The 72,089-nt window shown below is 39.2% G+C and overlaps 2 protein-coding genes across 2 annotated transcripts; both read right to left on the reverse strand.

Moving 5' to 3' along the window:
- Positions 1-2,370: 2,370 nt before the first annotated feature.
- Positions 2,371-15,671, reverse strand: LOC121521771 (26S proteasome regulatory subunit 4). The gene is made up of 11 exons (XM_041805934.1): positions 15,621-15,671; positions 15,046-15,099; positions 14,012-14,108; positions 12,688-12,812; positions 12,357-12,542; positions 12,074-12,202; positions 11,804-11,900; positions 8,975-9,164; positions 8,233-8,384; positions 6,085-6,239; positions 2,371-2,698 (listed from the first exon to the last, which is right to left on the reverse strand). The coding sequence occupies exons 1-11, from the start codon at positions 15,621-15,623 to the stop codon at positions 2,564-2,566; spliced, it is 1,323 nt and encodes a 440-aa protein (XP_041661868.1). The 5' UTR covers positions 15,624-15,671; the 3' UTR covers positions 2,371-2,563.
- Positions 15,672-23,448: 7,777 nt separating this feature from the next.
- Positions 23,449-50,940, reverse strand: LOC121521925 (potassium channel subfamily K member 13-like). The gene is made up of 3 exons (XM_041806134.1): positions 50,604-50,940; positions 31,527-32,305; positions 23,449-23,604 (listed from the first exon to the last, which is right to left on the reverse strand). Exons 1-3 carry the CDS (start codon positions 50,938-50,940, stop codon positions 23,449-23,451), a joined length of 1,272 nt encoding a protein of 423 aa, XP_041662068.1.
- Positions 50,941-72,089: the final 21,149 nt, after the last annotated feature.

Consider the following 72,089-nt stretch of genomic DNA (forward strand, 5'->3'; position numbering starts at 1 on the left):
GGGTAAAATGAATGCAGCAAAATATAGGAAAATCCTTGAGGGCAATCTTGTTCTTTCTAGAAGAAAATATGGCTTGGGATATTTATTTTCCAGCAAGATAAATGACCTAAAGTATACGGCGAAGGCTATGCAGTTAAGGAGAACAAGGTGAACCCAGACCTCAAGCCAATAGAGATTTTGTGGCTAGACTTGAAAAAGGCCAGATGTCATGCAACCTGAGGGTGAATATTTATGCACTTATTAACATTACATACTCCATTTAAATTGAAATTACTTTGTAAAGATCCAAATTATATTGACCATGATTAATTTGTAAAATCAATAAAAGGGTAAACATCCAAGGGGGTGAATACTTTTAACAGGCACTGAAAATATGCCGATTTGTCATAAATCACATGAGCTGAGATCAAACATATGAGAGGTCTCCAGGAGGAGCAGGTTTCACACTTTTGCAGTTAATGTGGATCTAAACACTTCACATTAATGACTAAAGATTTTTGGAAACCTCTGCAGCACAGTCGCAATCCTGCCCATTTGCAGTCCTCCCATCAGGTTAAGTAACTCAAACTGAAGTTGAGCTTGTTCACATGTTAATCTACTGGAACTAATCTGGACTTCTTACTGAATTTGTTCAGTGTTTTGCCCTGTTTAACAGGAGAAATAGCTATATTACATAAGCAGACGTGCATTTGTCTCGCTGCTTTGGCCTCTACCTCACTCATAGAAGCATAAACATACTGTATTTCTTCACTCTTCGCAGTCACACTGTGGGGGCAGGGGAGGGGGTTAAGTGGATAGATGACCAAGGTGAGGCAACTTCCTGAGGAGAAAGAGAATTAGAGCACATTTTTCTATGAATGCTTGTCTTAGGCATTGAAAAGGCACTTGTTAGGGTCATGTTAGGCTTCCATTTCCCTTTACAGCAACATATAAAAGTGTAGAATAAACATTATGCAATTCAGCGAAGGGAAAATCTACTTTTGCTGCATGTAGATCTAAAAATTTCATGGCACTATTACGCAGGTCTTTATGTGTTACTTTAAAAGGCCTTGTCTCTTCATGCGTTTGGGGATGTTAAAACAGTTTTATGCAGCACTTCTTATCTAGAAGCACATTCTGTACACATCATAAAGGAAGAGTAATGTGGAAGTGACATTTCAGAGAATGCCAACACCATGATCAGCCCTGCTGTATCATCCCCCATCAGTATCTGAGCTCTCACGGGGGCGGTTTAGAAAACCCAACCCAGTTTTCCTTGAGCTGACAGGGCAAATGCCTCATTAGAACGCACACCCCTCTTCTTGTAGCCCTCCCAGCATCTCTGGCCCAACACGCCACGCTTGATTTAAATGTTTTTTTTTCCTTCTCCCATTTGCTGAATGCGCTGCGATGTATGAGCTGCAGTTGAAATGCGTGACTGATTTAATAAGGAGAGTGTTTCCGAGGAGGGGGCTGCAGCAGTAGCCTCATTCTCACTCAGAGCCCAGAGATGGCCCTGTAAAGTGGTTCGATGCCTGCTGCATGGGGCCACTTTCTGCTGAGCACTGAGTTACACATGGCTCCACATCAAGAGGAATTAAATCAACTCTGCTGTTCCCCCCTCATGTCAGACTGCAGAGCGGGCAGCTTAGCTGGATTTACTTAACCGTGCTGTAATAACGGGAAGGCTGAATTTTGAATAGAAGACAGCAAAATAAAATCACAGAGCGCTCTCATCCCTCTGCCAAATATATCATCATGCACCATGAAATCAAAACGTGTACCAAGTCAACTTTTCTTTACTGCAAAGGAGCAGTCCTTTTCAACACTTCAGAGTGAAGCATTAGTGCAACGACATGCAGCTCCTGGAGGCAAAGTCCAATAAAATGCTGCAGTCAGGACGTTTTATCTCGTTCTGTAACCCTGAGATTTAATTATATGCATCTGCACTTTCGTCAAGTGTGTGGGAGTCTTATTCCTGTAATTACTAGAGAATGCCTCTTTTAAAAAGGGGATGGGCAACTCCTTAAGGCCTTTTTCTTTCCTCTTGGCTTTGAAATAAAAGGTAATGTCCTCAGAGAGTATGCAGAGACAGAAAAGTAAAGGGAAAGACATGACTTTGCATATTGATAAGATTGATTCTGTTTGTGACACAGAGGGCAGCTACACAGAGACTGAACTAATTGAATAATTCATGTGATTAATTATCTCAAGATATTACAGCACAGCAATGAACTCAATACACAGCAATCCAATAAGAAGCAGACGTCAACAGATGCTGCCTCTGTGCAAACAAGATATAAGAGGGTGCTGCTGTGAGCAGAAACACTCCAACAAAAGCAGATCAAAAAGACCAACACCAAAGGCAATCATTAGAGAAAAACGCCATAATCTGTTGCTTTTTTGTCTTTTTATTTATTGTCTTTACACATAACGGTAACAGGAGAGTGGGATAAGTGGGATATTACATGCACAAAATATATCAAAACTCTCTGGGGAGGCAGACAACTCAGCTGCTGCCTCGTCTCTTTCACACAGCGATAGATAAAGGAGAGGGAGGGCTGGATCTGTAAAAGTTTGAAGGTTAGAGGTAAAGCCCCTCTGGTGTGCCCTCCTGCTTCTTGTACAGGACATTTTCCTTGGACTTCTTGAAGTCTTCGTTGGTGACTTTCATGCGGCGCTCCCGCAAAGCCATGAGGCCAGCTTCTGTGCAGATGGCCTGGAGGACACAGAGAGAGGAGAGCTCATAAATAACAAGGAGGCAGCTTGGTTTCAGCTGTAGTAACCGTTTCTGTGGACTAAACTGCATATGGAGATTGTGGAGGCTTATTCTAATGCAGTGGAACCAAGAGGCAGCAGAAACAATGTTGTGCTTTGTGTTGTCATTTAATCTGACTATGTGTGTTTAGCTTCCTGCCTAACAGGGCAAACTAGTAACACGTGTAAAGAGAAAAACAGCAGCGTGGTATACCGGTGACATGTGGACACAGCAGATACAAAGGAAGACCTAGAAACAGCACAGTTTATCTGTTTGCCAAGGTTGCATTAGGAGAGAGGCTTTAGGTGGTCAAACAGTCCACTACAAAAATGTGCAATCAATTTGTAGGGACAGAATGTAAATCAACAACAATTTAGACTACTGAGTAAACAGATACTTATCGGGCTCAAAAGAGAAAGTGAAAAGAAATCTGGTGATATAACTTGAAGAACTTGTTTACTCCCATAGCAATACACATTTAAACAAAGCTAGACAGACACTACTACACTACTAATGTGCCATGCACACACACCTTTGGTGTGACTTTATGAGTCTAGTGGTTGTGAATATTTGTTGTGTTGTTAGAGCATTCACTCAAAGGTTACATCCTGTCAAGACATGATAAAAAATAAAGTTATAATTAGTAAAACTTTATTTGTAGAGCACCTTTAAATAAAATGGTTGACAAAGTGCTTGTTGTCTTGAAAATCATAGGTTACAATAAACTGTATAGTTTGACTGATTGTTGAAATCAGGGGTGACTTCAACACTGGGGGTTAAAAAATCAAGTCAGCAGACTGCTGAAAGGTTTTCCTTACTTCTTTTGGTGCAACACTCCCATACTGCCAACATTTTCTCTCATGACTGACCAGAAAAAAGATCAGAGTTTATCCATCAGGTCACTTCTTGTGCTCAATAACAAACCTGTTCTCTGAATATGCAGTTAGATGTGCTATAACCCAGCATTAAATTGATGGGACACCACAGATAAACATCTTCCAGTGACAGTGGTTCAGGTCACATTATGTGCTGTCAACAGGGCAAATATCAGCGGATGCTGCATCTGTGTATCACTTATATAGATGCTAAAGGCAATATATTGTCTTTATTTAGCCAACACCGTTTTAAACTCAAACCATTACATTCATAAAATCTGAGAAAAAATTAAGAAAGCTTGAATATTGCAATCAGAACACCTGAATGTGCATTTGCATGTATAATATTCCCAGTAACTTTAGAAAGCAATCACAGCACAACTGTTGGTGCAATCTGAGTAAAAGAGGTAACAGTTGAAGACATCTTAAAAAAATCACTGCAGTTGTGAAAATTACAAATTTAAGAAAGTCAAGTTTTTAGAACCAATGCTGGATAAGAAAAAAGTGATGTTGCAGTCTTAAGTGTATCAATACATAATACATTTAACCATCTTTAACATACATCTGTCTCTTAATCACATGGTTAAGTAGTAGCTTGAGACAAAGCTGAGCTTTAAGAATGCACTGGCAGCTCAGAGGGTCCAAAACGTAAACATCTGAGGGAGTTCCATCAGATTCTCATGTCTGATAAAAATGAACTGTAAAAAGGAAAATAAACAGAACTAGCCTGCAACTCCTGTGAAGAATATAAAAATACAAAACAGCAAACAAAACTTAAAATCCCTTCAGTCTTTATAAAAGCCTTAATTTTTGAATAGATTGATTTATCAACTTTTAATACTTTTTAAGACCCTGCATTAACAAGAGAGGCAGAGAAAATATGAAACTAGCTAAATAAAGCAATCACGTTTTTCAGTTAAATGCCTTTTAACATTGTGTTTAAATGATGCAGTGAGACTAGAGTTTTCAGCTGTAGGGAGCCTTGCAAGTTATTCCAGGTCCAAGGAGCAAAATAGGCAAAGACCCTTTCACCCAGCTCAGAACAAACTCCTCTAAACCGGTAAGAAATCCACCTGGGAGGACAGCACTGAAAACCTCTGGAGACCCAACAAAAGACTACATGGATATTTGTTTATTATATACACAAAAATATGCAATGAAGTTGACTGCATAATGTTAGTGATGGCCAACCTATCAATTCATAGAGTACAATGATGGAGTTAGTTTTAAATCTTTTAACACTGTGATACACATAGTCTAAGAGGTGGAGTACAGAAGAGGAAGCATGCATATAGATCACATCACCATAGTAAAAGCATACCTAGAAAACTGGCCTGCACCGGATTTTTTTTCATCTACTGTGTTAAATAAGGATTGTAAAATATTTACTCTACATTTAAAGTACGGATGCACCAATGCATCTGTCCAACATCAGTATTGGTCGGTATCTGCCCTACTGACAAATATCAGCCATCTGCAAATTATTTGACTTGAACAGATATCTGTATCACTGTTTAACTGTTGTGTCCAGCCTACATAATGCTAATATCAAGTATACATGCAATCAAAGAAGAGATATTTTATTAGAGAGAAGATATCATGTGTGGGACAGACTTTGATCTATTTTACAGCTCAATCATTTATGAAAATGCTGGCATAGTGGGAGTCTTATACCAAAAGAAGTAACGAAAGAGCATCAATATTGGTATCTGAATCTGCTAAATTGTTATTTTAGAACACCTGTAACAGCCCTAATTTTCACAAGCTAACGCTGAATTTTTAGACATAACAAAAGTTGCTAAAAATTGTTTTTAACAAATTATTGTTACATTATTTATATGGCATTCATAAAAATCAAATCCACTTAGAAGAAACATTTCAAGAGTGACTGATAACACCTTTTGAAGGCGTCATTTCATTCTACACCACATGAGGGCAGCAGAGCTGAGTCAGTCAGAGCTAAAGTTGTAAATGTACAGTAAACACTTTGGATGGAGGACATAACACTATAAAATGTGTTGATGCAACAATAATGTAGAAAACAAGTCCTTGTGGCTCCCCTTCAGACAGCTTTATACCGTTTGACTCTCTCTGGTGAGCCACAGTGGGGGCTGGCCCGCTGCCAACCAATCATTTAATCAATAAGTGGCTGCAGTCTGAAAACCAGGCTGGAGCAAATTAAGTAAAAAGACGGGGAAAAGATGCAGTTCGATTAGACACAACCCCGATCATGCTGCTTAATCCACTCCTATGTTAGGATGGTTTGCTCCCACTACTACTACTACAGCAAAAGAAAAGGGGTTAAAATAAAGATAAAACCAAAAACTCCATGATCATAGGACAACAATCACCATTAATCACATGGGGCACATTGTGGCACTTTGGCTGTATATGGGGTCACATTTATGAATTAGTGATTGTTATAAGAGAAAAAGCCAGTTTGCAGCTGTTCACAGAGGGTCTTAGTCTCACCTTAATGTCTGCTCCTGATAGGTCATCCTTCGCCAGGATGAGGTCATCGAGGGTGACATCATCTGCGACTGTCATGCGGCTGGTGTGGATCTGGAAAATCCTGCGTTTGGTCTTCTCGTCTGGCAGAGGGAACTCGATCTTACGGTCGATTCTCCCTGAGGGGAAAAGAAAAGAAAAATTGTAAATTGCCTTCAAAGTGCTGCTAAAAATAGATTCTGACAGTTATCTCAGTCATATTTTTATTGTTTGACATTTTATTCACTGGACTAAAGCCAATGACTCTCAGTTTGTGCCAATCTGACAGTTAAACACTGCAAGGTGCCAACTGATCAAACACTGAATTTATCAAACATTAGTCATTCAAGAAAGCAATTACTGCAAATGCTTCTTGGAGAAAACTGCTCTGGTGCAAGTCTTATTTAGTTTCAGAAATAATGACAAGGTCAAGAGATAATTCAATGAAAATACCAAAAAACGTGTTTTTCATCGAGACTTCAAATTAAGAACATTCAGTCAATTTAACGACCAGTTCCAACTCCCGTGAAAAGGTTAGAAAACAAAAGAGTTAAGCTTTACACAAACAACAAGGTTTTTAAAATCTGCGCCTATTTTTTCTAATGTACGAGGCCTCACACATGGTGACAAATAACAACTGTTTAGCTCTTACAGTGTGTGGTGTGCAACAAGATGACCAGCAGAGCACACCACACTAACAGATTCATTCACCAATAACCAGAGTCTCCATTCTCAAAACCTGAAATCTTGTGTGGTCAAATGCTGGGTTTGGGATCGTTTGGGATTTTTCTGATACTGGTGCTAAATGGATACCGGTGACTGAATCAATACTTTAAGGAGGAAAGAATATGATACTGGTCAATGGCACCAAAACCACTTTGATAATTGTAAAAGCAACTTTATACTTAAAATTGGGCAATATATTAAATCTTGAAATTAAAAATCTACCATGAACAAATTCCTACAATTAATAAAACCATACTATAATCAGACTATAATCAAAGTGTATTATTTTTCTAATATTTCCCTCTACTATTCTCTTAATTTTCTAATGATTTTTAAAGAGTATTTTAAATGTTAGTCCTATTAGAACCTGCTAGTGTCACTTTACAATTCTAACAAGTTATCTGTTAGTACAAGTTTGTTTAATTTCATTTTAGCATTTTAAAGTAAATTTAAATCCTAAAATTAAGTTTTATAATGATACATGATGATCTCTTATGTGCATGCAAACTTAACCCCCCACCTCATCCCAATCTGTGCCTCCATCCATCCACTATGGATATAAACAAATAATAATCAAAAAACAACATCAAAAAGAGAGATTTCTCTTAACATAGAATCCAAATGATCAGCACCATAAATACTATATTTAAAGTTTTGTAGTTACTCTTTAAGTAAGTAAACTAAAGATACATGCAAGCGGAGCTGACACTACTCCGCAGCAAAACGAATAAAAGACATTCATATTCTTATTATCTAAATCAAGTTGTGTTACATTAGCTATGTTGTGTCCAAGGTATTTTGTGCCTTTACTTTGACTATAGGGAGGTTGCGTTGGGAGTGCAGCTGCACCAAAAGCTTTGTTTTGATTTGGTTTGGTAGGTATCAGACATGTTGGTACCGCTGCCTTGTTGGCACTGGATTTCAGTACTCATTCCTCTCCTTGTCATTGATTGAGATTTGTTTTACAGGACGTGTTGTACAAACACTTAAGTTGACACCACATATCAACAAGTTAGTCCTCCATGTCTGACGTTTGTATAACTTTATGCTTCACATTTACTTTTTGCCATGGCTGTGTTTGTTGTGCTTCCTCCTTTGGTCAGCTAGTTCCCTGACTGGCTATTGCTCTTTCGAATAATCCAGTTCATGCCTGCTCTGCAGCTTTAGTGTTCCCCCCACACAACAGGATTTCTTACATATTCGATATTTATGATGTCATTAGAGCATCTCTAAATATCTTCAGAGCATGTCAGAGAGGGAAAGACTACTCCTAACATGCCACAGGATAATCTTCAAGATAATTTCAGAGCCATGCAATACTCTTGTCTTTGCTGACTTTGGTTTGAAGGAGGAATATGGGCCAAAAATCAGCATGACAGAACCAGACCAAACAAGACTCTCACTGACCTGGCCTGATGAGGGCGGGGTCCAGGGTTTCTATCCGATTGGTGGCCATGATAACTTTGACATCTCCTCGTGAGTCGAAGCCATCCAGCTGGTTGAGAAGTTCCAGCATGGTCCTCTGGATCTCCCTCTCACCACCAGAGTTAGAATCATATCTACATAAACACAAAACATCTGTATGAACAATTTCTATATGCATTTAATCATGTTTGAACCTAAGACTGTGAGGACCACAATGTTGTCCCTACTGCAGTCTACATATCATTGATGCAGCCGATTATGTGTTTTTTTTCGTATGAGCACAGAAATCCAATGCAGAATCTAATGAAGTCTTAGCATGACTCAGCAACATTATGAAGGAAAATAAATGGAGATCAGCCATTCTACTGCACATAAAGAGGCTGACTCTTTTATAATACAGCTCCTTTGTACACAATATAAACCTAAAAAACAAACTTTCAAAGTGACATCAACACTGAAACTTCAACATTACTCCAGAAGAGAAGCACTTTCAGCTTGGCAACAACAAAAGTTATCCATGCAGCACTGTTAATGTGCTGTTAAACGCTGACTAAAAATAAAGCTGTGATATTTTCAGGCACAGCCAGTTATCACACTTACTAATCAAACACCTTGTCAACCACTCCTGACTCCTCAGCACTGCGGGTGACACATTACCTCTGCTCAAGTGCTCTCAGTCTCTCACATTCTTGGTATGACGGTATTATGTTGAGCATTTGCGTACCTCTTTGTGCCAATGGCGTCGATCTCATCGATGAAGACGATAGAAGGCGCGTGCTCCTCTGCCACCCTGAAAAGCTCTCGCACCAGCTTGGGCCCGTCTCCCAGGTACTTCTGGATCAACTCTGAGCCCACCACACGCAGGAAGGTGGCTGACGTCTGATTGGCTACAGCCTTGGCAAGCAGCGTTTTACCTGGAGCATGAGGAAAAGATCTTTGATACTCTACCACAACAGCACTTGGAAAAGAGGATGCTAGGGTTTCATTTAAGCATCCTGATATGCTGAATAGTGTCAGCTATTGCCTGAAGTCGACATTTCATAGCTATGCTAAATTATCTCTATTGAATTAAATCATTTGGATGTCTTTTTCAGTTAAAGAGTATGAAGATAAAATCTTGTGGCATTTTAGAGGAAGACCTGTAGCCATTTCATTTCCAATGCTTATGCAGTTTCCAGTGACATTTTCTTTGATAGGGCTCATATAATTGTCCTATTTCACCTGGTTTTCATATTACTACCAACCTATTTTACTAATTTAAATATTTTATGAATTTCCAAATAGCTCAAAGTCTCTTACTTGAATTAAAAGGTTTTTAGGAACTAAAAATAGCTCATGAAGCTCATGCATGCCTCAGTGCTCCTCTAAAAGGTCACACAGACATGCCCCATTTTTGGGTGGTATCTCTTTCCTTCACTAAAAACAACATAACATTACAGTCACAAAGTTAGGTGAGTGATTAGTATCAACCCTGATGGGGAATGATAAATGTTGAAATCACTACAATACAGTTTTTGGTGAAAAAAAAAAAATTATACCCATGTCAAATAAGAAGATTAAAACAGGAGAAGGATAAAGTGTTGCTGTTATGACTTGTGTGACATAATTACAGAATTTCTGCTGTCAATATTGATTCTTTGATTGAAATATGAAAAAAGAAAAGTATTTTTCTCTGACAATTCACTTCACTGTAAAACAGCCTTATGATTCCACACGGTGGCGCTATAAACGAGGGTAAAAGAAACAGCCAAACAATGTCAGACAGTGGTGTTTTTTGTATTCTTAGGTGTATCAGATATCATGATACAACACTGTATAATTGTTTAAAATTTAGCAGTTATCACAGAATAGCTGCACTGTGATATCAAGGGCCATGCATTGCACAACATATTGTATCTTGAGTAACCTGATGATTTCTACTCTGAACTATGGTGGTAGAAAAGGCACATACGTATGTCATGTCTTATGATTGTCATCCCTCAAACCAAATCTGAACCATAACAACTTCATCTATGAGTATACTGTCCTTAAAAATAAGTGTAATACATACCAATGTAATAAAAAATACTGCTGAAATCCAGAGAGATTAAACCTCTCTGTCATTGCCATTATTTTTGATAATTTTGGTATTACAATGATCAGTTTGCATAGCTGTTCCTGCAAATATCAAACACCCTACTCCTGATATAATGGGCATCAAAAGCTTACTGCTTTGGATCTGCCTGTCTGCAACTGCTTCATCTACCATCATCCTTACTTCATCATCATTACTAGAACAGTTAATCTAAGAGGAGCTCTACTTCAACTGCTATAATTATCAGCAATAGTCCTCTCCATTTCATTATTCCCCTTGCTCTTAAAGCTAACATTACATGCCATCAGTCATAGTTATTACTGCCAATTCTTGACAAAATGCTGCCATCATTACTGATGTTACAGCCACATCCTGCAAAACTGAAGATCATTTGTGGCATGACAGCCAAAACTTTATATTTTTTCTCTTGTCCCTCTTTCTGCTTTCCCCTACCCATTTCCAGCCCCAACTTCAGCAGATGACTGTCAACATGAGCCTGATTCTGCTTGAGGGTTCTTGCCTGTTATAAGAGAGGTTTTCATCGCCCCTGTAACAAGGCTTAATGTTACTAGTGCTGAGCACATGGTTATTAATGTCGGGTCCAAATCAAATAGTACAGTCTACACCTGCCCTCTTTATGAAGTGTTTTGAGATAACTTTGGTTCTAAATTAGCACTAAACAAATAAAGACGGGCTGATTGATTGATATTTAATTTGCAGAAAAGCAAAAGTAAAGTCCTTCACGCTTTAACAGTCTATTTGTTTTCAGATCTTCACTGAAGAACAATTCTGTTTTGTCAAGCTTCTGAATAACATTGTTGAATGTGGTGCATGAGAAATGTTAATTACAAAATAATGATTCCTGTTTAGTTGATTTTGCTGCTTGAAGGAAAATACTGAAACCGCCATAGTTATTCAGTGTTTAGATTTTGATTCCTGTAAAGCTTTTTTAATATTTTTGAATTTCAACAAAAATGTATCACTGCAGAGCATTTTGTCCATGGCAGTCAGTCTGAGACTGGCACGATGTTGGTGAAAGACTGTCACTTTGCCAAAAGGTCTCCCAAGGCTGAGTACATTTTTTAAACCTGCTTTCAACCTGGGTATGCAAAGATCTTGTCACCAAGATTCAATTTAAAAACATACTGATGTGATTACACTAAAAAGGCAAGACTTAGTTGATCTTCATACAGGATATATTTTCTGTTTTCACTTATTCCCAAAACTGCAATCTCATCAGATTATCTAAATGAATGGCATCCCAAATATAAATGCTCTCTAACTTTCTGATCATTTCATGTTAAACATGAAGCACACAAATCAATTACTTGCATTTCATCAGCCCTAATTTCCTTTATTTCTTCACAAAATATCCATGGATAAGGATGGTTTCAAAGTTAGCGGGTTGAATTCCCATGAATAGATTTTCCTGTAAAACTTTTAAGCATTGATGGTAAATGGTCAGGTAGAGGCGCTTACCTGTACCAGGTGGTCCATATAAGATGACACCTTTTGGGGGCTTGATGCCCATCTCTTCATAATACTCGGGATGTGTGAGGGGCAACTCCACTGACTCCTGATTAAAACATTAAAAAATGTGCCTCAGTATCAAAAGAAAAAAAATATTAACCATAGATAATGTGATAAAAAAAATTGGCACGTTTATTTGTCAAATGTCAGGCAAAATCCTTTAGTTTTTAATAGAAATTTTCTTTTGTTGTGGGAGGTTGTAGTGCATCTGGGAAGTACCTTGATTTCCTGGATCTGATTATCCAGTCCTCCAATGTCAGCGTAGGTTTCTTGAGGGGCCTTCTCCACCTTCATGACTGTTACCAAGGGATCAGTGTCGTCCATCAGCACCCCAATCACAGCATGAACCTACAAGTTACACACACAACATCGTGGTTAATTACCAGCCAATCGTTATGAGAAGGCATCCAGACTTTACAAATTTTCATTACAAGGTCATCCAGGAATAGCAGGACTTACATCACTGAATAGGAGACACACAAAGGATTTCGCTGAATGTTACCTTGTGGTTTAGCAGGACAGAGCAGCCAGGCTCCAGCAGATCTTTATCTACAAACGACAGAATGCTGACATAGTGCTCTGATCCAACTGAGGTGGAAACGATGGCATGGTTGTCATCAATAATTTCCTCGAGAGTGCCCACAGACATAGGGGTTCCCCGCAGGTCATCCACCTTTGACCTCTCCTCCTATAAAACAGAGGGACCAGGAATATTTTAAGTTTGAGCAAAATTATGGCAGAAGCGTTATTTCTTTTATCTATGAAAGTTTATTTGGAATTGGACTTTTTTTCTTAAGAAAGACAGTGTTTGCACAGTCATAAGAATGACTGACCTCCTGTTTTTCTTCCAGAGGCTTCATCTGCTCCTGATTCCTGATGAATTCCTCCTCCATCAGAAGATAGTCTTTGATCCGCTCCTGTTTTAGCAGCTTCAGACGGCACTGAGTGTGAGGGGTGACTGAAATGCAAATACAGGCAAGAAATGCAGATTATGTAAAAAAAAAAATATATATATATCATACAGACACCAGCTTCAACAAAATCAAAATTTAAATAAAGGAAGACATGAAAATGTAATAACTTCTAAAAATAAATAGGACTGTTAAACAATTACATCTTTAATCATGATTAATCTGAAATTTAGCTTTTAATTGTGGTTAATCTCCTCATTTTGAAATTTTTCTTTTTTTCCATTTAAAATTGTTGTTGTTTCATTACTGTCTGAAGCTAAAAATGGCTTTATGTTATGATAGACGTACATTTTTTTGAAAGAAAATAAGAATCTTCAGGTTGATTTAATGTTTTAAAAACACAGAGAAGGAACTTTTATGGACTAAAAAAGAAAAACAGTGGAAAATTAAATGTTTGACACGCAAGGTTTGGATGACTTTTGACTTGTTTACTTAGCAGAGCTTTTTAAAGTGAAATATGACATTAAGGAGCAGTGGTGAGCCTATTATGCAGAGTAGCATAGAGAGAGATAAACAACCTGTTTCATTTCTCTCCTGTCACTGCACTGATTTAGGTGTTGCCTCTCCTATACAATAAGGACCTTTATTGGTCATTTTACTAAGCAAATTAATGTTGCTGAAGTCTTTCAGTATGAAGTTGTTTTTTAATCATTTTCATCCAGTGATTGTCAGCTGGATGGTCAGAAACCAGACAATGGTCCCAGAGCTGTTTTCAGTGGGTTGGGAATGTGTGCCTGGGTACCAAAGCATCCATATGTTTTTGGCTTTTTTACTGTTTTACCATGATAATACTTAAATTTAGGTCTTAGCATATTTATCCCATTATCCTGGTTTATCACCGGTGTTTTCCTACAATTATATGTTAAGTTCTCCAGAATAAAAACAAACAAATTATACATGTTATCACAGGAAGCAGGTTAAAGTGTATGCATGCATGTTTTCCTATCATTCTGTACTGATGCCCTTTCAAACATGTTTTTCCTTTCTCTGTCTGGGTCCAAACTGCCACATCTTTAAGTAAATCTGAAAATCTTTGGAAAAATTGGGTCACATTTCACATTAATGAGGGCTGCTGGGTCCTGAAGCTAGACCATTTGAGAACCACCATTTTAATCCAATTTACAAGCCTTAAAAACAAGAGAAAAAGACAGATAAAACACTACTCAATGCTTTTTCAGTTCCTTACCCAGTGGTAGTTTGCTGGCAGCATCTGGTCCCTTAGTCTTCTTCTTTTTCTTGCCAACTCTGGTGGGAATTGGAGGCTCGTATTTCTTTTTCTTGTCCTTAAGACACCGAAAAGAGGATGGCACATGTCAGAAAAGGCACTAGCTTTCAAAATACTCAACACTGATAAACCATTAAACATGAATAAAAAGCAGTGCTGTCAAACGATTAAAAAACAAATCTTTTTGCAACAAGCTTTTTAATTAATTAATCTCAAATTTACTGGTAAAAATGAGAACAACTGCACTCCATGGAAAATTTCATAATAATAGTATCGATACAATAACAAATAATATGCTTCTCTCTGCCACTGAAACATTTTAAAAACATCTGAAACAGTGACATTTATACTGAAAGGAAAAGATGTGGGCACATGTTGGCATCCCAGGAGATGCAGACAGACACGGGAGGAGGAGACCTTGAGAGCAGACCGCCCATTTTATCAGTCAATTTTGGATTGTATTGATCTTTAGGCTGCATGAAATAAATACTGATAGCTCAGGGAATTTTCTGGGTATTTTTAACAAAGCTATAAAGGACATTTATGTAATAGGAGTGTGCAAATGCTAGGCATACATTGTTTTAGATCAAATTTTCTTTCTCTTGATTAATTTTAAGTCCAAATTTTAACAGAAATTAAAACTGTGAAATCATTACATCATAAATACTTCCACATGTGCCATCTTCACGAAGATAGGACTTGAAGACTTTTCCTTTGCTCATAAAATGATGTAAAAAAACCCTGTTGTGGACAAATGTTTAACAAACCGCATGTACTGATGGCTAGTCAGGTAGTGATGACAAAGCACAAGCAGCAGATCAAAACATCCCGGCTTTGTATGGTTTATATTCTTAGGACATATACTACCATCCTTACCATATTAATAATTTCCCTCTAAGACATTATGCTTCTTGTAAACAACATAAAGAAGATGTTATTTCTACTTAAAAGCCGTCCAGATTTATTTTAGCAGTCAGACGTTGTGCCATTCTCACCTTGTCATCTTTCTTGCCTCCTCCTGGACCGTGTCCTCCACTCTGGCTTTGACCCTACAAGAATAAAACACATATTATTCTGACATTCAACCGAGGAGAAGCTACCAGTGTTATTTTTCCGTTATAGCCAGCAATGTCTCTTTCTAGATTAGCCGGGTAGGGAACAGTAATGTTAGCTTTCAATGCCGATACCCGCTAGAATAGCTTAACTTAGCATGTTCATTATTGTTATTAGTGAGATAGATCCAACGATAATGACTTACACCACTGAGAATAGTGATAAAATAGATTTCAGGGACAAATTACTTCTTCGGTATGAATGACTTTGCTAATCAGAGCTAGGCTAACGTCTGCTGCCAACGGAGGAAAATGCTAATGCTGCTAGCCTCGAGCTAGTAGGCTACTACTGATTTATAATTCTGCTTTTACTCCGGAAAAAGACATATGGTATTCTGAAACTATGTAACGGTGCGAATTGTAACGCTCCAAGTACAACAAGTTACACTTTACTCGCCAAAAATGTCTTTTAAAAAAATAAACATAAGAGCCGAAGAGAAAATTGCTTGCTCACTTACCATTGTTGCCTGTCGCTCTGAAATGACGTCAGTGGTTACGGCTAGTCAACGGGGCCAAAAACATCCGAATAAAACAGTGTCCTGTCGCCAATCCACTACTGTGTCAGCTTAAGTGACTCATTTTCACTTTGAGTCTGCATTTTGGAAACCCTATGAAAAATGGAACTGGATAACTTATGTACAACAGTTTGGATTAAAGAAAAACACACTCAGTCCTCACCGAGAAAAAAACATTACCCATTTTCAGCCAACACTTCAGTATCGTTCATCCTCAATGGCTGACTACAGCAGCAGTTCAACATTGCTGCTCAAAGGCATATTTTTTAACACAAGTCACTGACTTTCAGTGAAAGTTTTATTTTGGGGGATTTTTTTCCTTTTTTGACCACGTTCTTATGGAACCCCTCCTTTTTTTTTTAAATAGTTAACTCTGCTTCTTCTAAATGAAAGGCTACCACCCACACACAGTGAGCTCAACATAATTAGATGTTGATGAATACATTGTTATAGGCCACATTACACCAAACAAATATACAAGAAAACCGTGCCTGGTTTTAATTCAAATTTAACTTTAAATCTTTATTTCATTCTTAACCCTTGCTCTCTTGTAATTTTTGGCTCCATCTGTCCTTGTTTGTCCAGAAAAAGGACATGCAGAAAGGTGTTAATAAAGTAATCATTTTTCAACATTTTTTTTAAACTTTCACTGCTTCAAGTCTCTTCAACAACTTCAACCCTGACCACTAAAATAAATAAATAAATAAATTCAATGTTACACCCTTTTTATGCCAGTTATTGTACACCATGTCACTGGTATTTTTTATGGTAAAAAAACAAAACAAAACAAAACACAAAAACACCATAATTCCCATATAAAATGATCTAGAAAAAAACAACTTTTTTTTCGATAAATAGACAGATTGATGAGTAGTAGAATTGATTTTGATGCATTGAAATTTTTTTCTGTAGTGCCAAATTTCATATTTTAGCTCCATGTGTCCTTGTTTGTCCAGAAAACGGACATGCAGAAAGGCGTTAATAAAATAATAATTTTTCAACATTTTTTTTTAACTTTCACTGCTTCAGATCTCTTCAACAACTTCAACCCTGACCACTAAGAAAAAAAAATTAAAAAATTCAATGTTACACCCTTTTTATGCCGGTAATTGTCCACTATGCCTATGAGTTGGATTAAGTGAGATAGTGCCCATGCTGTACAGATGAGTTTTACCATCCTTTTCTTGAGCCTCCTCCTCTATTAAATCATATGCGAGTAAATGCATTTGTTCATGTTAGGTTTATTTTACGTACAGGCATAAAAAATCAGAGGATTTATATGTAGGCTTGAATCACGAACACGCACATTTCCACCTCTAACCAATGTGACCACAAATATGCCAATTACACGCATATATAAATTTACTGCATAATTGAGATATGAGATATTCTCACCTATTGATCGAAAGGACCCGTGCATCCTCATGCATGTCCACCCACTTGCTACAAAGTGAGGGCAAAATTGAAATTGTCCAAATGTCCCCCTTTCTTAGGCCCAGGCTGCAGAATTCAGAGGTAACAACTCAACTCAAAAAAATGATGATAAAAATGATGAATGTCCTCTAAACGGACATAGTAGGATCTGAGGGTTAACTAGAAAAGCACTCGGAAAAGACAGACCTCTGCCATTATCCCTATCTTCCAATAGTGAAAAATCCTTAAAAAAATTTCCTGGATCCGTCCCCATGTGCCCCCCACCTTGGCATTTGCCAATTACTCCCTCCCTGGTGGGGTGGACATGCAGTGAGGCACAACATTGGCTTTGCTGCGGGTGCCCTGCCATTGTAGAAGCATTGCCTGCAGGTGGCAACAGATGCACTGACAGTCTCACCCATGGTCTCTCTGGATGACTGGAAGTCATGGCAGAGGGTGAATATTCCTCTATTTCTCCCAGCATTGTGAGTATTCTCGCTACAGTTCGCTGTCTTTCTCTCTGTTATGCTCCAACTTGTCTCCTCGACCAGGTGTGCGTCTTTGAAACTCTATAAACTCCAAAACTTTGAATAGAAACACACCCATAAAATGCTGCTGGGATTGAAGTTACTCGTGTCTGCCATCTCCTGGTGTAAAGTGGCAACAGCGCAGACCTCCGCCATTAGCCCTACCTCCCAATAGTACAGAATCCTTTTAAAAATTCCTGGATCCAGACGGTGATCCGGATCACTCCCAAAATCTAATCAGTTCTTCCTTATGCCATTTCTGACATTTCCTAAAATTTCATGAAAATCTGTCCACAACCTTTTGAGTTATGTTGCTAACAAACTAACAAAGAGGGGCACAAACCCACCTGATCATGTAACCTCCTCGGCGGAGGTAAAAATTGAATTATTGTTGTCTTTTCTCAAATTACCATTATGTGACAGCTGTTGTTTTATGTATAAGGCTACATCTCTTACGGATGAGAAAGCCCTAATGGCTAGAGCCCCAGCTAGCCAGCCCCACTGGCTGCCAAGTGATTGCCTAAAACATGTCAACATCTGTATTTTGCAGCACGAAGTTGTGATAGATTTGATTAAAATGTCAAATAACCAATTAAGATAAGATAAGACTTTATTGATCCCCGGAGGGGAAATTCTGGCTTTGCAGCAACACAACCGGTAGTAAAAAAAATACAATAGAATTGAACAAATAACTAAATAAAACTTAAATAAATAATAAAATTAAATAAGGGACAGTACGTATCTACAATTCACATTCCTTTTCAGAGATAGTAAACAAAAGTGACATGTGTTTGTGTAAGTGACATGGTACACTTGTTGGCAGCAAGTTATTCACACAATATTAGAGTAATATTCCAATATTTTTTGTTGCAGCATTTGGTATTTAGCACTTCGGTCTGTCATTAAAAATGTAACCATGAGACTTTTAAACTTGCTTAGCAAAAGGACAAGAATGAGCAAAAGAAAGTAATTATGTAGCAGCAGTTATGGAGATTTTTCTACTTGAAAATAATTGACTTGCAAATTTAGAAACCCAAATTCGCAGCTTTATTAGAGTTTTTATGACAAAATCTTTAACAAAATGAGTATCATTTATTGCCATCATACTGTACCTTATAGTCTAAAATTACAAATACAATCTGCACAGAAGCTTATTAAAAAACACCATTTGAATTCATGTAATGAAGGCGCCTCTCAGCTCTCTATTTAACACATTTCAGCATAGTTAACGTCAAATAACATGGGTTGTCATGGTTACTTGTATATTGTTGCTGACAGTCATCACATGGGTAGAAAAGCAGACTGTCGGCTCGTCTCTGCATTTTTAAAACCAAAAGCTCATTCTACATCTCTAAGATTAACAAAAATATACCATTTTAAGACAGATGAATATAAATACTTATGTAAAAGAAACAACATATGACACAAGACTCTGAAAGGACTGCATGTTTGTGCAGTTACTGTTTATTCAGACCTGTGTGCTCAGCAGTAACAAGGATGGGGAAAGCTGCTGAAGTAATGCATTTTTCAGTGTACACTCATATTACTAACATCATAAGCCAGCTGATTCTCCCAGCCTTGGTTTTCACAGACTGCTTTTCCCTCCTACAGCACACTCGTGCACATGATTTATCAATAATTATGCACACAACAGTAACAATGCATGCCACTCATCCTAATTAAGTCATGAAGGTATCAAGCTAATGGCGAGGGGCTGTCACCATTTGTGTAGCCATATCCCACTATTGTAATTTGACATATTAAAGTATTACATTGCACATTTCTGTTTTTCTTATGAGGAATATATAATCCACCCACCCATGTAAAAAATAATGCCATAGTTGTTATTAGGAAAACATCTCCTCTGGGATTTATTCTCAGGATGACTCAGTGTACTCACACATCCATCAAAGTTTTTGCACCTTTTGTGCACACAATAATAAAATACCCACCTTTGGAGTTACCCACCTACATTGATCTCCACTGAACGATAATGGTGGAATAACACTGAGGCCACATCTGCTGCACAGCACAATCAACCACATTGTAAAATCCCACATGGGTGTTCCATTAGAGTGTGTTTCAATCTGTCTCCAGCTCAGTGGACGGCGCAGTGGTGTCAGTAACTCTCTGGGAGTTGTCATGACTCAGAAAGAAGCTCAAACAAAGAGTCTCTGTATGTCTGTGTCTGTCAAAGTCCACAGCACACTAACAAAAACACACAGGCGGTTGTTCAAAGCTATTATTACCAGTGTAGGCACAGCTTCCCTGGCATATTCTCACTCTCTATTAGGCAATTTTGTGTCTCCGTGTGTCTCTCTGTGTTAGTGTGTGTGCTAGAGTGTGTGTTTGTGATTGTGTGTGCATGTGCATCTTAGATTGTCTCCATAGCAAAGAGCGGAGGCTGCTGAAATCAAAGTATTTTTGTCACTTTAATTATTTGCATAGGAAATTGGAGCACAGTAAATAAAGAACTCTTCTTGCTATGCAAGAATTAAAGGAAAATGCTGCTTCTTTCATTTATACACTTTTAATTTACTGATTGCAAGCTATTCAGGTCTTATTTTTGCTTCTTTTTAAAAATAAATAGTTGGTGTATCTGTATTTGTCATGTGATTACATATTAAAATATGTGTAATTAGATATTTCTAATTAGAAATCAATCAAGTACACCCACTAAGAGTTGAGATTTGCAATATTTTCTCCCACTTTTCTTACAATTTACTGACTTGCAAAGTAGCAGCAAAGGTTTTAGAATTACTCCTTAAATAAATACAAGACAATTCTTCATATCCTTATAACTGTCTATTGTCATGACCTTGAAAGAACAGAGCCTTTTGAATAGGTGAGTCGAACACGACTATTCCTTAAATCCTGCCACTTTACTTAATTGAACAACACATTTCCAGATTGCAGTCATAATTAAAACTTTGCCTCTTGAAGTTTGGAGAAATTTCAGAAACATTGGGTTTTTGCTTTTAGAAAAAGGTAATCAAAAAAGTAGTCTTCTCATTGCTTGCATAAATTTGCAGGCTGAAATGATTGTTGCTAATGATGTATCAAAAACTTGCATGCAAAATCTCAAATGTTAAAGTGAATTTACAACACTAAACTAAACTCACTTTCAAGAAAGGGAGAAAAGAAGATGGCAAGGACTGGAACCATTAGAGAAGAAGATAGAAAGGTAAGGAAAGGACGAGTGAGACACTTTATTTAGCATTTGAAACAGTATTTTTGAAAAGTGCTTGAAAACTGAGGCAAAACAAAATCTTTAAAAGTATTTTATAAAAAAAAGAGCACTCTTTAACATTAAGTGGGGGGGGGGGGGGGGGGCGCAAGTCAACAGTGACTCATTTGTGTACCAGTTTTAAAAGTTGGATGGCACCATAAATTACTGGGGAACTGTTAAACATCAATTGTATAAAGCATGGACATAAGGCTCAGTGATGTCACCCATTGGTTTTTAAAGTGGAGTTTTGATACTCACTGATGATAGCGGCTGTATTAGAAATGCTGCCATAATTTCACTTAAACATTGGCTCAGATTACACTAATTCCGCCAGATTTTGGCTCAACTGCATTGTTGCACCTCACTGAGCCACCAGCTTGCATTCAAACCAGTTTAAGTGGAACCAAAGTGGGAGGACGTTTCTCTGCATAAGTTGAGCGGTTTCTTGAGTTTATTAATTATTTGGTCTGGCGTTCGGTTGAGCCTAGCCTTCGCCATCTCTTCCAAAAGTTTGGCATTTAACTTTCTCTTCTTACTATTTAGCTTCACCTGGAATTCTGTCCACGCCCAGATCGCAACCAAACATTTTGTCTCCTCAGCAGACCCAATTTCTCCATTTTCCAGTCAACTTCACTACATAGAATATGACACTGCCACTGATGATGAACCAATTGTTTTCCATTTTGAATGCACCGGCCAGTTCATTATCACAATCAAGAGGCAAAAATGGCACAGAGCCCTGCCATAGCTGTTGTTTTTGTCAAAAAAGCCAAATTATACTGACCATGATTGATTCATAAAATCAATAGAAGGTTTAAACATCCAAGGGGGTGAATACTTTTTACTTTATACTTTTCACTGTATATTACTAGAACCCTCATGATATTGCCAAATTAATACACAAAGTGAAACAGGAAGTATATCTGCTGTCTTAGGGTTAGCATTAAAGGCAGAAAACTAATAGGGAGCCTGTTTTTGAAATCAGCCGTCTCACTTTCAGTTTTTTTTTTTTTTTTTTTTTTACATATTTCTGGCTTCACAAAGACACTTTTTGGAAGCCGTCAGTACAGTCCTCTGCACACTTCTTCCTTGTTATAATTCAAATCTTAACTGAAAAATGTTAGGAGAGTTTTTCCACTTCCTATGCTTTTCCATTCTTTCTATACTAGACCTTTCAGTATTTTGCATATGTTTCATTAATCGGCATGTGTATCTCACCTCCTTCTCCTCAGTCTGTGCTGTGAACTGAAAAGGACTTTATTACCGATGAATCATACATATAGTACTCTCACAACCATGGACACTCAGCCTAGAGTATCATGCCAGACTGTGCAAATATAATAACTATAATATTAGCGCGTATTATCTCTTTCCAAGGTTGCTATGGTTTCTTTTACAACGGAAACACTCAAATATGTTGTCCCACCACTCTTGTTATCACGGACACACAGGCGACTGACAAGAAGTGAAGCGTGGAGGATCCTCACCCTGTAATTTCCTCTCAGATGCATGTATAATGGAGATGTCTCTTTAAAACAAGCTCAATACAGTGCCCACAAGTTGTTCTCCCTCTTGGCTTCTCGTTGGCGTCACAGGACTCAATCACTTGGGTGTGCTGCAATAATCTCATCCTCTTTTATTGCAGCACGCCCGTGCTACGGGAAAAACTGCTTACATTGGAAATCATTTCTCTTTGGATCGACTTGTTTTATGCGTTTTATGTCAATTACAATCAAGCCTGGATATAATGATTTAATGAGAGTGTGGAAATGTGGACATGCGTGCCTGGATTGTGTGCAACAAACATTTAAGTAAACAGTTCCAGGTGTATCGGACTCATCTTGGAGTCAGATCAACAGATATTGAGCTTTAGATTGAGCAGCTCAAGCTGCTTGTAATGAGGTTTCTGTAAAGGGAACGAAATGATTTTCACTGTAGTATAAAGAGAGAGAGAAGCTGTAGAATAAAGCTAGGGAAGAGCCATGAAATGCATGGAAAAAGAATGGCATTCATACTTCAGTTGTCCCCTGCATTGAAGGTTAACATCCAGATATCTACGTACAACTGCATTGTGTATTGTTTTCTATGACACCAAGCTCTAGGAACAGTTATAAGACACACAACCACCAAGAAACAGGCATTTTATTAAAGCTATAATTTCCTCATTAGTAGCAGATACAGTGTGGACATAATGGAACAGTACTGTAAAGTAAGAATGAATGAAGCATTTAGGTGTAAAGTAGGATGTAGTGCATCAGATCTTTAAGGCTTGGATACAAGAGCTCTAGGCAGTTTTTTTTTTATCACCATGGAAACTGAATTCCTCACAGGGGAACATTTCAGCACAGAGCATAGTCCAGATGTGATGCCCCAGCAGACTATCATGCATCTTTCATGTACTCATGTTCTTGTCAGGGAAGCGGGCAGAGATACTCTACGCTGTTCTTGCTGGGGGGTCAGCGTGTCGGTTAATGGGAAAGATGTATTCATAAATTCAGTTGTGTTCACCACCCGGATCTCCTTGGTTTTTCTGGAAGGCCGTCCTTAGAGTCAATTTGTCCTCATCCATCTCAGCCTGCCAGCCTTCACGCAGCATTCCCCCCTATCTGTCCACGCTGGTCTCTGCCAACCGGTTATTCATGATGCCAAGGGCGCCCACCCCTCCGGAGAATCCGTTCTGATGTGAGCTGGTGCTGGACTGGCGCGGATGCCCAATGGCCATCTCGGAAAGCTGCTTCTGCATAATAGCCAGGTTAACCTGCAGAGACAAAGAAACAAACAGATGCAGTTGGAGGAGGTTCATGAAACCTGTGAGAAAAAGACTAAGATGTTGTGTTGGTGTCATTCCAGGTGTGATATAACGCTTACATAGGTGCCTTTAATTGAACAAGATGAGAACAAACTGCTGCAAAAGTGTGCTAGACAGACACCAGGTATTAACTCTCCTACATATCCATTATACTAAGCAATATGGAGAATTTAGAGAAACTGAAAGCTGGGCTTTACACATGTCTATTTTTAGCTCTGACAGAGGCGAGACTATGGATGTCCAGCCATTATCTACAAACAGAAACATCTAAAAACATGGGGCATAGTGCCCATAAAATTCTGCAGACAAACACAATCCAAACTGGTAAAAGCCCACTAACACTGGTGCTCCACTCTTACTAGAATGGCTGCCAGACAATAACATTTCAGATTTTGTGTTAAGTTTGCACACCTTTGCTTTTTGGCTCACTCTAATGGCTATGTTGATTTAAAAATGGCTACTCCTATGTTATATCCAACCCCAATTCCAAAAAGTTTGTGCGCTGTGTAAGATGTAAAAAAACATAATGCAAAGATTGTCAAATCTCATAAGCCTTTATTTTATTCACAATAGTACATAAACAACATGTCAGATGTTGAAACTGTGGCTTTCTACCAGTTCATAAAAAATCCACCCATCCATCTGTTTGCTATATCACTTATCCCGTTTGGGGTCACCAACCTAGTAGGCATGTCTTTGGTGGTGGGAGGAAGCCCACCCGGAATACTGGGGGAGAACCCACGTATGCCAGAGGAGAACATGCAAACTCCAAACAGAAAGGCCCTGACTGGGAAGCGAGCCAGAACCTTCATTCTGTGAGGCAACAGTGCTAACCTGTGCACCACCATGCAGCCCTTCATGAAAATTATTAGCCCATTTTCAATTTGACGGCAGCAACACATCTCAAAAAAGTAGGGACAGGGCAACAAAAGTCTGGAAAAGTAAGCTGTATGAAAACAGCTGGAGCATTTTGCAACTAATCTTACTCATCTGTCTGTCTGGATTTGCATGCCACACTATTGCTCCAATGTCCTTGATACCTCTCAGAAGACTTCTTAGGTGTACTGGTTCGAAACTGGCGCCATAAAAAAATCATAAATATGTACAGATTTTCAATAAAAAAACAAAAATGTTGCACCATTGGCACACAACACGTTAAGCCCCCTGCTCCAGGCAATTCCTTCAATACACATTTCAAAGCCCGTTTATAGCGTTATCAAAAAAAGTTCATTTTGCTCTTCCTGCGCATCCTACCTCAGGCAGCAGATATGATACATGATATTGGCTAAATCATGTTCCATAAACTGTTTTGGCTTGCAATCATGGCTCCTGCATCTACCTCTGTTGAACTAAAACCGTTCTCTGATTGTATGGGCTTACATTAGTGCCTACAGCATGGGCAGCTTACACATCTGGAAAAGCACTATCAATGCTGGAAATAAAGGTTTTAAAGCAATATATGCTCCTATCCAGACATTTCTTTCAGGGAAGACCTTGACTATATGAGAAGACAATGCTAAACCACATACCGCACCCATCCTACAGTCCAGATCTTTCACCTATAAGAAACATTTGGTACTTCATAAAATAAAAAGTCTGAAAAAGAAGATCTAGGACTGTTGAGCAGCTAGAATCGTACATCTGACAAGAATGGGACAACATTTCTCCACCAAAACTCCAGCAACTGGTCTCATTTCCAGACATTTCCAGACTGATGATAAAAGAGGAGGGCAAAAAATAACTAGAATGGCCGTCTGAGGCGGCAGACCCACGCCTAAGCAGCGCCACAGAGGAACTCACGCTCCCATTGATTACTATGGTGTTCAAAATTCGAAGTCTGAGAAAAAACAAACGGGTGCCCGGATCATCATCAAAATCTAACTGATTCTTCCCTGTCACTATCCCAATATTCCCTGAAAGTTTGGTAAAGATTCGACTTTCCGTTCTCGAGTTATCTTGTACACATACAAACAAAGAAACAAACAAAGATACAGAACCCTTTACATAACCCCCTGTCGATTTCATTGGCGTGGGTAATAAAAATGAGCTAATATTTCAATGAAATAGTAAAATGTCACAGGTTCAACATCTGACATGTTGTTTATGTTCGCTGTGAATAAATTATGGGTTTATGAGATTTGGAAATCATTGCGTTCTGTTTTCATGTACATTTTACACAGTGCCCCAACTTTTTGGAATTGGGGTTGTAGATTGACAAGCTTGTTTCAATCACATTGTAAACCTGCTTCAATTGTTGGTAAAAATCCTGTTTTGTGTTGTTTTGCACAGTTTACACTTCTTCAAATCAATCGAAATAAAATTTAGGTGTAAAAAAAAAACAGGCTGAAATCTGAGGGTGGCAACAGTCTGCACTGAGCTGCATCATAAAACGTGTTTCCAGAGATTTCATCATCAATATCAGAATCAATATGTTCTATTGTTTCCTTTTTACCAGAGTTGTCTTTTGTTTACCCTGCTAGAGACTGACTCTGTTCCTGAAGTGAGTGATATCATGAATACCGACCAATCTTATATGAACAGGCTTTTGGAGAGGCCATGTTTACATAAGCCAGCATATTAAGGTGCTATTTTTATAAATTATGTCTATTAGATTGTAACTCCCTAATTTGTGATCTTTGAACTACTGAAATATAGGAGAGCTAGATATAAGTCACTTTAAAACACTTCAAATTCTTCTCAAACTTGATAGGAAGTACTGTGATTGCACAAAGTCTGTTGTCTCAGTAAATGGATGATCTGACCTCATCTTCAGTATCAGGACCACTCACTGGGGCTGTAATATCTCTACAGATGAGTCAGTGTTTGGAGAGAGGCTACAGGTATTAAAGAAATTCTTCATAGTGCAACACATTTCCACAGGCAATAATATCAGTGCATAATGGTTTAAGGTTCTCCTTGTTCTGATTGAAAATGTACAGTTATCAAATCTCCATCCTTCCCTTTGCTTTCTCTCTGCACAAAAGAAAAAAATATCATGAAACACTTTTAACAATGCTATGATGAATGCTTTTTAATAGATCGAAACCATGTTTGTGCTATTCTTTCACCTCATTCAATTTTGTTGCCTGTCAAGACCCCCTTTATCAGATTGATAATTAGGTGTGAAAATTCAGATCTTGTTTTGATTCGCAATAATCCTGGGGTGAGTGAGCATGTTTTTGTTTTTCGGCTCGGTCCTCTTGTCTGTGAAAAGTAGAGCAGCAGCTATGGAAATGTATGGGCAATTGACACCTTTGAGTGGTTTCAAGAGCTGTTGAGATGTTGATAACTATGAGTAACATTGTCCGTATTCAGAGAAATTTGACACACAATATGTGAGAAGCCCAGAAAATAGCAACAAAAACACACTGTGCCCACATCGTTTTTGTGATACTTGTTAAAATGTAGAACCACTGCAGAAGTAGATTATGAATATTTCAAGTCCACGAAAATTTCTGATAGACTCTTACAGAAACTGCATATTCACAGCTAAATGCTTCACGTCGCCCAACAAATCTTATTATTAGACAAAGACAGGCTGAGTAAATACAAAATGCTGTTTTTTTACTTTATGCAAAAACATATTTGTGCTCAAAACCTAATAACTGGTTGTTTCACTCTTGGCAGCAACATCAGCAAGCAAGCATTTGCAATGACTGTCAATAAGTCTTTCACATCACTGTGAATTTTGGCACATATTTCTTTGTAGAATTGTTTTAACTCAGCCCCACTGGAGGGTTTTCCAGCATGAACGGCCTGTTTAAGGTCATGCCCCAGCATCTCAAACAGATTTTAGTCCAGACTTTGACTAGGCCACTACGGAAGAGTATTAGGGCCACTGAAAAAAAAAAAATTTGAGACGAAAATTTTTTTTTCACTTGTGAGAAAAAAGTCAGAATTCTGAGATTAAAGTCAGAATTCTGAGAAAAAAGTCAGAATTCTGAGATTAAAGTCAGAATTCTGAGAAAAAAGTCAGAATTCTGAGAAAATAGTCAGAATTCTGAGTTTAAAGTCAGAATTCTGAGATTAAAGTCAGAATTCTGAGAAAAAAGTCAGAATTCTGAGAAAATAGTCAGAATTCTGAGATTAAAGTCAGAATTCTGAGAAAAAAGTCAAAATTCTGAGATTAAAGTCAGAATTCTGAGATTAAAGTCAGAATTCTGAGAAAAAAAGTCAGAATTCTGACTTTACTCTTCAAATGAAAAAAAGTCTCAAATTTTTTTTTCAGAATTCTGACTTTAAACTCAGAATTCTGACTTTAATCTCAGAATTCTGACTTTAAACTCAGAATTCTGACTTTTTTCTTACAAGTGAAAAAAAAAAATTTGTCTCAATTTAGTTCATGGTTCCAACAATTAGGCCAGTGGTCCAGGTCCTGAAGCAACAAAGCAGACCATCACACTACTACCACCACCACGTTTGACTGTTGCTACGATATTCTTTTAATCAAACTGTGTGTTGGTTTTACTCCAGATGTAATGGGATGTACACCTTCCAAAAAGCTCAACTTTGGTCCCATCAGTCCACAAAATATTTTCCCAAAAAACTTGGGGTTCATCAAGATCAGTCAAATGTGAGATGAGTCTTTGCGTTCTTTTTAGTCAGCAGTGGGTTTGGTCTCGTAACTCTCCCATGAATGCCATTTTTGCCCAGTCACTTTCTTATTTTTGAATCATGAACAGTTCACCTCTCTTGTATATATCAACAATCTTTCCCTCATGTTGACTGTCCTTTGTTACCAACTATGCCCAACGTTCTGACATAAATGGAGGGAAAAGGCCCCAACATCCCCAGTTTCACCAACATTTCATCCTCTGCCTTTGAGGATTTTTATATGTTGTTGTGGGTTCTTTTGTGACCTCCTGGATGAGTCATCCATGCTTTGTTGGAGTAATTCTAATAGGCTGGCCTTCCTCTGGAAGGTTCACCACTGTTCCAAGTTTCTCCATTTGTGGATAATGGCTCTCACTGTGTTTCACTGGAGTCCCAAAGCCTTAGAAATGACTTTGTAGTTTTCCAGACTAGTAGATGTCAATGACTTTGATCTTTTAACCTACTTCTGTTTTTGAGACAGATCTGGCAGCAATCATTCCTGGGAACATTCCTGAAATTGAACTAAGCTTTCCTAAAAAATGTGGTTGATCACAGTTAATTCATGATTTAACAAAGGGGGTGGGGTGTATTGTATTTACATGGGTTATCTCTGTCTAATATTAAAATTTGATAGATGATTTGAAAAATTTTAGTGTGATAAATATGCAAAAACATGAAAAATCAGGAAGGGGGCAAATATTTTTTCACAGCCCTGGTAGTACTTTATAGTGGAAAACTTCCCCTGTCAGTGTTGATGATGTTTGAGAAAGAATAATATAATATATAAGATAACTATAATATCACGACAATCAGCCAGCTTTGTAATGTGGATGGAGGTCGCACAGCTTGCTCATGGGTTGCATAATTAGCCATAATAAGTGACTCAAGTTACATCTGTGTATTCCTCCACTGTGCTTACTCTGTGAGAGTGTATGCCTTGTAAACTTTGATGTGATGACACATCTGTTCTCAGGCCTGGTCAAGCTTGCAGTACTGTGAGTGTAGGCCAGTGGGGGACTGGGAATGAGAGACAAGTGTGCTTCAGCACAGTACAAGGCAACTGGCCCTGTGGGTGCATAATAATACCAAAAAACAAAAACAAAACTAAGCCTATTGATCTCTGCCTTTGTCGATAGCTGTGGTTGTAAATCAATCCTCTGCTGCTTGGATGTGTCAGGGTATCTTGAGCATCACTCAGGGTCCAGGGGTCTTTGGCTACAGTTACAGCTCTGTGTTATCATGTATGAACATGCTGCAGGTGACAGAAAGATATTGAGCTCACAGCAGTAGAGAGTTGCTCCTGGCCTGTGTGTAGTTTTACTCTCACATTCCTGTCCTTTCACAGAACAGATCTTGGAGAAACTGGAGAGCTGTATGTTTATAGCTCCTGTTTGAGTGCCAGTTTCCTTTCCTCCATCCTTTCTCATTATTTACTCCACATTAAAAAAGCCAAACTGCTAAAAAGTGGGGAGCTGTTTGGGAACCAAAAACCAGCCAACAACAATGATCTGGATCTGTAGAAAGAGATGGATTTGCCGTCACAACCAGCGAGGCTGGAGGTTTGTGAGATAGACATCAGCTGAGGAAACATGAGTAAATTCAGAGTTTAATGGCAAATAATAAACCATGACAAAACTGTACTGAAACAAACTGGACTGCTTCATGGAAATGGACCATACAAGAATGTTGTGTGACACCATTGACTATGCTTTAGACAGAGCCTTTTTAATCTGTGCCTGCTGCCATTTCGTTTTTTTTTTTTTTTTTTTTGTTTAAATATTTAACTACTTTTGGGCAGCTAAAGCAGCTCAAGATTCTTATTTTTGAACTTTGAATGCTTGGCATGGTTGTAAAACCCTCAAAACATGGCCTTTTTTTTTGGAAATCAATTCTCGCCCCCAAGTCTAGTTGTCCACTGCTACATGACAATTTGCAAAGAACCTATAGCACTCAAGGAAATCACCTATATGTGGTAGTGCAGCTGAGAATTTTTAATAATATTTAAGGCCGATAGTTGATTAATAGTACTGATACGTATGGCTGATATATCAGCTATGAATATATTAGTTTAGAAACCCAACATGCCAGATGGATTTGTTTTCACACATACATCTGGTAAACCTTCCACACCCTCCAGTAAAGGTGTGCTAAATTTCAAATGTTTTTGCAAAGGGTCTGAATACTTACGTCAATGTGATATTTCTGTGTTTTATTTTTGATTAATTTGCAAAAGATGCTAAAATTCTGTTTTCGCTTCGTCATGATGGGGTACTGATTGTAGATTAATGAGAATAAAACTGAAATAGATGACTGTAGCATCAGAATCAAAACTGAAAAGAGTGTAGGGGGTCTAATCAACTGAATGCACTGTATTTTTTCCCAGTCTTACATGCAATGCACTACAGGGCTACTCTAGCTTGCACAAGTCCTGATCACCATACAGCAACTACTGACATCAGAAAATAGGAAAATACAAACTCAACCTGGAATAGGTCAGCTGTCTGGGAGTCTTCAAACCCTCTGATGGCCCACCTGTCCCTGCTAACAGTGTGTATGATTACTGCTCACTATGATGTGGATGATAAAGTATTTCATAAAGCACCATTTGGTTTTCTATCAAAATAAGCCTTTTCTTTTCATGTTGCTTGATCTGTGCTTCCATCTCCAGTTCTGAAACTCTCTTAACTCAAAAATACACACTGGCTCTACTTAGTTTGTTTTTTCTGTCTGCAGAGCTGCGCAGACGTCAGTCAGAAAGTGATTGACAATTCCTGCAGCAGCAAAACAAGCTGTTTTTGTCCCAGGTTTTCACATGAATGTTTCATTTATCTCCACTCCTCCTTTAGAGTACGCTTAATGAACTTCCTTAGTTTGAAAACGTAAATGTTTTTAAGCTATTTTAAATCCCCAGGGGTTTTAACACTGGCACCAATAACAGGAAGTGTCCACAGGCTGTCTAATGATGTTTCCTGTATGTTATGGTTCATGAAGAGTTCTGCATTGACATTTGTGCAGCAAAGCTGCAATCGATCATTGAAAATTCAATACAGTTTATGATGAGGGGGATGAAATGGAGCAGATTGAATAAGGAGTTAATGACTGGGGTAGACATGACTACAGGGACCCCAGATTATTGACCAGTTGTTCCTCCTGCTTCTCATGTGTGCAGTTAATCTAATTACCTTGGAGGTAAGTGAATATGCTGCTTGTAATAATACACATGATTCCATTAAACAGGTGGAAACTCTCACAAGCTGCTCCGGCCCTGAAGCTCTCACCTTATTGGCTGCTAGAAAATCCCTCATGGAGATCATTTCCCCTGACATCCTGCGCCCGGTGTCAGTCTCGCTCTCATTGATGGCGTCAGTCTCGATAGAGGGATCTCTGCGGGTGCGCAAGTGACCCGGGGCCACTACGTTCCGTCTGGGGTGCCTGTGCGGGTGGTGACCCCTTCTCGGGAAGCAGCAGCGGCAGGGAGCCTCCAGCCTCCTCAGGAGCCAGTTGAGGACCTGCTTGATGACGATGGAGATGACGTTGAAGAGGGAGTAGATGCAGCAGACGCCGGTCAGGATGAAGAGGAAGTTGCCGAGGCGGTATGCAACGGTAGCATGGCCCTCATAGACGACCCGCTGGCTGCTCACCATGTCGCCAAAACCAATAGTGCTGAAGGCAACAAAGCAAAAGTAGAGTGAGTCTAAGTAGCCCCATCCTTCAGCTGCTGAGTACATGAGCGAGGCGCAGCAGGAAACCACGATGGCTGCCGCTCCAAGAATGAGCATGACGCAGTACACCGAGGGTTTCCACCCGGCTAGATCTGCTCCTTTTCCTCCTCCACTTCCCTCGGCTCTGTTTCCCTCAGAGACTCGTCGACCGTTTTGCGGGAGAACGGCTTTGTTGTGGCGTCTTTCGTGACAGGACTTTAAGACGACAGCGATGACGGTGATGACACGCTCCAGGAAGAGGTTGAAGAAGAGGATGGTCGCTGCACAGCCGAGGAGGCCGTAGAACATCAGGAAGACTTTTCCTCCGATGGTGGCCGGAGTCGTCATCCCAAACCCTGGAATAAAGACAAAAGCATCCCATTAAGACGAAAAATCAGCATAAAAATACAAGCTGAGATTAATCAAAGCACCATGAAGTAGCAGAACTTGAATCCTTTTTAGTACTCATGTCTGTTTTAAATAAGAATTTACATAAAAGCATTACCTTCACTTAAGAACTGCTCAGTCTCTGTTTCCAGTGCCTCTTATAGACACTTTAAATAAAAGACAGTGCTCTCAGAAAATGAATAGATCATATGAAGAGAAGGTGAAAGTGGACATAGCCTCTAGCTGCTCTGACTTATCTTTCAAACTCAACCCACATCCTCTCTAGCATTAATAAAGATGCTGTCCAACATCAATAAAGATTACTTTGTAGTACTACACTGACAGAACTGCCTCAATCTACAGGGTTATTATTGGTGAAGCACACTCTTTCTAAGAGATGTGATGGTTTCAGGCCAAGCAATCCTTTAAATCAAATATATTAAGGTTTTTGTGTGTTTTCTATATAACAGAGGGTATGCATATGACGTCATAGGCAGCGTGAGTCAGTGCAGTTCCAGCCACTGAGTAGAAGAAAGTGTGAACTGGTGACAGAAATCAGTGGGTAGTGAATGGTAAGCGGTGTTATTCCATCTGTAAAGTGCTGTTTTTTTTTTTAAATAATTACACCTTGATAATGTTCACCATGTTCAGTACAGATCCTCAGCTGATGGCATATATAGGCCTACTTACAGAAATGTTTGAAGCCCTAACGGTACATTAACAAACACACAAGAAAGACAAGAAAATTACAACCTTTCAGCGACAACCATACGGATAAATAATATCTGAGATGACAAGGCATCTCATGACAACATATTATGTTTAATAGCTTTACAAATAGTCCCATTAACATGGCTGTTTTTTATAGGGAAAAGACCAACAAAGTGTGAAGTCCTCTGACATTTATCACAGATAAAATCAAGCAGTTAAACTAGTATGATTTCTGTGGTTTAATACTGACGTTTCCGTGACCATTCATGAAGTAAACGTATGATGCTAACATTTATATGACATAATATTAAAGTTGAGCGCTGTACCCTGTGAATGTATCACATTGAAAATAAAATAAAGGTTTCACTGGGGTTTCATTATGAACTAGATTAAGAAAGACAGACGTGGTAGAGCATGGTGATATCATTTTAAAGTAGGCCATATCCCTAATTTTTGCAAGAGATCTTTTTAAAGATTATCTAAAGTAGGAGGTTAACGAAACACTGGTCAAGCTCTTCTCCTTGGGATCCAGACACCTTCTGCCTGGCTCCGCTGTTCTGCAGTGGTCCCTTTGAGCCAAACCACTCTCAGCATCTTACAGAGGATTCTGAGGAGCTCTGGGCAGAGCTTGTACACCTTGTAGGCCCTGCAGAGCTGGCTCTGGCTGCTTTGACTACCTCCTAAACTTCGTTCCATGTAGGTTCTGAGGTGTTGAACTCCATTTGGGGGCTGGTACATCCAAGAGGGCTTTCTGAGGTCCTAGCTCTTACTCTCTGTCTAGGTCTCTTAGGGTGTTATTCAGAAAGCAATCTACCTCCTCTTTACAGCACTTGAGTCGCCCACTGTGCTTCTTTCCCAACAGCTGTTTTGTGAAGCCAAAGGGATCAGCCAAAGAGGCAGTTTGCTTCCTGGATCTCACAATCCTCCATTCAGCTCTACGCAGCATCATAAGCTTCTTTCTGATGGTCGAAGCTCAGGAAGGAGTGGTTTGTCTTCTTCAGCTGCTACCTTAAACCGCTTTGCAATCTTATCTGGATCTTACCTGCCCTGTGATTTTTGGTGTAGTTGGGCTTGATAGTCTGACACTCCACAATACCAAACCTCTCAGCCCCAAAACTTATGATGATGGTAGTTAGGTTCTGGAGTCACCCTCCAATATCTCCTTTCACTGAAGCGCTGATTATTATTGATGTGTCCTCATCAAACTGTTACAGCCTGTGCTGCTTTGCCAGTGGCCACTTGGCTACATCCGGCGTTGAGTGCTTAGCACTTGGAGGTTCTGGGTTCTGTGGGTTGTCACCGGGCCAGGCTCCTCCTGCGTCGCACCAGGTGTTGGTCCTGTGCGCTGTGCTACAGTCTCCTGAGCCAAGCATTTCATTAGGGCCTGATGGATTTTTAGGCCTCGCTCGTTCTTGCAGACCGTGTCGAAAGAGCATCTGCTTGCCGTAGTCAATCGTCTGTTATCCAAGGCCATCACCGTTAGGTCCATCCTGATGAGGTGGGGTGGGGTGGGATGGGGAAGGGTGGGGTTGGGGTCCCCCCCAAACTGTTCTTGGTTGTCACCCAGCCTGTTCCTGGGTGAGCCAGTTTGAAAGGTGTGATACATCCATAGATGTGCTGGGACACATCATCAGTGATGAATCCTGAGCTCATTGGGAGTTTTGGGTCTCACAACATCAGACACCCTCTCTCAGGCGACCCAGCCAGGGTTGATCAGACCCTGGGACTTGATGGCTGAACCCACAGATGACAGAGAAGGCATGAAGATCATCATAAAAGGTGCTCGGCTGCTTCATGACCACGGAAACATCAGAAAATATTGCTTTTCTGTTCTGACTCATACCTATTGGATTTTGAGCTTTCAGCAAACCTTACAAATTTTTTTGGTTGGAAAGAAATTTTCGATGGAACTGCAGTCAGCCACCTGTCAGTCCTGAAAAAGAGTCATTACAGTTATGTTTGCCTAACTAAACATGGTTGAGTAACATAGATGTCATACAATTTAGCTGCATTTACATAAGTAAAGTGTAACAATACAGCTTAACATTAGCCTTAATTAACAAAGTTAAGTTGGGCTAAATACACTAAGTTAAGTTAAACAGACATGAATCTATTAAATTAATCCAAGTTAATCACATAATGTTGGCATTACGTAGCACAGTTATGTTGACTCTGCATAAGTCAGTTATGGCCATATTAATCAAACTATACAATTATATCTAACATGACTGAGTTCGGTGGAAATTTGACATAACTTTGTTAAGTAAACCCAAAGAATTACTTTTTTGAGTTTACATGAACCATTGGTATAAAGCAACATTTTCAAACACTCTGTTGCTTCTTCCATCACTTCTGCGTCAATCTTTTTAGATCATGTTATTTTTAAAGCAACCTGTCCTGAAATTTTCAAGAAACTTTCTGGGATGCAAGTGTGAAAAAAAATGCTGTGAGGGATCCAATCACAGGTGGACATCTCTAAGCACAGGTGTGAAAGGAGCCAAGACATTAAAAATGCAGTGAGATGAGACTGGATTCCTCCAAAACATGATACTGTTTCAGCAGTGTGCATAAAATTTTCCTGGGTGATATTTTAACACCACTTGGTGCTAATCTTATCTATCCAGTGTGTCTGCATTGACCTTGTCACAGCATTACAATCATGTGATAAGCAGAATATTACTTCTTATCATTAAATCTTTTATTTCTGATCATATGTGCATCTCATGAGCCATGCTGCAGCAGCAAACAAGAAAGACAGTAGAAAGGAGTCATTTACAGGTAACGCAATCAGGTATGCAACACGTAGAACAGTGTTGCCAACTCCTTAGTAAGGAAAGCAGCTATTGGCTGTCCTAAAAGTCGCCAAATGACATCATTACCTAATTTGTATAATTGGCTGTATGTATTTAATTGTAATGGACGCTATAGGAGAGAGAAATAACATCATGAGAAACAAAAAGTGAGTAAAAAATACCCTGAATAAAAATGAACTTTCTTTCGTCAATTCTTGTTTTTTATCACAATTCCAACCTTCCTATCTGGGCTTAGGACTGGCAAAAATGACTCAAGAGATAGGCTACTCTAGCTGAGTTACTACAAGTTTTATTGTTAGTTATCTCTTTATTTATTATTCTATTTCTTTTAAGTTTAGTTGCCTTATTTTTGATTTAGTTTTAAACCTTATGGTCCACTTAAAAGACTAGAACAAATTACAGAGAAACATGAACATTTTAACCATAACAATTATGTTTTTTTTTTTTGTCAAGGCGACTTCACTGCGCAGTTAATTAGCAGTGTCAACATGGAGGGGTTAACATCTCCTGCTCTGACTGCTGCAGAGATGGACTGCTGCGCCAGGACTGGGCTGCCTGTGAGTGCTTTGGGATGGGGAGGGCCCCACAGCAGCACCTGCTGCTCATTGATAGCAGCAAGAATGATCCATGCCAGAGTCTCCAAAAGTCTACAATAACACCAGAAAAAGCCACTAGATTTGTCACCAGTTGCTTTTTTGAAAAAAGAGTTGCTAGAGGGGTCTGAAAAGTCATTAAATATAGCGACAAAGTTGCTAAGTTGCCAACACTGCTCTTTGCTCTCTCATCACTGAGAAAATCTTTATCACCTGTATGTATTTACTTATAGCACTGAGCAAAGTGTGTAAATGAAGCCAGACTCTTTTAAAATATATTCTCGTAATCAGTCATAGTTCATTCTTGCTGAGCTTGCCAGAATAAAACAAAAGGAGAAAGGCTAAATGAAAGCTTTTATACATAGATCAGACTTTTCCAGGGTTTCTGCAGATCCTTGAAAAGTCTTGAATTATACTTTTGAAATATAGGGCCATAAAAAGACTTAAAAGGTCTCACTTTTAGTAGTGAGAGCTCTTGAATTTTCGGTGGCATTATGACTGAGACGCATCTTTATTGCCCACCTAAAGTTTGTAAAACCACCTTTGTGGGCTCTCATGAAGAAAAGTATAACCCTCCTTTGTTCTAATTTATTAACTGTTCAGAATCAGGCTAGCAAACCTGCCGGTATATGATGCAATAATTATCACTTTATAGCAAACTGATAGAAGCACTAAATGTGCCAGAAAGCATCAAATTTGGGCGTATATGGTCAACAAAAGTCTTTGCTGTTGATCCAAACATCACATTCATATCCATGCAGCTTTAATGCATGGGGCAGTATTTTTAGTTGATGTAGAGTTGTAGTAATGACATAAAGTCCTACCCTTCCCAGACACTTTCAATGGGCAGTTGCCCAGATGGGTGTCCTGTACAATGGATATACACTATATTGCCAAAAGTATTCGCTCACCTGTCTTGACTTGCATATGAGCTTCAGTGACATCCCATTCTTAATCATAGGGACGTCGGTCCACCCTTTGCAGCTATAACAGCTTCAACTCCTCTAGGAAGGCTTTCTACAAGGTTTAAGAGTGTTTATGGGAATTTTTGACCACTCTTTCAGAAACTCATTTGTGAGGTCACGCATCGATGTCGGACAAGAAGGCCTGGCTCTCAGTCTCCGCTCAAATTCATCCCAAAGGTGTTGATGTCAGGACTCTGTGCAAGCCAGTCAAGTTTCTCCACACCAAAGTGGATGAACTTGACTGGAGTCCAGTGGCGGCGTGCTTTACATCGCTGCATTGCAGTGGTGATGTATGGCTTGGATGCAGCTGCTCGGCCATGGAAACCCATTCCATGAAGCTCTCTACGCACTGTTCTTGAGCTAATCTGAAGACCACATGAAGTTTGAAGGTCTGTAGCGATTGACTCTGCAGAAAGTTGGTGACCTCTGCGCACTATCATCATTCGCTGGTCCCGCTCCGTCTTTTTACATGTCCTACCACTTCGTGGCTGAGTTGCTGTCATTCCCAATCACTTCCACTTTGTTTGAATACCACTGACAGTTGACTGTGGAATTTTTAGAAGTGAGGAAATTTCAACACTAGACTTGTTGCACAGGTGGCATCCTATCACAGTACCACGCTGGAATTCACTGAGCTCCTGAGAGCGACCCATTCTTTCACAATTGTTTGTAGAAACAGTCTGCATGTCTAGGTGCTTGATTGTATACACCTGTGGCCATGGAAGTGATTGGAACACCTGATTTCAATTATTTGGATGGGCGAGTGAATACTTTTGTCAGTATAGTGTACGAAAGAGTGTATTTGGCATGTCAGGCTATGTGTGGATAGGACAATATTCGAGAACAGAAAGGGAAACCCCAGTAAGTGTGGACTAGGCCTGTCTTTTCTGAGCTTTTGGGAAGTCAACACGCAGTGCCTGTTTGTAAGACTGTATGAACGGCCATCATTGACTACTGTGATTATGAACATTTCCACCTATGACACGGCTAACGCATCAAGTGAGGGGAAGATTAGGGATGTATGATATCAGAATCTACAGATATGAGCTTAAAAAGTGAATAGTCAGATAAGCAGATACGAAAATTTCTCCGGATATTGACAACCGATATTTAGCCTGTAAAATCTGCCTATATCAGGTGCAAATATTGGTTGTACGAACAAATAAATATTTGGCATTTTAGCCTGGGCCAAGAGACCTACGTCAGCTGAAGTCTTTTTCTTCATTCATCCTCATTGCTAACACTGATATCTGTTTATTTGTCAAACTTTAAATTGTGTGTTTTTAGGACTGAAGTTTCAGCTCTGATTGTCATTTAAATAATGGTATTGGTAACAGCCAAAAATGTATTGGTTATCGGCAAAAAACAATAATATCTTACATCCTTAGTGAAAATCCCATACTGATTCACCATGGCCTAAAAACCTGATCCTAGGAGCGGTTTTCCTATCAGCACAGATTCCAACCATCAGTTTTTTTCTTTCATTTCACTGATAAACCAGACAAATGTTGAGGAACCCTGGACTCCGTGATCAAACAAAGCTTTATGCTATAGAACTGGCATCTCCATTCATATGGATAAGCTCCCTCCCTCTCTCACTTTAGCATTCTCTCTTTATCCTCCTTTGCAAGAGTGTGTCATAACTTTAATAATTAATGCTTTATACAATAATAGTGAAGCACGTGTCTTTTTGCATAGAAAGCGAGGAGGTCAGAATGATCACAAGTTGTCACCCGTGACGCATTTGTAGACACGCTTGTATTCAAGTGTGACATGCCTTTCTTTAAGCTGTCCACTTGTAATGGAATCACCAATATGCATGTTAATGACAGGTGTAAACGAGCTCCATTGACTTGGCGAATCTCAGTCCTGTCTCCTTTTCATCCACCACTCTAAGCTCACCGTCTCAGTCTGACATCCTTTTTCAGGTTTAATTCATAAGACATTAAGCATCCTTAATGTTGTGGAATAAACTGATTTCCTACAGTTATAGCAGCTTTATATTCAAGGTCTTTTGAGACAAATGTTGGTGTATTCTGTTTTCTGAAACGGGCATTGTGCAGAAGGACTAATTGCAAGCGTGCCAGAGGCAGGCTTTTTGAGGGGGATTAGATTGCCTCCATATTCAGAGCTGTTCTCCAGGTGCTAATTGGGCTGGAGTTTCATTCCAAACATAGCAATAATGCCAAATGAGCTGGATTTTATAGATGTGTTTTGCTTTTCTTCTTGTTTTATTAGCCTTCTTTGATGTGATATTGATGAGTTATTGGGCCTGTTTAATAAAATAAACCCTTAATGTAAGAGAGGAGAGAAAATAGTGTCCCTCTGTGTCACTATAGCCTCTGTCTCAGGCTGTCTGCTGTGAATAAATATCACTGCTCTCTGTGACACTGCTGCACACTTTATTGACTTTTCACCACAAAGGCAACCTTTCAAAAACAAGATGACTATTACCAGACAAAGATAATTTGAGTAAATACAAAAGCAGTTCTTAAATGATGATTCCATTTATAAAGATAGAGTATCCATCCAAACCTACCTAGCCTTTTGTGAAAAAGTCAATGCCCCCGAAACCAACAACTGCAAGCAACCATTGGTGATAACTCGCAACTAGTCTTTAACATTGTGGAGGGTTTTTGGCTTACTCTTCTTTTTGTTTTGTTGAATTGTTGAAATTCTGCCATATTGGAAGGTTTTCCAACATGAACAGACTGTTTAAAATCATGCCACAGAATCTGGAGGTCATAAAGTGATGGCTGGACATTCCTCTTCAAAATTTTCTAGTAGAGCAGAATTCACAATTCCATCTATTACTATGACTTTGATTTTCATTTTACAGCAGGGGTGTCAAACTCAAGGCCCTGGGGCCAAATCCGGCCCGTGGTGCTGTTGTGGCCTGCAAGATCATATCATATTTCTATTGTAACTGTCCCGCTGGTATGAGGTCTGCAGATTTACAACAGTATAAACATGTAAACTTAACCTTTGAAGGGTGAAAAAGTCAAGCATAAAATTATTTAGATAAAAATCAGGAATGTGGAAAAGAAATCGGTTTGTTTTCATTTCATATTTTCAATTTTGCATCTCACAATCAGATTTATTGTTTGACTTTTTATTTCATATTTTGACCTTTTAAATTCACAATTTTGAATTTTTACATCAAAATTCAACCTCTTAAGTTCACAGATGTGAATTCAAAGTCATATTTGGACCTTTTCAACGCTATGTTTCCTATTTGATATCACCTTTTGACCTTTTTAACTCCTAACTTTGACTTTTAATCCCACATTTTGACCTTCATGACTCACAATTCAACATTGTAACTCATGTTTTAACTTTTAAACTCATAATTTTGAATTTTATGTTATACTTCCATTCTTAAAACTCCCAACTTTGACATTTTATCTCGTATATTTGCCCCTTAAAATCATTTTTTTATTTACTTTGAATTTTGTGGTTTGACCTTTTGAACTAATAAGTTTGACTTTCATCTCGGATTTTGAGCCGTTAAAACTTTTTATTCTGACTTTTTTAAATCTGAAAACCATTTATCATCAATGCTCAGTTAGTTTTCGCCATTTTTAGGTGCTCTCAGGCACTTTATATAGTAGTACAGACTCTGTATTTTATTCTTAATCTTGATGTTTGTATGTCAGGGTATGTTTGAGCCGTGTATGATGCACTACTGCCCAAGGCAAATTTCACCTTGGGGACTATAAAGTATATCTTATCTTATCTTATCTTCTTTACTGGTGCAAATAACAGTTTATGGTTAAATGTTGACCCTGTTAGGCTCTCAGGTTAGACCTAAATTCAGAATCCGGCCCCTGCTGCGATTAAGTTTGACACCCTTGTTTTAAAGCATGTTAACTTTAAATAGAATTTCTACAGCTGGAGCTTTAACCATGTAGTCTGTTCTTATGCATCTTTTTATCACATTTACTTCAGCCTTGTTTACAGGCTGCCAAAGAAAGATAATATAGATATAACACAGAATTTGATACATTTTTGAGACATGTTGTTACGCAGTAAAGCAGTGACTGTATGTTATTTTAACATAATCTTGATTTTTATTTAAAGGATTGTGCATATGTTAATTTGGCTGTGAATTAGGCTGTAAGGAGTGATACGTATACGTGTCAAAGTGACACCTGCCTGCTGCTCGCATTGAAGGAGAGAAGAGGAGATGCAGGATTAGGTGCTGCAGCAGCATGAATGTAGGTTAAAGAAATGCATGTAAATCGTTGATTATACCGTTTAAAAGATTTTCTTATAACGATCGATGTCTGGACCTCGTGGACATCACCACCTCTCTCCATAAAAAGATGCTGATATTATAAAGTGTCCCTCGTGATTCCTTTATCTTGACATTTACCTGCCAGTTGGAAATGTGTGTAAATACCTCAGGAGAACTATGGAAATTGCTAAATTATTTAATTAAGTAAGATCTCCTCTTTCACAAGTAAATAAACTGTGATACGTTACATCTAACATGTAAGACCTCAATTTAAGAAAAACAAGTTTTAGCTTGCTACATTTGCAGTTTTAAACTTATAACAGGCATTCCAAGCCTTATTTGTTAATCATATTTTAAAAAACAAGACTTTATCTAGATGTATAAGGTGAATATAGCTTTTACAGGTTGTAATGAGATACTTTTATTGGGTTCACAGCCAATACTTTTAACTTTTAATCTGTGAAACAGGTATTTTCATCACTGTACAAACTTTGTTTTAGTGACCCAACTGTGAGACTTATAGATAGATCTAAGCTGTGAAAGCTCCAGCTGTGACTCACCTAACACCGTCTGTCTGTAGGAAATAGACTTTTAGAAACAGACTCCACCTTGAGGTTAAACCTTGAGTTGGGCATGTCTGCTACTTCATTTTTGGGAAGTAGAAGCCAGAATGTGTTTGGGATGTCCTGCCCTTCCCGAACACTTTGTATGGGAGTTTTCCCTGATGAATGTGACACATATCCATGCAACAGATATATGAAACAATCTCTCTGGCTTGTCAGGTTACTTTCAGGTATTAACTTGTTCATATCAGGATAGTATAGCCTTTAAAATGTGTCAGCTTTATTAAAGTTCCTGTGAAGTGAAATCCCAACTTTGTGTCTTAACGCTCTAGATATGTTGGATTGAGGTTGCTGTAAACATGTTAAAATACTGAGACCTATGTGTGACTGGATTTAGACCATTAGAAAGTTGTCCAACACTTTCCTGGCTTCGTTTTAATTTGGGCAGGGCAAATATTGGAGTCCATGACATCAACTGTCTTGATGGGGAATTAACCCCTACCCCTAATGTTACAATGATACACTTTATAAATGCTCTACAGAATGAATGGGCACAAATTCCCACAGAGACACTCCAAAATCTTGTGGAAAGCCTTCCAAGAAGAGTGGAGGCTGTTATAGTTGCAAAGGGGGGCCAACTCCATCTTACAGTACATGTATTTGAATACAATATCTTTGCAGTCCCTGCTGGTTTAATGGTCAGACATCTGAATACTTTTGTCCATAAAGTGTATGTGTGCTGCCAGGCGGAGAGCAGGAGGAACTGCGTGTGTGACGGAGGATAAGTGATAGCTAACGACAGTCTAGCTGAGCAGTGAGTCTGAATAGTACTGAAGTGAAAAACTGAAACCAGCACAGAGGTTTTTCAAGTGTCTGCTTTGAAGTCACATACACACCCATACCAAAAAGCTGAACACAGCACAAATAAACATGTTTATAGCCTGGTTAAAAATACATTTGATCTGTTAGACTTTATTGAAACTTGATGGGTATTTTTTTTTTTTAAATCCGTTTTGATCTTATGAAGGATGATGTTGTTTGCAGTTGCTGACCATACTGAGAAACCAGCATGGTGTAGCTGTTTGTCTGGAGGCTTAGCTCCACTGGTCAGCCTTGTGATATGCTTACAGAAAGTTAGATTATAAAGGCATTGCTAATATGGCAACTGCCATTGACAGACTTCAGAAGTCCCCTTTAGAAACCAATGGGTCATGTCACTGAGAGTGTCTATGTTTATATACAGATAGCTAGTGTAGTACTCAAGGCCACACTATCCGAAACCAAGACTTGCCCAAGACCAGAGTGCACCGAGACCAAGACAAGACCAAGACTTTTGGGGGTCGAGATAGAGACGAGGTGAGACCAAAACAAGACAATAAAAGTTCATTTTAAAAAACATGACAAGGTTGAACAGAGCATTCTCTCTTTAATTTTAGTTTGCTTCTTAATAAATGTGACAGATAAAACAAGGTTTGTGCAACTCTTTCAAACACAACATGCAAAAATCTCAAATCTTAACAAAACTTGTTCAACTAACTTCTTGAAAAAATAAATCCTTGTTTGTATTTGAAAGCCACTGACAAGTCTGGAATTATTTCAAATATATGAAAGTGAGATATTTATCTAGATTTGTCAGGTGAATGAGGCCTAAAATAAGTGTTTAGAGGTATTTCTGACTAGAAATAAGATGGACTTATGTCAGAGTTTTTGCAGGTGTAGCTATCTGTTGTTTTAGCAAGTGCTTCTCCTTATTATCACATTAACCCTTTACCTACTGAGTCTAAAAATGGCGATTTGGACATATTTTGTTATTATGGCCGTAAAATAGTCAGGAAATGCTCTAAGTCTGAGCGCTTTGGTCCCTTTTCCCAGGAGTACTTGAACTTGACTTTTCAAAATCTGGACACACAATCTGCACATTATATGGAATTGTCAGCAGTTTAAAAGAAGAAAAACACAAAAACGGATTTGTTTTTCATGGCTTTTATGAGAAGAAATTTTGTTATTCCTCATGAAGTTTTGATTTGACATTTGAAATGTGAACCTATACATGTTTAGAACAATCACCAGTCATTTTTTGAGTCTAGGACTCTGGGTGTGCAAAACACAGTGCAAAGGATAACTATATACATAGGCGACAATTAGTGCAAATAAAGGTGGAAAAATGCGTTCTCAACATTCTCAAGTAACATATTGTTATTGTACATGACAGACACGCACAAATGCCACTATCTAATGCTATTTTTTGAAAACAAAACACCACTCTCACACGCTCTCCTTTTACTCTCTTCCTTCACTCTCCTTTTCTCAGTCGCCTTCTGCCAAAGCTGCCATTTTTGCTGTGCTGTTCCACAATACTATAATATATATGCCACACATCATATATTGCTGGAAAGCACAGATTCTCAGCTCTCTGTCAGCGTTGGAATTTTTTAGATTGAGCAAACTTTCGAGAAGTTACAGTGTTGAGAATCCGTGTAGTGGTCTTGTGATACTTCTGGTGTTTTGCAATGAATGCCTATGTCATATAGTTGTGAGTACTGTAATGAACCATATATGTGCGCATGCCCACAATTCTCAGCTTTCCAACACCGTTGGAAATTTTCTGATCGGACAAACTTTGACAGAGTTACAGTAATAATACTCTGGACATATAAAACACAGCACCGGGTCAGTAGGTAAAGGGTTAATGAGGTAAAAGAATAGCAGATCAGCGCTGGTCTCAACTGGTCTTAACAAATCTATCTGGCGTGTCAGGTTAGGAAAATCCTGAGTCCGGCCAGTCCGAGACTGAGACAAGATGTAGTAAAAATGCTATCAAAAAAGGGAGCTCTACTCACTTACGTTTGCTGTCTTTCATGCTGTTATTAATGTTGTCAGTGGCAGCAGCACACCTAATAAAAATAATGAGAATAATAATAAAAACATAATAATGTGCGATAATCACTCCATTTTCTCCATGATTATTTACAAAATGTGTTCCTGATATAGCCAGAAAAGAATATTAAAACAGCAAACACATACAGCAAACTTCTACTGATTCCTGTCACCTGCATGTGTTTTTTGCAACTCACTGGCTGAAATGTAGGGCTGCAACAAATGATTATTTTTTATGTCGACTAATCTGTGATTATTTTTACGGTTGGTCGACTAATCGTGGCTATTTGGCATACTATTTTGGATCCCCGTTTTACCTTGCCTTCTTATGCATGCACACCTGAAAACTTAATGGTTTAGCAAATTGACATGACATGTCAAGTTGCTACATCGTCAAGATTTGTTTTTCCTCTAATATAAAAGTATTGAACTGATAACTAAAGTAAATTGCACACTAAATAGCATTACTGAAAAAAACATTACCCTAACAAATATTAAAGGTGGTTTTCCGACTGATTAACGTACGGCACCAACGTTATAAGTAGGCTACTGGAATTAATCCTTGTGTCTGAAGCACAAAGGGCTCAGTAACTAAATGCAAAAGATCTACAAGATATTCATGCAACTTGCAAACTTGCCCACTTTGAAGACACGGCAGCTACAGTGTGTTTACGTTTTCAGGTGTTCATGCCTTGCCATAGTGCTGCCATAGTATGAGAGTTTGACTGGACACAGTTTGCAGTTGACTTGTTTCGCCAATTTGTTTTCTGTAAAATGTTCCCAAACTTTAGAAGCTTTGGGTTCTAAAGCTTTTTGGTGTGTTCTCCGTGCTTTCCGCCATGCTTAACTTCTTCTTCTTAGTTTCTGTGAATAATGTAAACAGTGGGAGCGATACTGCCCCCACTGCTTCCTGTAGTGAACTGCAAGTACAGATGAGTCCTTACCGGCCGGTGCTAGATTTTACCAATATAAAAAACAATAATGCGACGCGTCGACACTTGAATTCCCACGTCGACAAATTTTTATAGTCGACACAAACGATTATGTTGATGAATCCTTGCAGTCCTACTGAAATGGCAGGGTTTCCTGTAGATCGATGCGATGCACGCTCTGTGTTCATAAGTTTGAAACACTTTGCACCCTGTGAGTGTTTTAAACTTAGGCTGACTTCGTAATTGTGCTAATTGAAGTGGAGTCAGACTTTTTATTGACTAAAACGTTTTAAAACAAGACTGAAACTTGACCAAAAGAAAAGAACAACAACAAAAAAGACTAAATGTGCCTTTTTTTAAAAAAAAAAAACAGTTTTGTGAAAGACTAAACATTGGGACCAAAGCTGGAAAACTCCTTTTCCAAGGCCAAATCCACCACAAATCAGCCTGAGCACACAGTAAACTAAATGAACTGAGAAAATTCGACACAGACAAGTGATGATTCAGCCTGATGCTGAATGAAATGTTAAAAGGCCAAGGCCAGTCCTCTAAGCGGGGGGGCGGTCAAACTGTCTATCATCATGAATCATCCAGATCTAATCAGAGATGTTGAAATAGCTCTGACCATCAGGTACATCAGGTACAGACACGGCAGAACATCAAGAAAGGAAGAGTGTGAGGCAGGAATCCTTGGTACTGACAACAACAGGTTTGATTGTCACTGTGTGCTGTTGGGGGAGGGACGGCTCTGTGTTTTTCTCCGTCTGCCACACTGACACAGATATACTCTAGGAGCTTTCAGACAGCTCTGTCAGTGTTCAGACGGATAGAATTCCTCCCAGGGACAAATCCTTCTCTTTTGTTTGGGTGCTAGAGAAATACTCTTAAGGTAATATTCAAAACATTTTGCACAGGTAGTACTTTAAAAAATAACCTGGTGTGGATCACAGTTTTTAAGCTAAGACTCTCTGTACACCATGGTCTGTGTCCAGACAAGGCATCTTAGAAAGGAAAACCCCACCAGGTCTGACACAGGTCTAAATCTAACACACGCCACAGGTTTGTGGTATAGATGCCTATTTAGCTGACGTACACCTTTTCAACAATATATTATTGGGTGACTTGCTGACATCTGACATGCATTTCGTCATCCATATGCCCCTCTCAAGTGCCCATTTATTTGTCTGAAATTTTTGCACATTAATAAAGAAAATGCTCTCATGTTCTGCTTATCATATTTTGCATAATGATGCCAAAACTTTTGTCCGTCATATTATTTTTTTTCACAACAATTTTTGCTTTTTTTTCACAACAGTCAAAGCAATTTAGATTGATGAATTATGGTTCAGAGCAGCAGCGGCTCTCTCACTCACACTGAAACCTCACTTTAAACACAGTGATTTGCCGGTGTATTGTGGGGAACATAATTGATAGTGTTTCAGACGTTATACTCACTGCTACATAAAAAATACATTGAAAAGTTGCTTCATCTTTCCAACTTTGTGCAGTAATACGATGCACAAGCTGGTGCTGTATGATGATCTCTGTGAGGATGATGGACCCACTGAGTTTTTTTCAAGGAATGAAAGAGCAACTACTTCGAACGGTCAGGAGTAAAGGTATCACCATCTACTGTTTGCAGAGACTTCATGAGCCGCAGTACAGGACTAAACCAGAAGATGAAAACCAAACATTAGCAAGAAGAACAGGAAGGCCAGGCTGGAATTTGCAAAACGTACAGAGATGAGCCTAAAAAATTCTGGGACAAAGATTTATGGACTGATGAGGCAAAGATGAACCTTTACCAAAGTGATGGAAAGGCTAAAGTTTGAAAAAAGAAAGGATCTGCTCATGATCCCAAACATACAAGCTCATCTGTGAAACACAGATAATAACCCAAAACAAGAAAGGAGTTCATCAGGGGCAAGAAGGGGAAGGTTTTAGACTAGCCAAATCAATCTCCAGACTTAAACCGTATAGAGCATGCATTTAACTAAATTTAAGAGGAGACTGAAGGGAGAACCCCCCCAAAACAAATGACGAATGAAGGAGGTTGAGGTGAAAGCCTGGAAAAGCATCACAAAAGAAGAATGCTAAAGTTTGGTGATGTAAGTGTGTCACAGACTTCATGCAGTTATTGCAAGCAAATGACTTACAACTAAATATTAGGTCTTTACTTAAATCTATATTAAGTCTGTTTCAGTACTTGTGCTCACCTAAAAATGTGGTTTTCAGTTACAAAATGTGCTTTCTTATCAGCTGTGTTTCAGATGCAGATTGTATATAGCTGAAGATAAAAGCCCAAATGTTTTTTAGTTCCCTTCACATTGTTCTCAGGAAAACACAATCTAAATGCAGTCAGCACCTCTGACCGCGGGGTTTCTCTGGAGAGCAGGGATCACATCCAAATGAGGATAATGAGACAATTAAAAACAAGAGGTGTCAACACAAAGACCAGGCAGTTAGCAGTGGCAGCTGGTCAGTAGGGGGGCATCAGTCTCTCTCTAAAAAGAGGATGACAGATCTTAAGTTCACTGAATAACATATAAAAAATTCAAATATGAAAATTAGGGATTCAAGATTAATTGCATGAATAACTAGAAAAGCACTCAGAGAGCGCAGACCTCTGCCATCAGCCCTATCTCCCAATAGTGAAGAATCCTAAAACATTCCTGGATCTAGATGGTGATTTGGATCACTCCCAAAATCTAATTAGCCAATTACTCCCTCCCTGGTGGGGTGGAGACACGGTGAGGCAAAGCATTGGTTTCCTTACATGTGGAAGTCATGGCAGAGGGTGAATATTCCTCTATTCCTCCCAGCATTGTGAGTACGCTCGCTACAATTCGCTGTCTTTCTCTCTTTTACACTCCGACTCGTCTCCTCAACCGGGCGTGCGTCTTTCAAACTCTATAAACTCCAAAACTTTGAATAAGTTACTCATGTCCGCCATCTCCTGGTGTAAAGTGGTAACAGCGCAGACCTCAGCCATTAGCTCTATCTCCCAATAGTACAGAATCCTTCAAAAAAATTCCTGGATCCAGATGGTGTTCGGATCAGTCCCAAAATCTAACAGTTCTTCCTTATGCCATTTCTGACATTTCCTGAAAATTTCATCAAAATCCGTCCATGACTTTTTGAGTTATGTTGCTAACAAACGAACGAACAAACCCACCCGATCACATAACCTCCTTGGCAGAGGTAACAATCAGTTAAGGCCTACAGTAAGTGCACTAACTTTATTTTAATCGTGATCAGCTGCATGATATATTGTCCCTTTCAGCACACTTTGGTTAAGCCACTGCAGCATCTCCCTGCAGCTACAGTGATGTAAAATAAATCCAAAATTACTCCTTAATGTCTTATTTCACTTTAAAACTCACAGACAGCTCAGTGGACAAGTCAAAAGTATTCTGCACCCTGTGTTATCTATTCGTTACCTTCTTCTACCTGCTCTGCAGGACATCATGATTTAACAGCAGACCAGCGATGGGTGAAATTGCACTCTCTCTCCTTTTCAAGGTGCTGTTTCAACAAGAAGGCTTGGCTAACAGGATGCAACAAGCTTTATTCTGTTTTTCCTATCTTCTTTATCAAACATCTGGATCAGACCCTGCCTGGATTAAGGCAGGTTTTAATGACCTAAAGTGCTTTTTGGAGAAAGATATAATAGCCATCTTTGTTTATAACTTGTCCACAAACCAAAAAAATGCAGGAACACCTTACAACAATGGGATTTTATTGTAGCCCCTCTGGAGGAAAATTCACCAGCTGACAAAGGTTGTTAGCTTGATGTCAGATCTGGTTACGGACTGCATTTTCACACCAGGTGTAAACCCAATGTCTGCGTCATCCAGTTTCACAAGTATAGAGGCTCTGATCGTGAGGATGCTACCTAACAGCATTGATGACTAGTGTTATTAGGAGGACGGCTGCAAAACTGATCAATTTATCATTTAACAGAAAATCAGCTGCCAAATATATTTGCCTATGCATTTATCTGTTCAATAAAGATGTTACAGATTTGCCTTTTTCAAGCTTATTCAATGCCACACTTTTCAATGTCAAATTGATCTGCTTTTAAGATCTAATGCTGATAAAATAATCAAGTTTAGAGCTCTTGAAATGCTCTTGGTAGGGTTCATAATTTTTCACAGTTTCTGAGTAAATGGATAAATCTTGATGATAATCAGTAACATGCATAGTAGCTGGTTACATCCCCACACTAGGTGCTGTTATTTTGAGCTTTATTTGTGTTTTATAATGGAGCTGTTCATGATTTCCATGTATGTGTGCTCATGTTTTATGGAATTTAGTTTGCTCATAGTCATTTTATGCATTGCCTGAAATGGATGGGAGGCTGTTAAAAGAATGAAAAACTCTGTAAGGCATTATTTGTGGCTCAATAAGCTTCATCATTGGAAAGTATAAGCTGTTATAACAAACCAATGCACACTAAAGTTTTCACCTGTGTTCTATGAAGTTTAATTGTGTTCTTTGAAAAAATGTGTCAATAGAGGAGCATCAGAAGTACTGAATTAAACACAGTGGTTGGATGCCTGGTTCTCCAGCTCACCAATTGTTGACACCACCGTCCCCACGAAGTAAAAAGCGCCCGTGAAGTCCCATCGTGGTCTGATCGTGTCCACTCTGATCCCCGCCACGTTCGCCTCCTCGTAGTTCCTCAGGAAGTTGTTCAGGTCTTTCTTGCTCAGGTTGTACTTCTGGCTGAAGAGCTCGAACCTCTGCGCCCAGCGCTCCTTCGCCTCTCGCTCCTTTGGCTGCTCCAGCGCGGAGAAGACAGCGGCTCCACACAGGAGATAGACGATGATGAACAATGCCAGCAGCAGGAACCTCGCGTTATCCTCGTTTATTGGACCGGAGCCGCAGCAGCAGCCGCTCCTACATGCCATTATGTCTCTGTTGTCGCCGGGGTGCAGCTACGGAGAGGGACCTGTGGCATCATGCTTTCTGAGAAAGCGCACAGTGTCCTGGATAAATGTTGGCTAAATGACATTAAAAAAAAGTCCTGCGCAGTGGAGTGTAATTATTCTGGCGTGTATAAATGAGCTGACAAGGGCTGTGGATCAAGCATTTTCATTGTGAGCAGCCAAAGTCGGAGCTGTTCCTTACGCGTCCGTTAAAAACTCCACATTTCATCCTCACCGCCTCTCTGCTCTCATGTCTCTGCTTCAAAGACGCCCAGGGAGCGACAGAGAGCCGTGCTGCAACCTGTGGATGCACAGAGTCGTGCTATTGTGCGCTCCAGTCCAGCCTCTCCAAAGACACCCCCACCTCTGGGCGCGCGTTTTACGCACCGCTGATTTCCTTACAGTAATGGGTGGACCTGCATCTTCTGTCCATTCATGACTACTTATGTGATGTAACTTGAAGTTCTTGATGAATTCCAGCACCACTTCCCCAGTTTCATCCTCAAAGAGTCGTCATAAAAGCCGAATCTCATAATGAGACCTGAACTGGCCCGAAAATCTTCGACCTGCTTCCAGCCGTGGAGGTTTGATTCTGACAATATAGAGCGCGTTTGCATAGAGAGATCAATATCACTTGACCTTTCTGCTGCTCTGATGAGGGATTCATGCTCCTGTCCGTGCTTACCCGGGGACGGTGTGAGCAAATGTCAAAAACGAAGAGACGCTTTCAAATAAATTATTCAGGATCACAGGGACAACAAACGATCTATATCAGTGAAACAGGGAATTTAACAACATGTGGAGTTATCCAAGGGCAGGAGAGAGCAGCAGCATTTCTAGGTCACACTTTTGGGCGTTGTCTTCATCTAAAAGGCAGCTCATTTCAAATTTAAGTGGCAGTGAAGTTCTATGAGAATCCTCTCTGATAGTGATGAAGGGCTGACTTTACCAAACTAAAACAGATGCAAAAGCCTTCCATAGAGAAGAGTTTCCCTCTTTAACACTGATAAAAGCCCTGATTGTGTTGTTTCAGTGTCATATCTTTGTATCTTTTTGAATCACAGTCCTAAGAGCAATCAAGTGGAAATGCAAGTGATATCCTAAACATAGTTTATACATCTAATAATTTCTCTTCAAATGCTGGCTCATTTCTAGCTGTAAAGACTGCAGATACAAAAGAAAATCAATTAAACTAAGGGGCTCTTTTCTTGCTCTTAGTAGCTGTGTCTGACTTTAAGGAGATGCTTGATATAACCTTGGAATTAAATACCCCGAGTGTAGGTCATGATGAAATTTCCTTAGTCATGTTTTCTATAAATGGCCTTTAATTTATCCTTACTTTAAACATTGGAGACAGGAATTACACCTACAGGGTATAATCTAAGTGGCCAAAGTTATCCCACTATTCAAATCAGGTGAAGCTGCAGATTTTTTTCAATAACTACCTTTTTTTCAAAGATTCTGGAAAACCTAGCACATAGAAGGCAGCCGAAACACTTAGACAAAGGCTGTAAAGTTTTCTCTATAATTTCCGATTGTTGGGATTGTTGGACTTATCTGCCACTTTAGGACTCACTAGCTTTGGACGTTAGTATCTGTATATTTCTGCACTATTCAGAGATGGATTTCATAGTAGTGTTTACGTATGGTGGACAAAAAATGTTTAAAATAGAGTAGAATTTGTTAACGGACATGAGATTAAAAGAAATCTTGTTAAATGTGGCATCCCTAAGGAATCCACATTAAGACACTTATTCATGTTTGAGCAAACAATAATGCTTCAGCGTGGTACTGTGATCGGATGCCACCTGTGCAACAAGTCCAGTCGTGGAATTTCCTGGATCCAAAATATTCCACAGTCAACTGTCAGTGGTATTATAACAAAGTGGAAACAGACTGGGAATGACAGCAACTCAGCCATGAAGTGGTAGACCACGTAAAATGACGGAGCGGGGTCAGCGGATGCTGAGGCGCATCGAGCGCAGAGGTCCCCAACTTTCTGCAAAGTCAATCGCTGCAGACCCCCAAACTTCATGTGGCCTTCAGATTAGCTCAAAAACAGTGCGTAGAGAGCTCAGGACCTGATTTTCAGAGCACATCTCGCCAGCACTTATTGTTAAACTTAAATCCCACTTTCCTCTGTAGAGTCTGTTGTGTTGTTAGAAATAGCTCTATGTGCTTCATTTTTCCATATTAAAAGGAAATACCACACAGCCTACATGCAGACAACATAAAGGAATCCTGTCCTAACACAAGCTGCAGCTGCAGACCTCAAAACTCTCCTTGAAAACAAAACAAAACAAAAAAAAAAAACAGAAGACGAGTCAGATCGGTTTCTCTTCTGGTACCGTCAGAAGTCCCGCTCCTTCTTCATTTTGATTGGCAAGTGAGGGAGAAGTGACATCGCACAGCACTTCAGTAGTGGACAGCAGTGGTTCTGAGGTAAAAATGAGCCCCACCAGCGCTAAAAAATGTGGCTATGGTCACAGGCCTTAAAGTATTGTAACGTACTGGTTGTCTGTCTATATGTCAGCCCTGCGATTGACTGACCAGTCCAGGGTGTACTCCGCCTCTCGCCCAATGACAGCTGGGATAGGCTCCAGCGCCCCTGCGACCCCCAACAGGATAAGCGGTATAGAAAATGGATGAATGGAAGGAGCGTATATTAAAATATGTTACACCTAACCTGCATCTTAGACTATATTAGTTTCAGTTAAGATACTCTCCTTGGAGTATTCGTTTTCAGTATGTCCTGTAAATCTGTAGCTTTGTTACCTGAAAAGAGGCCTTTTGAAATATATTGTTCCCTGGTTACTTCTACTTAAAAGGAGAAGGCCCTCTTACTGGTCTTTGCCTAGGGCCTCAAAATCACTAACAGCACTATCTGTTTAAAAAGGCCAGTCTTCATCACTAGCTCTTTTTTTTCTCGTTTCTCATCTCAAGCCCTCAATGACCAGTGAATGTAATTTCCAGTGTCCTATATGGGAAATTATTGTTACACAACATAACAACTGTCTGCCTATGAATAGAAGCTCATCAGCTTCAAGTGTCACCTAGAAGTGTGTGTCGCAACAACAAGACAAGATGGCGAGGAAGTCCTTTAAACGTTATTATAAATAGATTCTGTGTTCTCTTTTGAAACCAGGGCAATCTTTTTTTCACCGTACTAGCATGAAAAAGCAGCTGTGTATATAAGATACTGTGCTAAGATTAACTCTTTGTAAATGAATATAACTAAAGGAGAAAATGTTTTTTGTGACATCAAGTTGAACAACAGTTTCATGTCAAAATAACAAAATAACAAAAAATACAAGCAGATTAAAACTTTAAGTTTACAAGTTTATAAGTTTACATCACCTGACAACTGCAGAAAAACTGAGATACTAATTTAAACCTTAAGTTTGTCACTTTTTACTCATACAGCACATGGGACACTATTGCAATCACTAAAGCCAGAAAAGTCCAAGCCAAAACTAAGCTATGGTGATGTTGACATATTGTTTTGTTGTTGTTGTTGTTGTTTTACAATAGAGAAGAACCCTTTTACTAAAGCTGCCAGCAAAAAGATCTTCATCATAAAAGCATAGTTGAGTGCTAATTAGCTAGCATTAGCTATCCACATTACTTAACAATCATGTAATGTTAGTTAATGGCAGTCATTTTTTGTTTAGGTTAAGTCTGGAGAAGTCTGTTCTGTCCCATACTTCTCCTGCAGTGGTTCTTAAATAGGTGTCTGCGTACCCCTGGGCAGTGTTGTGCCTGAACAAGTTCAGATGAGTGCGTTCGATGACTACGCTCATATTTTTGGTGAACGATGATGAGCATTTCAGAAGTGTGTGTGAGAACACAACATTTTAGTAGTGTGTATAAAAGCATTTCAGTAGTGTGTGTGAGAGAGCACAACATTTCAGTAGTATGTGTGAAAGCATTTCACTTGTAAGTGTGTGAGGTTTTTACTATAGTGTGTGAATACATTTTGTGTGTGTGAATGGTAATCCTGAATAATGTCCCTGACGGCCCCTCATACTCCACTGTTGTGTTCAAACGCATTAAAATGACTGCGTTCAATCAACGCGCTCATTTTCTTGTTGAACGGTAAGCTGTACCGTTGAGTTTTCAATTCATGAAAAGTTACTTACAGCAGCTGAGTCAGGTTTACGGCACGCACCATGCACCAGGTATGGCTAATGTGGCTAACGGAGTAGCTTGTGACATGGGAAGTAGATCATCTGGTGCAACAGAAGGCAGAAACTATGAACATTTAAAAGACTTCTACAAACAAACTACCACAGATCCTGATGGAAAAAATGTTACATTCTTGCGCAAATTATGCCCGCCAGCTATGAAGAAACAAGTCCGTACCACTAAATGTTAATGATGTGCAATATTTCATGTGGTTTATACTTCAAAATTGGCATTTTAAGGGAGCTACGATAGAGCTTCAAAGTTTTGCACCTTTTGTTTTCAAAATAAAAAGGAAAGTATATATATTTTTAGAATGCTGTAAATTAAAATCTATGTTCTCAAAACCTTGAAAATGGCAGCTTAAGTTTATCATGAGTAATTTGAAACTGTTATGTATCTTTAGTTATAGCCTACTAAAGACTAACACTTAGTTTAAGAGTTGTGGTTTTGGTATTAACGGTATTAATTTGCCTTATGTAATGTGCACTTGAATGTTAAGTATATAATTTCAGAGAGGATTTGCTAAAGCTTCAGACTGCATTTATTTATTTAAAAAATATAAAAAGAAAGTTTGATATTTCTAAGGCATTATGTCTGCTATAAAGGTGATTGTTTTATTATTTAAGTATTCAAGATACTTCTTTGCCTTTGGTCAATAAAAGTCAGCAAAATGCAGAGGCAAACTGAGTGAGATATTTACTGAAGATCATATGTTTGTTTTCATTGAAGCTGTTAAACTATGCAGTCTTTTCATAAAATCTGTTTTGAGTTGGCCTGCTATATGATTGTACATTAAGGTGCAAGTGTTTTAGGGGTTTTTAGCTTTCAAGTTTAACATGTAGGGCTGCAGTAATCGATTCTGTTTGTGATTGAGTACTCTATCAATTCTTCTGTTGATTAATTAAGCAGATATAGAGTAGATAGTAGATATAGACTACTGTATAAGACTAATATATTGCAGCCAGAAAACAAAAGAAAATGGGAAATGAACTTGAACTAGTTCAATTTAAGTCGTGAACTGAATTTAAACTAGTTCAATTAATGTGTGTGAACTGAGCTTTCAACTAGTTCATTTTAATTGTGAACTTGCACATCACTGCCCCTGGGGGTTCGTGGGATTTTAAAATATATGTAGGCTCTCTGACAAATAGTAGGGGAGACTGGGGACAGTTGCAACAAGGAACAGTTGCAACAAGCCTTATTTCTCCAATCAGAAACATGCTAGAGTGATGACACACTGCACATGCTCAGTTAGACCCTCTGCCTGCCAAGAAGAGAGAGGCCATATTGAGCATCTGGTCCTGCTTGTATCAAGACAAAGCTGCTTGGGGGTATGAAAGTAGCTTTTTTCATGAGCTGTATTTTTGTCATACAGTCTTGATCTTTTGTATGAATTAATCCAAACTTACCTATTTGAGTCATTGTTTTGTTAACTATTCAGTGACATGGTTAGCATGTGCTAATGTCAGTGTGGCTAGCTACAACCTGATGTTTTGTCATGACTGATACCATGGGGACGGTTGCAACTGTCCCCATGCTTATCAGGCTAGTCATATCAAAACAGACCACACAGCAGTATTTTTGAAGATTTTTAGTTCATAATAGGCACAATTAATATATTTCATTGCTCATGATGAACAGAACAGGCAATCATATTATAAGACAATGAGAGTTCCCATTCTTGTTGTTTATTTCTGGAAGAATTAGCAGAATTGTTCTGGAATCTGCAGAACTGTTCACGAGCCAGCAGAATTGTTGGGGAGAGGCGAGTGTTGCTCTCTTATTTTGTAATTATTTGTGTGCCTTTAACAAAACTTAAAATCAAAGTTCATATTCACTGGAGTTTTAAAACAATTTGAATTTTGTTCACTAAAACATGTTTAATAAATGTTTTTTTTGTATTGCAAATTATTCCATTCTTTTTGTCCCACACTGAAATACTGAGTTTTTAGCTTCGGTAACATCTGCACGATGACTCAAGGTAGGCCTACGTTTTACACACACAAAAAAACTTTAATTAGATTTATTATACTTTAATATTGTAGGAATACTGTGCTTACTGAGACAAAAAGCAGAAGTTAATTAATGAAATTTAATGTTTGTTTAATATGTTGCAATCGTCCCTGATCCGTGTTGCGACTGTCCCCAGGTTTGGGGTCAGTTGCAATATCTGAATTCCTCTATTCAAATAAATATTGTGATTGATCTGCATATGCAGCCATCTTGAAATGGTACGGGTAATTAGCAGACACGTGTAAGTTTAATATGTAAAGATTTGGTGTGCCTAGTCCAAATAGTCTCTGAGTAACAGACAGTAATGCAAAAAGTGTTGCAACTGTCCCCAGTCTCCCCTATCCATGCAAAAATACTTTAAAATAACAAAAAAAATAATAATTTAAATACAAGTGTAAAGGCCTTTTCACATTAATGGAGATGTGAATGAATGGCGTGCCTTTCTATGCACATCAGGAGCAACGTGATTTCGCCGGTATATTCTGCACATTCTGAAAAAGCATTCGTGCTACAAAGGTCTGCGGCGTGTTTTTCCCTGTCCTCTGATAAACAGTGAGAGATATTGGAGCAGAAGATAAAAGGAGGTTTCTCCCTCCCTCTCCGCTAGTCCATGAGTAACGGTACTTTTACACACAACCAGGAGGTCAATGCTGTTTTTTTCACTGTGCTGCTTCCTTTTTTCAGCCAAGTTTGCTACGAGAATGGATCGACTTTTCATTTATTTTAGGTTAAGTATGATCAATGATAATATTAAGGGCACAGCTGAGGTTCACTGTGAGAGGAGCACCTCGGCAGCACCGGTCTGTTGAGCTCAGGTTACCTCCAGAGCTCTGCATGCTTGTTACCTCATTTTGTCTCGTTGACCTGATTGGCCGGTAATTAATGTGACGGATCGTTCATCCAGTCACTTTCTAAGAAATGTTTGAAAAGTACTGCCTTTCCCAACTCTTTGCATGGGAGCATTCCCACATAAATGCAGAATATATCCATGCAACAGATGTATGACAAGTCTTTCTGTCGTGTCAGGTTACTGCTCTACAAGAGTTTAATGCAACAAGATGGCTGGATCAACTTATATGAGTAAGGATGCTGTTTAATTTGATTTTCTGATGAGGCTTTTTTTCTACTTTGCCATATATTTTCTGTTGCTACATTCAACACTGAATTAAATCAATTGCCCTCTATATTCTGACTTCAACATCATGTTCATCTGGAATAGCTTTGTTATATGTAACAGGCCTTGAACGTCACTCCCATCATGCATCTGGCTTCGTTTTTTAGGTCAGCTGTCTAGCTATGTGTAGTTTATGTATTGATGTGGTATATGCAGTAGTCGTGCTCTTTCACTCTCTCCCCCTCTCTGTGATCATGTGAACCTGAGCATATTGACAGGATGTGTTTTAATTTTAGGGATAAGCTTTTTTTATTCAGACAGTAACTGAGTCAAATCAAACGTGTGTGGCTTCAGTTATGTCCACATCACTGTGTGTAATAAACCCAGCCTCTCTCTGATTTCTACAGAGAGAATAAAAAGGATTTTAAAAGTTCAGTGTTATTTTTTAAACATACTGTAGAGTCTATTTAGGAATAACGTACAGCCTCTACGTCTAGATATTTCTTTTATAATACTCTCTGTGCATGTTGGGAGCTGTGCCATGATGCTGCCCTTTAATTTGAAATTCAGCCAATTTTGTTGAAGTTGCTGCTCATCAGCAGTACTCTTTCCTGTGATGTTTTCTTATCGTCCTATCTAGGCTAAGATGTATTTAAATATGATGTTTTTTTCTCCAAGAAGGCCTTCATTTCCTTTTGATATTTTATTTAAAAAGTCAAATGATTCTGGCTCTTCTTCCTTGAACGAGACTTTGATACCAAGTAGCACTAATAGCCAGCTGTGGAGCATACGAATGTTGGATTAATTTAGCATTCTCTTCCTACTTCATGAAGCACTGAAGATCATTAGGCTGTGGGGCTTTAATTTGAATCAGAACGTGGCATAACATTTTAAAATCCTCAGCTGTTAATGCATCATTAGAAGTCCATGACTTCTTACATTAGAAAAAAAAAACACATTTCCAGACTAAAAGAGATGCAAAATTCTTCACACAGTTTGAGGTACAAATGCAACAAAAAATATAAACACTGAAAAATAACAGCATGCATACACTGAGCATTCATGTTTGTGCATGTATGGCCTTCATTATTACTGAGAATCTGGACTAACATGTAGGTGTAAGTCTTGTGCTTCCTGCATACGGGCGGACACAGCGACTTTGATAAATACTGCCTGTTTGCAGCTCTAATACTATCGCCCTCAGTGACCCTCGTCTCCTTTCATCCTATACAAGGCCTCATTAGCATTCACCATGTTCTCATCATTTTTACAGTCTATTGCAATCAAGGGGAACATTCAGAGGCATGTCATTTAAGACTGTTTAATTTAGCAGTGATCATATTAGGATAATGTATGTCGAACTATAACCCTCTAAATGATATGGTGAGGAGATAACTCTGCTATGCTTGGGTGATTACATAGATGGGCACTCTTCCATGGTGTGATGGGAAATTAATCCGGTACACAGTTGGGTTGATGTTTCAATCCATCTTTCTTCTTTCTGCAAGATTATGGAGTGTTTCTGTGGGAATTTTTTCCATTCATTCTGTAGAGCATTTATGAGGCCAGGGCTCTGTGCGAGCCAGTCAGGTTCCTCCACACCAAACTCAACAAACCATGTCTCTATAGTCCTTGCTTTGTGCACTGGGGCACAGTCATGTTGCAATAAAAAAAGGGCCTTCCCCAAACTGTTGCCACAAAGTTGGAAGCATAGCACCGTCAAAAATGTCTTGGTATGCTGAAGCACTAAGATTGGTCTTCAGTGGAGATAAGGAGCCTTGCCCAAACCATGATAAACAACCCCACCCCATTATCCCTCCTCCACCAAACTTCACAGCTGGCATCCATCAAACCCAGACTCACCCATCCAACTGCCAAACAGAGAAGTGTGATTAGTCATCTCAATGTGCAGTGACGGTGTGTTTTATACCAGTGGTTCTCAACAGGACTGGGTTCAAAAAATCGATTCTCCAATTTAGATTGATTATTTTTAAAAAATTCCGATATTGATTCATAAAATCCAAAGATCCATCTTTTATTACATATGCCTTTTCCCTCTCCTGTCGGTTCCTCGCGCTACCAGTCTCAGACTTAATGTCACTCATGCAGCCTGAAAGTTGACCTGCACTCGCTAAACCCGATATCTTTAATAATGTGCCAAGTTAGAACATTCTTTGTACTATTTACAACTACATTTCTTTTTGAATCTCTTAAATGTAGAAGCAACATCATTTTTTTACTAAAATATCCCTACATGAATCTATATCAAATTGAAATGAATTGAATCAAATCAAGAATCTAATCTAATTGAATCAGGGCCTTGAGAATCGAAACTGAATAGATTCAGGCAATCAGTGGCAATACCCAGCCCTAGTTCTCAACTGGTGGATCGGGACCCAAATGTGGGTCACAAAGCTATTTCTATTGAGTTGTGAATGTGTTTCACAAAGAGAAATCTGGCAAATAGTCTACATATGGAAGCTTAAAGTGGACAAATAGTAAATTCTTACATTTATCTTTTTGGGTTATTTTTAGAGTTCATTTCAGTACTTGTCTTAAGATTTCTTCTTATTGTTCTCATGTTCTTTGCATAACAAGGCTGGTTCTTTTCAAGATAACAAGGAAATTTCTTGAGAAACTTCTGAATTTTCTTGCTGTTTCATGAATTGGATTAAATTAGGTTTATACGTGCATCTTCTTCTGCAGTGATGTGCTTTTTAACAAACTTGTTTTGTCATGTCTCTCTGTTCAGTGATGTTGTGTTCCATTTTTTATCAAACAAATTTGAGAGATTAAAATTTTTAAAAAATTTGGTCACAGTTTCCCCTAACCAGGTGTATGGTGGGTCCTGATGCCTGACCAGTTGAGAACTACTGTTTCATACCAATCCATCCGACACTCGGCGTTGGACTTGGTGATGTGAGGCTTGCATGCAGCTGCTCAGCCATGGAAAACCATTCAATGAAGCTCCCACTGCACAGTTTTTGTATTTACATTAATGCCTGAACCTTCCAGCCATGGAATCAGCAGAGTTGGTGACTTTACGCACCATGAACCTTGGCAGTTGTTGACACCACTCTGTGATTTTACATGGTCTTGAGCTCCATGACTAAGTTGCTGTTGTTCCTAAACTCTTCCACTTTCTAATAATATCAAAATTTTTCACCTTAATGCAGAATATCGAGCATGGATGAAATTTCAAGTACCGTCTTTCTGCAAATGTGGCATCCATCACAGTACCACACTTCAAGGAGTGACTGAATACGAGTTCAACAATAATTTATTTCACAATTTAATGTTAGAGAAATGTGCAATGTCTTTGGCAATTAGACTCCATTGTGATGACTTCCTGTACTTGAATAGTGAGGCAGGAATAGGAGGCCCCCCCATGAAGTCTAGACACTGGTGGTGGTGTGGATGAGGAATGCAGGATCAGATGAGGAGTAGACTTCTGAGAATCTGGCCCAGGAACCAACAAGGTGAATGGAGGTGGCTGGGGTGGAGGAGGGTTGCAGTGTCCAGACTGAAATTACAGGCTGACTGGAAAAGACAGGATGCAAGGTTTAAACTAGAAAAGCACTCAGAGAGCGCAAACCTCCGCAATTAGCCCTATCTCCCAATAGTAAAGAATCCTTTAAAAAATTCATGGATCCAGATGGTGATCCGGATCACTCCTAAAATCTAATCAGTTCTTCCTTATGCCATTTCTGACATTTCCTGGAAATTTCATCAAAATCCGTCAACTTTTTGAGTTATGATGCTAACAAACTAACAAACAAACTAACAAACCCTGCCGATCACATAACCTCCTTGGCGGAGGTAAATATGACTCATCACCAGAGCAGGAAAGGGGAAAGAATGGAAGAAGGGAGAGATATGAACTAGTGGAGACTAAGTATGAATAGAAACAGTCTTCCTGCTTGAGCTTTTCACTGTACTCTATTTGAATAGACTTTCCACCTTATGGATTAAATATCACTGACATTAAAATACAAAATTTGACTTGCCATGATTTCAGTTTTGCATTCCCTGATTTCTTTTAACTTATCTTATTAGTGACGTGGATCAAATGTAGTGGCAGTTTAGTCCAGTTTTACATGGCAGTCCTCCTTGAAGTATTTGATTTAATCAAGGGTACAATTAAAAAGCTTGTGTCACAATATTTCCCATTATTTGTATTTGTGTAGCAGAACAGGGCCAAACAGGCAGCCCTCTTCTGGACAAGCTGGATCTTATTTATCTCTTGTTTTGAAGCATTAAACCAGACTGTTGGACAGTAATCGAGGTGGGAAGATTAAGATTGTATCACTAGTTTTACTGTGTTTTCTGTTAGAAAAACACCAAAACACCACAAAAACACCAATCTCCTCTCATCTGTTGTAACGTCTCCTGTTGTATCTGTATCTGAACATTTCACTGAAACTGTCAGAAATGATTTCAGACAGTTTTTCTCTGAAATCTTGCCCTGCTTTATTCTCAGAACAGAGAGAGGGAGGATGTTACATGTCCCTAAGAAATAGCGCTGAAGTGGTGGACGAAGCAACAGAGATCGACAGTGATAGAATGTTTGTCCTGCTATCAGTGCTACATGTAGTTTGATATATTCACCATGGCAACAAAAGAGCAGAGAATCACATACTGGTGGATAGAAAACATAATAGAGCAGTTTCATCACATGCAGAGATATTTCATCAGTGTTTTTGTGTGTGAACGCAGGTGATTAGGGTGCCACCAACACCTTCCACTCAGTCATGGTGAATTTTCCAGTCTAGTTCCTGATGTGTTCTCACATCAGCTCAAGCTGACATCTGAAAATTTACCAGAAGGCTGATTGGAAAATTCAGGTAAAGTCAGAGTGAATAATGTAGAAATCAGGTCCAAATTCAGATCTAAAATTGCCCAGTGTGTGTCTGATTACACCTAACAGAACACAACCAGCAAAAAGATAAATTATTTTGTTTTGTCCAGAGGGAGTGCTAAAATCAGCACAACCTGAAAGTTTCTCACAGTAGATTTCAAGCAACATTTACGATGGATTCAGTTTAGGGAGCTTTGTGTGACCTGAAGCTCTCTGAGTTTAACCACACTGTTGTAAATTGCATCTCCCTCTCCTTAGGAAGAAATTGTCCAGAGCACAGATTTCAATGCAACAAGTCTGTTTCCAAGCGTCACTGAGGACAGTTGCAGCATTGTGAACTCAGCAGTTGCAGCCTAATTTGTGCAGGCTTATGGTCTTGACCTGTTTCAGTTTGTCAGATCACAAACAGCTGGTTTTATGTCATTCCAAGCAGATGAATGGGAATTTGAAATTCTGTTTTGATAGGCTATGGATGCCAACAAAATGTTTCAATATTTTACTCTGAAACTTCAGCCTGAATAATTTCACTCGTCCTGGAAAATTACAAAAAGGTGATAACAAGAAACATGTAACCTTATGTTACACATTATTATGATGAAAATCAGTGAATGTGCAGATTTCATTTCAAAGTAAATTGGAAAAAAAAATACTTTATAGTCAGTGGCAGAGATACATTTAGACCTCTAGTTTTAAAGTGGAAATTTAGGTGTCTAGAGCACTGCACAGCTGCCTATTGCAAGCAGTTTAGAGTTTCAACTCATCTTTTTGTTAAGCTTTGGTCTGATCTGGGCTTTAGGGTGAGCAAGTGATGGGTTGCTAATGAACGAGCCAGTTCAAAGAGCTGAGTCTTTTGCATGAATGATAAGAGCCGGATCCCATTTGAGTCATTTTATATTAATGTTACTTATTATTATTATTATTATTATTATTATTATTATTATTATATACTGTGTGTCTGCTGGCACACCATGCATAATTTTTTTGTATCAGGTGCATCATACATCACAACCAGTGAGCAGATTTCATCTGACTACAAAGTGTTTTGGGCAGAGAGTACATTTGGAAAGAAAATAAGATAATATTTTCATCAATTTAAAAACTGAGCATTTTTGGAGTAAAATACCTGTACAAATATCAATGACGTGTCATTACACTGCTAAATTTTCCAGGTCAAAGAGGCCAAATTGTTACCTGAATAAAAAGCCATTTGGGAGTCAAAAGAGTTGCTTCTTTTTGCTGACGAGACACAGTAATTTCAACAGATGGCTCTGCTAGTGTCTACATCCTGTTGTTTGGAGCTGTCAGCAAGTAGAGAATGTTGAGTATTCAACCATTGCAGTTAAGTTTATAGGCTGTGGCTAAATGCAATCCATCCATCCATCTTCTTCTGCTTATCCGGGGTTGGGTTGCAACACTTTTCTATTCCTCCTGAGGGATTCCAAGGCGCCCCAGGCCAGACGGGATATATAATCCCTCCAGTAGGTTCTGGGTCTGCCTTGCGGTCACCCCCCAGTACAATGTGCCCAGAAGACCTCCACAGGAAGGTGCCCAGGAGGCATCCTAATCAGGTGCCCTAACCACCTTGACTAGCTCCTTTCTTACATGAAGGAGCAGCGGTTGTACTTCGAGATCTTTACAGATGTCCGAGCTCCTCACCCTATGTCTAAGGCTGAGCCCAGCCACCCTGCTTGTATCCGTGATCTCATTCTTTCAGTCAGAGTTCATGACCATAGATGAGAGTTGGGACAAAACGAAAGCTTTGCCCTTCAGCTCAGCTCTCTTCTTCACCACAACATTACAGTACAGCACCTTCAAAACTGCTGAGGCTGCACCATTCTGCTTGTAAATCTCACAGTCCATCTCACGGTGTGGCTAAACGGCTGCATTGGAAAGAGTTGCATGCCCATTGAGATAAGTTTGATGGCAGTTTCCAAACTTATAGAGATAACTTGAAAATCAAGGAGGGGGACAACTTTTTGATTTAAGGTGAATTCATTTTTCATTTATGCTAACATAAGCTGGGTTAGAAGACTTTCTTCATCTGGTAAAGCTGTTAAACATAAGACAACAATGACACAGATAACTAACAGTATACTGCCAACTTTTATTGGTAGGGATGTGGACTCTGATTGTTGCTTTTTGTCTGGCTTCTTGCATGGCTACTCTCTTTGTCTGTTCCTTTACTGTACTCTTCCATATTTTAGCCTCAGCTGTTTGGCCAGACAGTACAGAGATGGGCTACTGTGTGAACTAGTGCCTTAAAGCTGCAAACAGAGTACTTAAGTTATACAACAAAGGCGACCTAGATGCTCTTTACTGAATTACTGAAGAAGAATGGAGGGAAACAAAATCTTTGTTCTATGCCTTTAATATTTTTTGTAACTTGTTTCCATGATTGAGGTTTCTCTGTTCTTGTAAATGGGTGTAACAAACATGGAATTTGCATTAATTTGATGATTTTCTGGCAGTGTAATTATAAATTCTATTTATAATTCAACTCAAAGCCAAAAGGAAACGACACAATCCCTTTCCTTATTACTCATTATATTTAGGCTATTTCCTGTTGGAATATGAGATAAATAACAAGCCTCTATTTGCATAAAAAGGAGCTTGGAAATCTTAAAAATATTCAGTGCAGCTGATCTTATTCAGAGGAAACAGTGTACTATTTTGGTTTAACTTTCTATATTCCTTAGCACAGTAATTAATGTGCCGAAGGTCACCAAAACTAAATCTGTGAAAACACATCGGGATATTTTAATTTATATGAGAGACTGAAGCATGTAATCACTTACTGTTCTGGTAGATCTGTTTCCATGGAAATACAGGGAAATATTCAAATAAGGCTTATTAAGCTTAGAAATATTGCAAACAGAGCATAGATGCTTATTGAATATAATGCCTGTGTTCCAGCTGTTTCCCTGTTTGTGAGATGACACTAATGCAGCTTCAATAATGCTCACTTTGACTCCACCATTACATGCTTTCTGCCAAGGTCACAGCCATTTGTCAGCAACCTCTAAGTCTGTAAGTGGGCACTTCACCTCATTTTGACTGGCTTTAGAAGCAGCGTCATTAGCCTGCAGCTCTAATGATTAGCACACAAACATGCCCACATGCACACAGACCAACTGCATACCTGATTTCTACAGCAGCATCTTAATTTAAGCTCTTGGGTCTACAAGCTTCTGCACTGCAGCAGCTCCAGGGTTGTTGTGTTGTAGAGAAGCCTGACCACTGATCTCTCTCTCTCTCTCTGTAGAATTCAGGACAAGAGAAACCACTGGTGGAATCAGGGCTGTTGTATTTATAGTTATAAAACAATAGTAGGAGTAATTTCTTATCTCAAGATTTGTGTTCTTATTATCATTTCACTGTTCAGAGGAAAAATTTCCTGTTTGCACTTGATCAAGATTTAAATGGATAGTTCAGTCTTTCGCAAGTGAGATTGTTTGAGGTTCTTGTCATTTGTAGGTATAATGGCTGTGACCATTAACACTATAACTGCAATGAGGATAAGGTCAGAAATTAAAGCTTTAAAAGTTTTGCAAATTAATCCATGTTATTTTGTTGTTAACTGTGTCTGCTGGCACAGTTGCTATTTTGGCAGACCACCTTTTTTGATAACCTTGCAAAGCAGATGACGTGCCCGTTTCCGTGTTTTCACTGGCGAATCTATCTTGCAAAGCTCCCGTCTGAACAGTTTGAGCCTGGTTAGAAAGTGACAGGACCAAACAGCGTCGACGAGGGGCAGTACTTTGGGGCGCAGCGGAGTTGTGACGTATGCAAGCAGCAACAAGAGGCCGGTGCAGTTATGGCAGAAGACATTAGCGTGGATGCTGCTAAAGGGTCAGTTTTATCAGAAATTGACAACATTTCTTCATTAAAAGAAGAACAAAGAACAGCAGTGAGTTGTTTCCTTTGCAAAAACGACAAAAGTTGTGTACTAACATGTCTACAGTCACCATGGTTTGCGTGATGCAGCTCTCTATGGATTTACTCCTCAGTCGTGGCTACGTCACGTTTTGGTGCTCTAATTGACCCGTAAAGACAGACAGACAGATCTTTCATTCAATCACCCTCCGAGGATTTTTTTGAAAGGCTCTGCCCTTTCCCAAACGCTGTCTATGAGAGGTTTACCAGATGGCGTGTGAGGTTACTTTTTCAAAGGTCCTGACATGGAAAACTACAATCCAAAATTATTGGCCTAACAGCTACAATTTGTTATCATTGCTTAAACGTAGGATAGACCATGTTCTTGCTAACCTTCACAGGACTCTACATAGAGCTGGCACTAGAAATAAAAGCAGACCCTTTTTTCCAAGACAGTCTTGCAGCAGAGTTAAAAATATGACCTGCACAACCTGACTCAAGTTAACAGCCAACAATTTCATCCCTGCTGGATAATCCCTAGTCAACTGTAAGTGATTTTATTAGAAAGTGGAAGTGTTTAGGAACAACAGCAACTCGGCCATGAAGCTGAAGACCACGCAATGGTCAATGACCGCTAAGGTGCATGGTGTCCAACACACTCCATAGATTCCATAGATAATTCCATTGGCACTGATGTAAGCACAGCAACTTTGTGATGAGAGCTTCATGGCATTGGTTTAAATGGCAGAGCAGCTGCATGCAAGCCTCACATCACTTGTGCCAGCTGTGAAGTTTGGGTTAATAGAGTGGGGCTGTTTTTCAGGGTATGTGCTCGACCTCTTATCTCCACTTAAAGCAAATCTTTATGCTTCAGCATAACAAGCCATTTTAGACAATGCTATGCTTCCAACATTGTGGCGACAGTTTGAGGAAGGCCCTTTTCTATTGCAACATGACTCTGCCCCGGGGAACAAAGGACTATAAAGACTTTGATGAGTTCAGACTGGAGGAACTTGACTGGTCTTCACAGAGCCTTGACCTCATCTCTATTGAGCACCTTTGGGAACGTCTTTCTTGTCCAGCATCAGTGCCCAACCTCATAAATAATCCACAAGATGAATGGCATAAATTTCTATAGAAACACTTTAAAATCATTTGGACAGCTGCAATTGTTGGTTATCATGTGTTGTGCTTTTGTAGGCTGTCTACACTCTCTAGATTATTTCTTAATCTTAAACTGATTCTAAAAAGTTGCCAGGCCGTAGACATAGGGATGGTTTCAGCACTTTTTCTACAGTGTGATGCTGTGAAGTCACACACTGGGCAATTCTGAAGGACTTCAAGACCACACACCTGCCATCTGTAGTCATGATTTCACAGCGGAGATCCAGCATATGGAAGATCTCACAGAAACTTAAATCATTGACTTGCTGCAGCGAAAATCTGAAATTGAAGAAAAGATAAAGGGTGAAATTCTGGCAGAGAAGCTCATAACGCTGAGGGCAGACTGTAGAGCTCCTCCCTGATAGGTGTCGGAAAACAGCACACTGGTGCATGTCTTTTTTTCTAAAAGACCAATTTTTTCAAAGTGAAAGGCTTTCTTTCAGTTTACTTCTGCAAATGGCTTAATAATTGTGAAGTGTTTTGATTTTGCTTTTTTTTTCCTTCTTTTTTTTAAATCTGAAAAATCCCAAACCTTGCATGTTTTTCCTCGTCTTCACTCACATGTGCACAAGTACAGCAACATACAAAGCCAAGGACAGCTATTCAGCCTCAGCTGTGCTTGGGTGGAACTTGTTACCAAAGGTTATCATGCTGGGTGGTGAACAAAATAAACTTTACACCCTCTAAATAAATCCATCTTTCTATCCAAGACAGTTTTCAATAAAAATCTAGGAGACAGATTCATAATAATTTATTTCATGACTTCTTATACCATGATTAAGTGAATTACAATGATGCTTCATTTCAACTAAACCACTGGATTTAATTGGACAGTAAATTCACACTGTCTGTCTGTTTCTCCTGTAGGGATGCATATATCTGCTGAACAGGCGGTAACCATAGTAACTGGAAACTAGGTTATAAAGTACCATATATAAACAATTGTGAAGCTCATGAGACGGTACAAGGCACTGTCTCAGGCAATCAGCGATCAATCACAAAGCTGATCCACAGAACACTCTGTCAGGAAATATATGTGTGAGTTGTTGTTTCTGTGCCTGCTCCGTATCTTATCAGTTTTCTTTTGCCTCTCCAGAAACGTCTCTACATTTGTGAATGGTGTCAGTCCAAAAAAGTCTTATGACACAGAAATGATGACCTTCTGGAAAATGATGCTACTGCATCTATGTGGCCTGGCATGGAGCCAATCAGTCTGTGGCACTGCCGAGGTGTTTTGACGCCTGGGTTGCTCTGATAGCAGCCTTCAGATCATCTGTATTGTTGAGTCTGGGGATGTCTCTAAAAAAACTGACTTTCATCCAAACAGGACTTTGGACCACTGAGTCCACAAGGATCCAGTTCTTGTTCTCCTTAGCCTAGGTCACAAGCTGATGAACTGTCTATGGTTCAGGACTGGCTCTGCACTAAGAACTTGTATTCCATTTCCTGGACCCGTCTGTGTGTGGTTGCTCTTGAGCCACTGACTCCAGTCTCAGTCCACTCCTTGTGAAGCTCCTCTAAGTTCTTGGATCTGATTTGTTTGACAATCCTCTGAAAGCCGAGCTCATCCCTGTTGCTTATGCACCTTTTCTTACCATGTAAGTGAACGATACCCAACCCCATTCTTATTCCAGTCAGAAAGGGTCTTTCTGTGTGGAGACTGAATGATCTCTGCGTGCATGTGGCAACCCACAGCCTAAAACCATGCTTGTCAGGTTAACTAGTAACTCTGAATTGTCCTGAGTGAATGTGGGCATGACTGGTACTTTGTCTCTTCGTGTCAGCTCTGTGATTGACTAGCGACCTGCCCATGCTGTACTTCACCTCTGAAATCTAAATCTATCGATCCAAATGGGAGATTTATTTCAATTTCTGAATCCAGATAGATTGTTTCTTATGTCCATTGTATGGATATATTTCACATTCATCTGGGAAATCATCCATACATGGAGTCAGGGAAGGGAAAGACTTTGCAAAAAAACTTCTCAGAAGGTGACTGGACAAATTTTTTTTGTATGTCACATTCATTACGACAACTGAGGTAGTAGACATGCACAGCTCTGGTTGTAACCTGAGCCCAACAGACAGTTGCTGCCATAATGTTTGAACAGTGGAGGTTGTTGGTGGATAAAACTCATGCGGAGGCTGATCAAAAGATATGCAAAAAGCATCTTTGCCAGGTTGGCTCTTTGCTCATTTCAAAAAGAAATGTGGTCCAGTCCTGGTAAATCTGCTTCTATACTATGGCTACATCTAAGCTAATTGCTATACTGGCAGCAGATATTGTTTTTACTGGCTTACAGTCCAACAGAAGCATGTTCATAACCATTGCAAACTCATGCCAAAGCAGGCTAAGAGGACAGGGAAATCATCTTTTCTGTCACGAAAAGATTTCAGTGCTGTACTTTGTTGTCTATTTTGATTTTAAAAAATGGAGTCTAGTTCTGATAAAACTGTCTCTATGCAAGCTAAATGCTAAACTGGCAGCAGCCACTGCTACCGCTGAATGGTCAGGTCCATTTCCAGAGCAGACACAATTCCAGTTGGCCAGTCCATCTGCTACGCAAGGTTACCACTGCATACAGCAGGTGCCCTTTAGTTGTTTTGCCCCTGCCCTCATGCATCTTGAGTCGGCCACTGCTTGTCTCCATCCATGATCTAGTTAATCACTCATGCAAAAAGTTTTCATGTTCAGTTTCTGAATATAACCAATCTAATGTAGGTTAAGATGTGCCTAGTGACTGAATATTCTCACATGGCTAGCTAATGTCTGATGGCTAATGATTTTAAAAATTTGGGGGAGGCCAGTCATGTTTCAGGGGCCCGTGGCTGGCCCAGGTTACCACTGGCTCTGCCCCTGGAACGCGGTACTGCTATTTGCTGTGGTCATCATTCAAGGCATTATAAATCAAGCTAGCATTATTATTTTGTTGCCAATATGTTTATCATTTACAGTGTTAGTCACAGAAAAACATCAATAAATTCCTCTTGTCAAAATGTTTGTTTACAGAATTAGCGTGGTAGCATCACCTTGTGCTGAAACTAAGAAGCACTAATTCCATTTTTAATGTCGGCCATATTTCATCTTGCGTTTATCATTTGCTATGGGCCAATCAAAAATGGGTCACGGCCGCAGGCCGCATTTAGCTCCCCAGGCCATAGTTTGCTATAAGAGGACCTTGAGAGACTCCATGCATGCACAGGTAGAAAAGGAAAACTCCTTTATGAAAAGGGGGATGGAGATTTAAACAAGGAATGTTATTTTTTCGAGACAACATTGCTAACCACTTTTCCCCTATGCAGCCACTAAGATTCCTTGAAATGAACAAGGGTATTAACCATATACACCAGGCCTAACCTGGGGAAAGAGCAGAGCTTTTGAAAAACAACTCGGAGGGTGATCGGATGAACGTTCTGTCGTCACATCTTTATGGGCCAATCAGAGCAACAAAACATGGGACGTTGTCACTGATACCGAGGAAACTTCATAGAGAACTGCATAACGCTAACCACGGCAACTATAGACATGTCAGTACATGACATTTGTTGTTTTTGAAAAGAAAACAACTCACTGCTGTTCTTTGTTCTTCTTTTAACAAAGAAATATCATCAAGTTCTGATAAAAGTGGCGCTTTAGCAGCATCTATGTTAATCTCTTCCGCCATTATTGCACCGGCCTCTTCTCGCTGCTTGCTCAAGTCGTGACGCCTGAAAGTACTGGCCCTCGTCGCTGATTGGTCCTGTCACTTTCCAACCTGACCCAAACTGTTCAGATGGGAGCTTTGCAAGATGGATTTGCCAGTGAGGAACACAGAAACGGGCGTATCCATCTACTTTAAAAGATTACAAGGATATAGAATATAGATGGCATGTGTAAAACAATCAAGACGTGTGAAACAATTCAATCCATCACTACAGCTCATC

This window comes from Cheilinus undulatus, linkage group 14, assembly GCF_018320785.1.
Source record: "Cheilinus undulatus linkage group 14, ASM1832078v1, whole genome shotgun sequence".
Taxonomy (NCBI): domain Eukaryota; kingdom Metazoa; phylum Chordata; class Actinopteri; order Labriformes; family Labridae; genus Cheilinus; species Cheilinus undulatus.

Excerpts from the sequence above, each read along its gene's own strand:
- LOC121521771 (XM_041805934.1), bottom strand. Across the intron at positions 11,901-12,073 it reads ATCAGATCCAGGAAATCAAG|GAGTCAGTGGAGTTGCCCCT; the intron begins GTACTTCCCAGA and ends TGTTTTAATCAG. Across the intron at positions 8,385-8,974 it reads GACGCCATTGGCACAAAGAG|ATATGATTCTAACTCTGGTG; the intron begins GTACGCAAATGC and ends GTGTTTATGTAG.
- LOC121521925 (XM_041806134.1), bottom strand. The coding sequence starts at position 50,940 with ATGGCATGTAGGAGCGGCTGCTGCTGCGGCTCCGGTCCAATAAACGAG. Across the intron at positions 32,306-50,603 it reads GACGGTGGTGTCAACAATTG|GGTTTGGGATGACGACTCCG; the intron begins GTGAGCTGGAGA and ends TCTTTATTCCAG. Across the intron at positions 23,605-31,526 it reads ATTTTCTAGCAGCCAATAAG|GTTAACCTGGCTATTATGCA; the intron begins GTGAGAGCTTCA and ends TTGTCTCTGCAG.